The sequence below is a fragment of the Calypte anna genome, chromosome 6 (assembly GCF_003957555.1).
Source record: "Calypte anna isolate BGI_N300 chromosome 6, bCalAnn1_v1.p, whole genome shotgun sequence".
Taxonomy (NCBI): domain Eukaryota; kingdom Metazoa; phylum Chordata; class Aves; order Apodiformes; family Trochilidae; genus Calypte; species Calypte anna.
In genome coordinates, this window is record NC_044252.1 from 16033830 (window position 1) to 16099912 (window position 66083).

The window sequence follows — 66083 nt, forward strand, 5'->3', positions numbered from 1 at the left end:
AAGCTGAAAGTAAAATTACAAGACAGAAAGGTAGTTCTATCCTGGTTCAAACCAGGACACATGGAAAGTAGCCCCGCACAATCTCTCTATGAAACAGCTTAGTCACACAGAGACCATAACTTCACCCAGAAGCTTTCAAACACTTACTTATGCCTGTATTTTTATTTGCCCTTTCTCTCTCAATTTTGAATGCTTTACCTACCCTAACTGGAATAGGAACAAGCTGCTCAGAGAAGCAGTGGCTGCCCCATCCCTGGAAGTATTCAAGGCCAGGTTGAATGGGGCTGGGAGCAACCTGATCTACTGGGAGGTGTCCCTGCCCATGGAAGGGGCCTGGAACTATATGATCTTTAACACCCTTCAAACCCAAACTATTTTGTGGTTCTGTGAACTGAAGCCCAGCATATCATTGCATGAACACATGCATGTTTTGGGTTTTGATGAGGTGGGAGACAGGTAAGATACATACTTTCCAACAGAATTTCACTAGTAGACCAAATATATAACAAAAATCTATTTAGTCAATGAAAACTCTCAACTCTATAAACAATAGCCTGACTGTGTAGCCAGGGAATAAAGTACCTGAGCTTTCTGTGTTAAACATTGGTCTTCCCAGGATGTGCTGTGGGCCAAAAGATAAGCCCTTTTCTTGAGGCCTAGGATGTTTTTGTTAACCTCAAGCCTTTATTCTGCTGCAAATAGCTCAGTTTTCTTGGCTGCAAGCTAATACCTATTTAGTACTGTGGAATTTTTTGAAAACTGTCTCATCAGCACTGGAGATGTTGTACTTGCAGCACTGGGGGATGTTCTGCTTGCACTTTTGCCAAAGCTGTTTTATAACTGGCGTGTTCAGGCTTTTCCACAGGATGCCTCTTTTTATTCTTTGCTTTTCTAAGCCCTTCCAAGCCTTTCTAGATAGGTCATTACAATGCCATCATGCTGTGCTACCAGTGATATCAGCAGTGAGGATTATAACTGGTCAGGATGGCTCTCTGTTCACTGCTCCAGTGGCTGGATGCACCCCAGGCTGCTAACATCACATTCCCACTTGTTTCACTTTTCCACAGCCACGTATTTCCACCTGAACCCACTCCTGCTGGGGAGGAGGCAGGCTTAACCCATAAGCCATGTTAAAAGAACTATTGAGTCCCACAGCACCCTTGTTGCCCCCGGTGCCATCCCTGGCAGCAGTGTTCTACAGCCCCCTCTCATCCCAGTGCTTTGAGTAGAATTCCACAGACAAAAAGAGCTGAAAAACCCCTCCATGGCTCTGCTTGCACAGTGCATGGGCCACTGGGGAGAAGGGCAATGCAGCCCATGTTTGATGCCAAGCCTCGCTGAGCAGGAGCAAGGGGGGAATAAGATTCGATGTTTTAGCATTGCAAGGGGCCAGAAATGGGTCCAAAAGGCTTTTTTTTTTTCCCCACATGGGTACAGCCTGCAGGGTAGGTAGGCTGGTTTGAGGGGAGCTGCCACCTCAGCCGGGGCTGCCCCTCGTCTGGCAGGTGCCCTCCTAAGGCAGGGAATCGGGGGCATTAGTGTTGAGAGGAGCCACAAATAAATCAAAAAGGCTTTTTTTTCCCCCACACTTGGGTGAGTCCTGAGGTGAGATCCAAGCTGAGGGAAGCTGCTCTGTCCTGAAAGAGCCGACACCTTCCCCCCGCCGCAGGGGGGGCTGCTCCGCTATTCGGAAGTAGGCACAAGGAGGGAATTATGGACTTTAGTATAATGAGGAGCCGTAAATTGGTTTAAAAGCGGACTTTCTCACACGCCCCCACCCCAGCCTCCTCGCCTGGTTACGAAGCTCCCGGGTCGGGGCGCGGCTCCCGAGGCGAGGGGCAGGCGACAGAAGGCAGATCCGCTCCGCCCCTTCCTGCGGGAACCAGGCAGTTGCCGCCATGCCGCCCCGCAGGGCGCACGCTGCGGCGTTCGCGTCCGCCGCCCGCGTTCTGCTGCTGCTGCCGCCGCTGCTGGCGTTGGCGAGCGCGGGGTTGAGCGGCTACTTTGGCACCAAGTCTCGCTACGAGGAGGTGAACCCGCACCTGATGGAGGACCCGCTCTCCCTGGGTCCCTCCGCTACTGGTTCACGACTGCCCGCCGCCTGCGCGCCGCTGCAGCTCCGCGCCGTGCTCCGCCACGGCACCCGCTACCCCACGACCGGGCAGATCCGCCGCCTGGGCCAGCTACACGCCCGCCTCCTCCGCCGGCCCGCCGCCGACTGCCCCGCTTCGGCCGGGCTGGCCTCCTGGCAGATGTGGTATGAGGAGAGCCTCGACGGGCGGCTGGCGCCGCAAGGCCGGCGGGACATGGAGCACCTGGCCCGCAGGTTGGCCGCCCGCTTCCCCGCCCTCTTCGCCGCTCGCCGCCGCCTGTCGCTGGCCAGCAGCTCCAAGCACCGCTGCCTGCAGAGCGGTGCGGCCTTCCGACGCGGGCTCGGGCCTTCCCTCAGCCTCGGTGGAGACGGTAAGCCCAGACCCGCCCTCCTCCTCCTCCGAGGGACCCCGGGCGCTCCCTGAGCGGCTGAGGAACCCTCGCTCCCTCCCTGAGGGGCCCCTGCCACCTCTCCGAGGGGCTGAGAGACTTCTGCTCCTTCCCTGAGGGACCCCCAGCACTCCCTGAGGGGCTGAGGGAGCCTTGCGCTGCCCTTGGACCGAAGGAGGCCATGAGGCTTGTGTCTCCCAAGTCTGAGGGGGGCCCTGCACCCCACATCGCCCTCTAAAGAGACACCGTCCCGGCGAGGGGGCTGTCCCCGGGTGGGTGTCTGTGTGGCCGGGCCCTGGTACTACTGGGGACGGGGACGGTTCCCCGGGCTGAGTCCCTGAGGCCCGCGTTTGCTTTCAGAAGTCGAGGTTGAGGTTAACGATTCCTTGATGCGATTTTTCGATCACTGCGCCAAGTTTGTAGCCTTGGTGGAAGAGAACGAGGCGGCGATGTGCCAGGTGAATGCCTTCAAAGAGGGGCCGGAGATGAAGAAGGTCTTGGAGAAAGTAGCGAGTGCCCTGTGTTTGCCGGTGGAGGAGTTGAATGCAGGTAATAAATGTCTTTTACTATTGACTTTGGCTCCATGACTGGCTGGCAACGACTTCTGAGATGCCGTGTAGCTTTGCAGAATGCATAATTTAAAAGATGCTGTAAATTGGAGACACAGTCGCTAATGAAGTGCATAAGGCTGCAAATGTGTATTTGTGTTGCAGTAATGAACGATCATTTGTCAGTGGTCAGTAGAGAAGGATGCCTGAAAATATATTTCCTACAGATGAACTCAATTTTACCTTTGTTTGGAGGGATGTGAGCACGTTACTCTTTTAATTTTGCCTTGTCAAGCAGATGTAGGTTTTGTAAAACCTGTTACCACAACCTCAGGAGCAGGTGGACTGGTGTAGCTATATTGTAGCTTCCCATGTCCAGAACAGAAGTGCCAGGTTTCCCTGTGTGGTCAGATGCTGGGGGAGGCCTACCCCTCATAGCTGTTGCTGTAATTTCCATCATGTCCCTAAAGCCACAGTCTGCTGAAGTTGCAGACTGCTGTTCAAAGTCAACAACTAACACCAAGGTAGAGTAGTGGTAGTCAAAGACAGGCCCATGTCCAACAGACACAGCTTCCTTGAGCTGGTTCTTTTGTGATGATGAGGCTGACACCTGTAGCATGTACATCAACAGGCATGCAGCACTTGATGTGAAATGCTCCTCTTTTCCCCTTGTAGCAATGTGATGTGAAAAGCTTGCAGTCAACAATGTGGATTCTGAGTAAATTCTGTTAAAGAGCTTGGGTTTGGTGGTTGGCCTTTGGAAGGGGGATTATTTGTGTTATTACATTGTTTGCATTGCTAAATTTTAAGTACATTTTAGATGCAGATTGTGAGAAAGTTGCTACTTGTGTAGCAGTGTTTTATCTTTTGCTTCTTCATTTGATTTACTGCAGATCTTGTTCAAGTGGCTTTTCTCACCTGCTCCTATGAGTTGGCTATAAAAAATGTGACCTCTCCATGGTGTTTGCTTTTCACTGAAGAAGATGCCAGGGTAGGTGCTAAATGGAAGAGATATTTGAGAAACCTTCAAAGGATGCCTTAGTGTTCAGATACAGCTCCTTGGAGTCAAAAGTTCTAAGTTACCAGCCCCTCATTCTTCAACCTAATGAAGCACTTCTTTGATCTCCAAAGAGCTGTGGATTAATCAAGCAGCAAAGCTGAAATACCCTTCTTCATTCAGACTTAAATGCTTGAGCAGTCTTCATTTCTCCTTAAATTAATTGTTGTTTTTTATTTTTTTTCCCCTCTTGCCCTTAATTCAAGTAGTGCTTTTATTTCTCTAATATCTGAAATGTTTTGGACAGTTTTGTTTTGCTGATAATCCGGTAAAATGCCTTTATTCTAGGGTACAGCAAATGAGGCCTTCTGCTTCCTCTACATCCTTGCCATTCTGTTTTTTGTGTGTGTCAGTTGCTGAATTCCTGCAGTGTGTGTAGCATCATTGCTCCAAGCTGTGGGATTTTTATTTCCCCTCTGTGACCATAATAAAAACTTGTGAATTCTAACTTTAGGTGCTGGAATACCTGAATGACCTGAAGCAATACTGGAAGAGAGGATATGGCTATGACATCAATAGTCGCTCCAGCTGCATTTTGTTCCAGGATATTTTCCAGCAATTGGACAAAGCAGTGGAGGAGAGTAAAAGGTAAATAAAAAGGCTTTTGTGCTTTGGCTACAAACTCTCTGTGATCAGTCCTGAGTTGGATTTAATGTGAACAGAAGTACTTTGCTTCCAAACATAGCAATGTTAGGAGAGTTTGAGCTAGGAGAATTTTGGAGGAGAGAATTAATTTTTTAATACAGTGATGTTACTGCAAATAAGATACATTTGTTTCTTCTGTTGATGTTCTTGTGCCCACCTAGTGTATTTGCATCTTTTAACTTATTGGTCTACACGGGTCTTTAAGGGACAGTCAGCTGCTATGTTTGATAGTGGTTTTCTCTTCCTGTGCAGTTTGATAAGAGACCAGTGAGTTAAAACAATGAGCTTCCTGTTAAAATGTCAAAATGTCTGTGTTAAAAGTAGTTAGTGGTGAAAATGGATAGAAAGCATCTCCAGGATGCATTCTGTGATCTAGTTACTAAAGTATTTAATCATGGAAGTCTCTCTGCACTTGTTTGATTAGAGTCTCTTGCATTATTAAAGCTTTCTATTCAGATTCAAGGTTCTGAAATGTAATTACAGAAACATAGTTTTTCCAGATTGATCCGCACACATAGTGGCTCTAGACTAGAACAACCTGTTGCAGAATCTGAGAGTTCAGAGCTCTAACAGCAAACCAGCCTTGTAAGAAACCTGCTTTGTTGTAATTAGGAGCTTTAGATGATACACTGGTTACCCTGGGAGGGCAGGAGAAAGACACTTCTGAAATAGTTGTAAATGCCTTGGTTTGTTGCATGAAAGTCAGTGGTTTAGCTGTCAGTCTGAGAACAGTAAGATAGTTTGTTCCTGATCTTTCTGTTACAGCAGAGCTCTGGTTTGGGAACAGTGTAGCTGCAGGAAGATATTAGACCTGACAAGTAACTTGTTGGTAGACTGGAAGATAGAATAATCAGGTGTCTTCAAAGAACGATGGTCTGGTAAAGTGGTTTGTCTTCATCTATTGCCTTGATTTGACAAGACATATTGTGTCAGTGAAGAACAATAGCATTGGTACTCCATCCATGAGGTTGTGCAGACATCAGATACCTTTGTAATGTTATGCATGGAAGTGAGAAAGTAGAGACACTCAAAATTTGTCTATAAGATGTGCATGCAGGCTTTCCCAGCATTCAGCTGTGTATAAGATATCACTGTAAGTTAAATAATAATTTTTAAAAGTTGTAATTGACAGAATCTATATCTTTAGTTCTGATTTATTGAGAAGTAGGTCAGCAGTTCATAAATAACAAGATGAAGCAGGGGAAGAGCAGGTGTCTGAGGCAGCGTACTGAAAGACTGAGGTAATTTCATCCTGTCTTTCAGCTTTGGCTGCAGAAACTTAGTTGCAGTCTCTGGAGTTTCTGTGCTGTATTGCCCCCACAGAGGGAAGAGGGTAGTGAGATACTGCATGTGAGGAAAGGTCGGGGATCCTAACAATCTTGCCAAGCTGGAAGCTTGAGTGAGCAGGCTATTTACTCTGCAGCGTGCCAAGTGAGAACAGAAAGCTCCCGAAATTCTTAACCTGGCACCAGAGGAGTGTGTCACTCCATCCTGTGACGTGAGGTGGCAGTCTTAAAGCACTGAAGACTTCAGTGGAGTTTGAAGTGGGTAACCTTGCACTATTCAGTATATGTGGAATTCTGCCACTGCATTGGAACAGCTTGACATCTCTTGTCATCCCAAGGGCAGATCTGGGTGTATTTTTCATCTAGGGAGAGGCTCTTATCCCAAATCCCAGATAGTTTGAGAGCAGAGCTCAAATCAGGAAAGCATACAATTGGAAAATATGCCTCTGTTAGTAACTATAGAAAATATTTGGTTGGACTGAATGAAAATGAGAAACCTCGCTTTTGTTGTAGTCTTTTTTCCTCAACCTGGCAGTCTGCCTGCTCATCAATGTAGTTGTCTTATTACTTGCCTTGTTAAAGCTCACTTTTCTTCTGGGGAAAGTGTCTTCAGCTGCTTAGTCTATCCTTAAGAAAACAATGAAGGTGGTACTAAAGGCCAGTGGCTAATTAGTCCCAACTTCAATTTGCAGTGCAAAAGTTTTGGACATTTTTAGGATCTTTCATTTAATAAATCAATAGAATTAGTGGTTTGAACTAGCAAGGGTCCATTCTCTGGATGTCTCACTGTACAGGAAGATTGTTTTGAAAGGGATATTCACTATATAGATGTCCCCACCCAGACAGCTGATGGAAAGGTGTTGGAATACCTACCATTATGCAGGTACTTGGGTCTGATGTTGAATTTTTTTCTAGTTGTATTAGTGACCACATACTGTTAGCACACTTATGTGTGGACCCTATTCTTCTGCAGCCTTAGTAGGAATAAAGTATCAATGTTGAATAAAGGTTAATTCTTCAGGAGAAAAGCCTCTACTTCTTGAGACTTTACCACAGTCACAGTGGGTCTTTCAAGACCACATCCTTTCAGTACCTCCTTCCTGCTCTGTAAGGAAACGTGACCTATTTTTCCCTCCACCTAACATGGTGCTGATGGCAGGAATGACCTCGGACCTGATGGGTCCTCATGGACTGCCAGCTCAGCCCCATGGCTCACTTGACTGTTTGGGAGACTTTGTGCACTGAACTTGGGAGTAGAAAAGCCAAGCCCTACAGCTGCAGGAGGAAGTCCCTGCTGCTGGAGCACAGGTTATGGAGATATGTAGGAAAAATGTATGTAGAAGGGATAAAGATGTGCAGTGCTTTTCAGCCTCAGGCTGCTTTGGGATGCCCAGAGGGGCTTTACATCTGTAATCTAGAAGTGCTGTTGTGCCAACTGTGCATGTTGGTTTTTAGCAGTTAATGCAACACAAGGCAGCTAGTCTTTTAAAGAACCCCTTAACATCTACACACTTGGACAGGGATGGATTTGAAACTGGTTGTGTCACACTTTAAGGATATCTGCTATTCTTAAAAGCCATTTTGTACTTTTTTCCTCTAGCTTCAAATATTTAACAAGTCTGCCTTTCTTCCTTGTGAAAGAGTGTGGAACACTTGTTATTACTTGTACTCAATATTTATAATAAGTGGCTAATGACTGAAAATACTAACCTAGCTGCACATACAAATTGAAAAATATTTGGGAGTTTGCTTTGAGAGTAAGCAAATTAAAGTTATTTAAAAAAAGCAACTTACTTGAGTTTGAATGTAGTTCAAGATCAAGTAAGGGTGATCCCAGGCTAAGCCATATAGTGAACATCTTAATTTACCAATTTATTTGTAGCTTTTATTGTTTATTGTTCTGTTTAATTTGCCTTCAAATCAAGGTGACCTTTACAGGTCAGTTCACAACACAGTTGATAACCTTCCGGTATCATTTGCTACTATGCCCTAATTCTTTCTTTCAAAACCATCACTCAGCAGAATTTAGTATATTCTTGATTTTGGCTCAGCACAATGGTTCAACATTCAGCATCAGCATGGTTGATCTCTGAGGTTTGTTAGGAATGCGACAGGTGGGATCGTTGGAACTGCAGAAGCTCTGAAATGAAATACAGTGAGGCTTAGCTTTGAGAGAGAAGAGCTGTTACCTTTTAATCAGGGTCTTAGGTGAGTTTTGCATAGCCTTGTCAGCTTTACAAGTTTGCCTTTGCCATGAGCAAGCTCATGTATGTCCGTGTTGGAAAAGAAGAACATATTTATCAGGGGGTTTTTTGATACTTGAGGACTTCAAACTGACAGATTTTTACTTTTTTTCCCCCTCTTCCCACTGGTGGTAACAGCAACACCACTGTTAAGTATTACTGCTGCACTGAGTTCCACCACTGCTGTTACATCGTCTGATCTCTGCTGTTTCTTTTGTAGATTTAGGGTTCCTGTGTTACCATGGGGAGGTGGGAGGGATGGATAATTCATAGATGAAAATAGAGGTTTTTGAGTTCTGGCATTTGTACAGGGAGAAAAAGGACAGAACAGGATTTAAGCTTGCTTATTGAATTAAACTGACCTCCTTTGAAGTTGTTGGAGGGATTTTTACATGAGGTTTGAATATGACCTGGTTAAACTTTGCTGTAGGAAACCCCACTGCCTTCTGGGGTCTGGGTTATCTCTAGCTGAAAGTCATGTTGGTGCTTAGGAACTGAACTTTTTAAAAAAATAGGTTCACTTCCTCCATATCTGAAGTGGTATATCTGTAATCCTAGAAGTGTAGGAGCAATCTACTGTCAAAGATGGATGAGCTGATGCAGAAGATTAAGGGTTAATCCCAAATTTGCCAAGATTAAGAAGATCTAGAATTTGCCTGAATGATAAATCCCACCTCTGTGCTTCTCCACAGTGCTTTTTTTTTTTTCCATGGTGAGACTTAGCTTCCAGGGTTGTGCTAATGAATTGGTCAGTAACTTCTTCATTTCCAGCTGTGTCGGATTTACCTAGAGGGCTCACAGTGTGGGCAGTTTGGCATCTGACACATCTCTCTCATGAACCCTGCTCATGTTCTGCCAAGTCACAGTCACTTCTGCTTGTTTGGAAGTGCCCCATAAAATGAATGTGAAACCAATTGTCAGCCAATCACTTTCAGCCAAGCTCTTAATATTTTATGGTGAAGTTTTATGCAGTGTTTTTCATCTCTTTGAAGTCAGAAGTGAGGGTTTTTTTCAACTGATCAGTGTGCTTTTCCAAGTCATTTGCTACTAAATAAAAGAGAGGGGAGGAAAAGTGAATTGAAATACCATTAGCAGTTGCCAGAATATGATGTTGAGAGCATCAGTGCTTCTATGTGATGCTGAGTCATTAATAGATTGTAAAGAAGAGTGACTGTGAAAACCTCAGGCCTTTTGATTAACATTTTTATTAGCCAGTGTTACTCCCTTGAACTTCTCAGTGTTTTGTTGACTGCTTTGCACTCCTGTCTTTCTCAGAAATGTAGGGGCAGTAGTAACCTTTGCCTGTGTACATGCTCTGAAGAGGCAATCTTCCCTAGTTTCTTCATAGCAAAAAATATTATTGTTAATATTTTGACCTTGATGATGATTTTTATTGCTATTAGATGATATAAAACCACATATGAACTGGAGTCATGACCCCAGGGAATGCTTGAAGAGTCTTTAGAAATCGGATACGCAGTGCTGGTGAGAAACCAAGAATACCTTATTAGGGGCTTTTGAAAGCTCAGGATTGTATTGTAGAAGGAAATAGTTTAAATCCTTGTTAAAATAAAAAGGGGTGGCAGCTGTGAGTGGGAGAGCATTGTTTTGTTTCCCACAGTGAAAATGAGCACCTTGTTTACTCCTTTTGTCTTTTTTCTTTCCTTGTTCTTTAAAATTTCTCTGTCTATATGCTGTAATCTGTTTCCAGTTATGTCTTGCTGGGTTTTTACCTAAGAAGTTAAAATATTTTTGGGGATTTACATCAGTTTCAAAATACCTGCTAGTGTCAGCTGGAAGGTAAAACCAGCACTGATAGACAGAGCATGTATTTTTTTTCTTCTTAATATCTCTGAAACCTTTTTTTGGAGGGCCGGGGGGGTTGGGGGGAAGGTGTATTGTGTGTGAAATCCACTCCCTGTGGAGTGAATAATGCCTCTATCCCATATAACACTTGCTTTGAAGACTTCATCAGACTGCTTACATTCCTAGGTTCCTTTCTTAGTAAACTGTCAATAAGGACTACAACCTTAGGAAGTGGGTCTATGTATAAGGGCATGCAGCTGGAACAAAATGACAATGTGCCTACTTGCTAGAGGTGGGTGATTATCCCCTAAGAGTCCTTAAAGAACTTGAATGAAATGGAGTTGAAATAACAGCTGGTGAGTGTTGGTTTCAGCCAATAACCTTGTGGGGGCTGGCAGGTGTGATGATTTAAAAAAATTAAATGAAGGAAGCATGAGAAGGAAAGTCCCAGCAAGTGTATAATTAGTGTGATCTGGGGAAAAGTTATTATTTCCAGTCATCTTTCAACACCTTTATCAAAAGAAAGGAAGGAACCCAGGGTCAAGGGGTAAGGTCGTTTCATGGGGGAAAAAAAAATAGACAGGAAATGGAATGGTAGGAATTGCTGATTGATTTTTCCTAGCAGAGGCAGGTCAGCAGCAGAGATAGATCTGCAAGGATCTGGGCTGCTCAGCATGTTGTAAATAACTGGGGAAAAGGTGATAAGGTAAGTGGCATTGCAAATGCAGCACTTTTATTCAAGGTAAATAAGATAAATTGTTTCTGCTGGGAGGATTGTAAACAACTGGGCTTGAAAAGTGTGGATCTGTGAAGTAATGCATGTGGTAAAAGGTATGTTATCTGGTGGTAGAATCTAGGATAACTTTCTGCTCAGAAGCTGAATCATTACAGTTGTCTGGAAGTACCTCCAACTTCTGTGAGCTACCTAGAGAAGGTGTTATATGTGAATTAAGAAAATGGAGAGCATCACTGGGGCTTTGAGCAACCTCATCTAGGGGGATGTGTCTGCTGATGCAGAGAAGTTGCAACCTGATGGTCTCAAAGGGCCTTTTAAACCCAAAACAGTCTGTGATTCCATGATCATGGGTGCAGCATGGATTTATGATGTTGCTTACTGTCTTGAGTATTGTGCATTTCTGATACTCAGATTTAAAAAGATTTAGCTCATTTGGAAAAATTATGGAATGACTACAATAGGATTTCTCAACTTAGAATATTATTGTGAAGTTGTAAGCAGAAAGGATTAAATGTTATGTAGCATCTGCAAATTGAAAAGAGCAATGTGTGAGGCTGTGCATCTCCTTGCCACAAGATGTTGTGTGTGCTAGAAATGTACTTAGATTGAAGAGACTTGACAAAGGAAAGCTTCATAGAGAAGTCCTGCATTACACAGAGGCTTCATCTGACCCAGGAAATCTCTGAGCTGAAATGGTGGGAGGTCAAAGAAATATCTTTCTGTCTTCTGTAGGCATCTGGTTTTTTGCTGCTATTCCTATTTGTTGACTTGAGGAGAATGATGTGAAGGTGTCCTAAAACCTAAGAAGATTTCTGTGAAGGTGTGTGTGGAGGGAGAAGATATAAATGAGCTGTATAACTTAGAGGAGGGGACAAAGAATGGAGGGAGAAGGGAAGATAAAGTTGTGGAAGGATCCACAAGCATTTACTGTTTTAAAATGCAGAAATTAAAGGGGAGGGTCAGAAACCAAGGGGGGTAATGTAGGCAGAACCACTGACTCTGGGGAAGCTGGAGGAGGGAATATAGGGAATGTATACTGCCACGTGCAGCAAAGGCATGGGCAGAAAAAAATGTGTAACACCCTCCCTACAGAAGCTTTCTGTGGTTTTGTTCCATCTTGTGAACAGGAACAAAATTTTTTTGCCTAAGGGGAGTGTTAAGTTCATGTGTGTGCATACAAGCCTGAAGAGTAGCTTCAGGCTCACCAGGAAACAGAATGGTGTCTTTCAGACTGCACCAACACCATGGAGCTGGTAGGACAGAGCCCATACTGAATTCCTGCTTATCTGAACAAAGTTCAAATCTACAGGCAGGACCCGGCACTCGGCCTTGTTGAACCAATGGGATGAGGTTCAACAAGGCCAAGTGCCGGGTCCTGCACTTTGGCCACAACAACCCCATGGGGAGCTCCAGGCTGGGGACAGAGTGGCTGAGAGCAGCCAGAGAGGGACCTGGGAGTCTGGATTGACAGGAAGCTGAACATGAGCCAGAAGTGTGCCCAGGTGGCCAAGAAGGCCAATAGCATCCTGGCCTGTATCAGGAACAGTATGACCAACAGGTGCAGGGAAGTGATTCTGCCCCTGTACTCAGCCCTGATGAGGCCACACCTCGAGTACTGTGTCCAGTTCTGGGCCCCTCAGTTCAGGAAGGAGATTGAGGTCCTGGAGCGGGTCCAAAGGAAGGCAACTAGGCACAAGTCCTATGAGGTGAGGCTGAGGGAGCTGGGGGTGTTCAGTCTGGAGAAAAGGAGGCTCAGGGGAGACCTCATCGCTCTCTACAACTCCCTGAAAGGAGGTTGGAGCCAGGGGGGGGTTGGTCTCTTTTCCCAGGCAACTCTCAGCAAGACAAGAGGGCACGGTCTCAAGTTGTGCCAAGGGAAGTTTAGGTTGGATATTAGAAAGAATTTCTTTACTGAGAGGGTGATCAAGCATTGGAATGGGCTGCCCAGGGAAGTAGTGGATTCTCTGTCCCTGGAGATATTTAAAAAGAGACTGGATGTGGCACTCAGTGCCATGGTCTGGTAACCGCAGCAGTAGTGGATCAAGGGTTGGACTTGATGATCTCTGAGGTCCCTTCCAACCCAGCCAATTCTATGATTCTAAGCAAGTCCCTCAGTTAACCACTTTTCTTTGATTCAGACTTGAGCTTGAAGTGGAGAAAATGCCTCCTTTTCATGCTAATCTAGATGTGTTTTATCTGTAGGTGAACTTTACTGGAAGCTGGTGTGTTGCCATATGTCACCCCTTGTCTCATAAAAGCTAAACCTGTATTTACATGTGCATGAGTAAGTGACCTGTGCTTGAGTGCCACTTGGACACAGTCCCAAAAAGCCATCATCTTCTTGAGCAAGGGGCAGATTTTAGTCTTGGCAGATACTTCCTCATGCAGCAAGCCTGCTCTTATCTTCCCTTTTTTGAACAATGTGTAACCTTCTCTTGCACAAACTCTCTTCCTTTTAGACTTTGTTCATGATACGTATCGGTGGCTTAATTTGTTGGCCTGTGCACAAGGGAGTGAGGGAGTGTAATCTTCTTGTTGACTAGTTGGCATTATTAACAACTAGTAATAACAGTAGTCCTGCCTGTAATTTGGACTAATAAATTTCAGAGGGACAACAGTTTTCTTACAGTGATTGCATGGTTGTCTTCTGACTAAACTTCATTAAATGCTGATTTGTCCTCCAAACAGCTGAACTGTAATATATTTGATTAAATAAATATCAGCAGTAGTTTGCTCTCAAATTGTGATTCTTGTTCTGGGGCTATATACAAATAAAAGCATTGGTGGTCATAGAGGTAGGCATGAAATATTCCTTAATATTCTGCACTGGTGGTCATGTGCCAGGGGAGGAAAGCAGCTTGTGTGAATCAGTCATTTGTTTGCTTGTGCAGGGAATCATTTTGTTGTAGTTAGGTCAGACAGTAGTAGAGGTTTATTGTAGTTTCTTAATGTGACACTTAATTTTCATCTTCAAACTGAATTGCCACTTACCCTTTTACTACTACAGTTGAAGAAGGTTATCCTTAAATTTAGCAAAATTAATGCTGAAAACTTTTAAAACTTTCTAGTCCTGAAATAATTATAATGTGGAAGCTTCTCTTTGCCACACCTTGGATTAATTTAGGCAGAGGCTTATTGAAGAGGCTTTTACATATTCTGTGTCATTTGAGATACACAGATTAGCTAAAGAAAAAGGTTATGTTTTAATAAAAAAAATCATTGGTCTTTGTGAAGTAGATTATGTCCTGGATGATCTTGCTTAGTTGTTCCTTATGCTTACTCAGTTACTTTTTGCATCTGTCAGGGAACAACAACAACAAAAAAATTACTAACTCTGATCAATCCAAACAAATACAGCTCAGCATCAGGGAAAGACTGTTACATTTTAGCTGGGGGTTTGTATTAAAATAAATCTGTGTAACTTGCAAAAAAATGTATTTGATTTAAAGAAAAAATAATCTTGGAATTTTTTCAAAGGCAGCCCATGATGGGGTAATGGATTTATGTATCTGCAATGGGTATGTACTGTGGAAATAGCGACTTAGTTTGTGTCCTTGAGCTTCTTTCCCACATGCTGTCAGCAGAAGAGGATTCCATCACTTCTGATGAAGGGCTTGACTTGCTTTGTATGTGAACAAGGCTGTTCAGCTGGCTTGGGGGTTTACAGCCCCTCTTTCATGTTCCTGATTGGAGGAGGCAGTGTTATTTAAAATCTTACATTAACTATAATATGGTCACTGGATCTTCCCATACCTGGGAAGAGCACAATTGTCTGGGTTCTCATTAGGAGTCAGAGAGATGTACAGATTATATGAACAAGACACTGTTGATCTGTTTCCTGTGTTTGTTTACCATTTTTATATTAGGCTCTAGCTGTAGCTTATCTATGTTTAGCACAACTTCTTACATTTTATGTAAGAGCCAATACCTTACACTGGGACAAAATTCAGGAAGCTTGGATGCTTTAAAAAAACAAGCCTGTAATATCCTGAAATTCCCAAACAAGTTTTTATTAGGTGTTGGAGTAGAACAAGTTTGCAGACTACTTTCCTAAGCCTTGGGTGCTGACAGCTCTGCAACACGCTGGTATGTTTGTTTTAAAGCACAGGCTCTTGCTCATTGTTTGCATTTTTTTTTTTTTTTTTTTTTTTTTTTTTTTAGCTCAAAACCCATTTCTTCACCTTTGATTGTACAAGTTGGACATGCAGAGACACTTCAGCCTCTGCTTGCCCTCATGGGTTTCTTCAAAGATGAGGAGCCCCTCAGGGCAAACAATTACGTCAGACAAATGCATCGGAAATTCCGCAGTGGCCGCATTGTGCCTTACGCAGCCAACTTGGTGTTTGTGCTCTACCACTGTGATCAAGTGAAAACCTCTAAAGAAGAGTACCAAGTGCAGATGCTGTTGAATGAAAAAATGCTGGTGTTTCATCACTCAAATGAAACCATCTCTACTTACATGGACCTCAAGGACTATTACAAGGACATCCTGGAAAACTGCCACTTCAAAGAAGAGTGTGAATTACCAAAAGCTAATATTACTTCTGTTGATGAACTCTGAGGGAGTAAAACTGAGTGGGTGTTCTGGAAATTGATCTAGGTTCTGTTGGACATGTTATGAACAAGCACTTTCGATGACTGGCTGCTACAGTGTTGACTTCCTAAACTTGCAGATTTGATGAGTTGTCTCAGCTCAACATGCTGGTTATTTATTACTTGAGCAGAATTACAAAAACAAACTCTATAACAGGAATGTTGATGAGCATTTTTACAAATACGTGATGCAAGATTGTTTGTATGTATGAATAAGTAATCTCATTGGTCATTCCTTTTACAAATGTGCTGTAGTTGAATTTAAGAGCTGGAGCAAGTTCTGTGTTATCAGAATTGAAGGTGGCTGGGCTGATTAAGTATTGCTTTGTGCTGACTGTTTTGCCAAATGTTGTTTTCCTGTGACAGGCATGAAACAATTCAAACCTGGGAGCTTTTTTCCACTTTTTCTGAGCTTCTAGAAGAGAGGGCAGGTACATAGTCCTCCAGACCTGCCCAATGTGTACCTGGACAGCAGTATTCAAATGTGGCATGGGCATGCCACATTACTTGGGCATGTAAAAGAGGAGAAGCTGCAGTGTGTGTGCCTTACCTTTCTGAAAAGGTTTTAGGAGTTCAGATTCTTAAAGTCATCAATCCATCCTGCATAGCAAGTTAGCCCCCAGGGTAAATTATCTTTAAAAATAAGAAATAAAAAATTTAAAAATTGAGGGAATGGGAAGTAGCCACTCTTCCTTTAAGATGGTATGGGAGATGCAGCAGTTGTTCCCTGTATCCTTTTACTGTGATTCTGTGACAACATCAATTTTTTATGTTGGGTCTGGGCTCGGGCATTCATGGTAGACTCTACTATAGCTGTGAAAATCTTGGTCCTGTCCAAATGCTGGCAGTTTTTCTTGGCAGCTTTGGTTGGAAGGTACCTCTGGGAGTCTCCAGTCCAGCCTTGTGCTTGAAATGGGATTATTGCTAACCCTAAATCCATGCAGGGTTTGGGCTGTGTAAGCTCTCTGGCTGACACTTTTCTGCTAGCTTTAAGGCACCAACCCTGGAGTTGCTTATGTAGGCCTTATACCTTTGATGTGCCATCCTGTTCTAGAAATGAATTGTGTGCCAGTACTGGTGATCTTCTAAAGCAGCTGCACTTAGTGAACATAGGGTCACTTGCTGCTGAAAGCTGGAAGGTATTTTAGAGCTCTGCAACAGGGCAGAAAAAGGAAAAATTAAGATAATACTCCTGAAATGTCTGAAAAGCAGTGTCAGATAAAAACTCCTTCATTGCCCAGAAGGGAATGGCTGTGTGAATATGTTGTGCCAAAGCAAGTGAGGGTGTGGAGTCACAGTGCTGCTGGTAGCTCTTGAAGTAGATATTCACTCACACCCTGTGATGAGTGTTCCAGAGCTCACCCTGTAAAGTGAGGCATAGTTTGCTGGTCTGCTAGGGAGGGGTGAAAGGTTGGTGTAAGCAATTAAGTTAAACTTAGTTTATAATTGGTTTATTTTTCTTGAGGACTGGGACTTCTGTCAGGTTTTTTTTAATTATTAATACAGCTGGTATAAAAGCAATTAAGGTTTGCTTATTTGTAAGTTGAGGAGTAACCAAAAACTTGGTTTTTTACTGTTATACTCTGAATTAAGGGCTCTTCCCCTTGTTGAGACAGGAGTTCTTCTTTCATTAGAGACCATGGTTCTGATTACTGAAGGTACTGATTAAAACTGGTGGGTATTTCAGCATTGACATCTTGGTGGAATACTTACCTGTGTTAGCCCTTCAGATCGTTTTCTGAAGCTGGTGAAATGCTTAGGGAGGAGTACTTATGCTGAAACAAATGTAGGGCTATAGGTCAGGGTAACTGGTACTGACATATCAGACTTTTACTGCTGTATCAGCTTTGCATGCCTCCATGATCCTACTTTGAGACTAAGTCAACTGATTATAGTTACTGTGACAGAAGCCTCTTACAAACTTCATTGCAACATCTGAGGCAACCTACTAAGAAACAAACCTTTGTTTGAAGACATGTAAGTTTGGTAAATAGCAGGCACAAGGGTGAGAAAATCCACCTTTGAACAAACACTGTTTTCTGTGAGTCACTGATCCTGAGATGATTCACAATTTGAACAGGAGGGATGAAAGCCTTGAAGGTGACTGGAGGATTTCTGCTTGTCAGTTCACTGACACCGATTTTAAGACATTATGTTTGATAAAAGATACATCCTTCTTCCTAGTGGAGAAGGAATACTTTGCACTTGGCTGCTTTTTTATCGTGTGTCAGATGAGGTGGAAGAGCCAAAAAAAATTCTTTCTACCATGAAGCATCATTTACTTCTGCATCATCTGGCTGATTGCATGCTTAAATTGTGTCCAAAGGGCTTCAAGGGTGACTCTGTTTCCTATTTTGCCTTGGAGTACCTCCAGCATAATGGATGTCTCTTCAGTGGCTGTTAGCAATTAGCTGAAAAGGAAAATGTTCTGTTTGGGTTTTGGTCTTCAAGCATGCACTGACTCACTTCTGTGGCAGAATTAGAGGCTGAATGTGGGAACTTTGCACAGCTGTAGGTATAGAAGTCTGTGGACATGTAAGGGTTCTAGGCACTTGTTCACAGACATGACTGGTTCTTACCATTAGGGAGGCAACTTCAGTATGACCTTTTCTTTTACCAGTAAATAAACAATTTATTTAAGTATTAAAAAGGAAAATTAAAATGGATCAAAATGTTGACCTAAACTTGGACACCAGCTCTGTGAGCAGTGTTTGAACAGGCTGCTGTGTATCAAGGCATTGCAGATTACCACATCCTGAAAAAGTCCTGCAAGAAAAATAGTGTTTTCTCTTCCTTCATGTGGCTCTGTACAAAATGCCTCATCTCAGCCATTCATTGACATCTTTGCAACTTTTCTAAACTGGAATCTTTCATTAATGAAAAATAATAACAGTGTTCTTGGTTCCTGGTCTAAATATACTTGAAATGTGTTTTATTTTGTTAAATGTCTAAAGCTTCACTAATCTTTTCTGGCAAATTAATTTTTTTCTCCTTGCCAGTTCTGCTGCTGTCATTCTAGTTGGCATCAAGCTGTCAGATCACTGGACACAATGCAAATTTGTAATGTAATGGTTCTAACTGGATGAATTTTGAAAACTTCTTTTGGATTCTTAGTGCTGTGAAATAAAACTGCATACTTTTCTTCATCTCCTTTATAAGCAGTAATAATGACATGATCTTTAGTATCATAGCTGTGTTCTTTGAAATATATTTGGTTGTTAGTGCTTGCATTGGTGTGCCATTATTTTGTTGTCAAATTGCTTAGTAATTAATATAAAATGCCTTAAATAGGTTTTTACTCTGGCATTTTCAGGTGAGTTACTTCTTTTTCTCAGGAGTCCTGGTTTTAAAAACAGCAATTGTCTCCTGACAAGGATTTTGCAGCTATTACACACAGTCACAGAAATTTAGGGGTCCAACCCCCCTGCCAGAGCAGGGTCACCTACAGCAGGTCACATAGGAACATGTCCAGGTGGGTTTTGAATATCTGCAGCGAAGGAGACTCCACAACCTCCCTGGGCAGCCTGTGCCAGTGCTCTGTCACCCACGCAGTGAAGAAGTTTTTCCTCATTGTTATTTCCTTATATTTATGTGGAACCTCCTATGCTTCAGCTTCTACCTGTTGCCCTTTGACCTATCACTAGGCATAACTGAGAAGAATCTGGCTCTGTCCTCCTGACTCGTGCCCTTTACATATTTATAAACATTAATGAGGTCATCCCTCATTCTCCTCCAAGCTGAAGAGACCCAGCTCCCTCAGCCTTTCCCCATAAAGGGGATTTTCCACTCCTTTCATCATCTTGGAGGATCTGTGCTGGACTCTTTCAAGCAGTTCTCTGTCCTTTTGGAACTGAGGGGCCCAGAACTGGACACAATATTCCAGATGTGACCTCACCAGGGCAGAGTAGAGGGGGAGGAGAACCTCTCTCCACCTACTAACCACCCCCTTCTAATGCACCCCAGGATGCCATTGGCCTTCTTGGCCACAAGGACACATTGTTGGCTCATGGTCATCCTTCCATCCACCACCACCCCCAGGTCACTTTCCCCTGTGCTGCTCTCCAACAGCTCAGTCCCCAACCTATACTGGTACCTGGGATTGTTCTTTCCCAGATGCAAGACTTTACACTTGCCCTTGTGGTAATACATTAAATTTCTCCCTGCCCAACTCTCCAGCCTGTCCAGGTCCCTCTGAATGTTCTGGAAGTGTCCTGCATGTTGAAGTGGAGTGAGGGTTACATGGATGTTTTTTTGCAGAATCTGCTGCAGTACTATTTTTATAGAAAGTATCACTCACAATCAAGAGATTAACATTGTTGATTTGTTAAAGAATTATCATCAACATACATCATGCAATACTTTCTAATTGGTCATTTCTTGTAGGTATTTAGCAATAGAGCCTTGTTCTTGAGTATCCATTTAGCTACTCAGGTTGTTAATTCTCTGTAAATAACCTCTGTACAGGTTAATTTACCTGTAGGTAAAAATTAAGCTTTGCCTGCAGCATAGTTATGTGCTGAGGGTGCAGTGCTTTGGTAAGTGTGCAGAGACTGGGATGGTGTTGGTTTTGATCAAGGGCTGCTTCTTCATTTTCACAAGTATTAGTTTGTAAGACAACTTGAAATAGAAAATAATTGATGCTGGCTTAAAACAAACAAACAAAACCCCTCCAAACAATATAGTCAAAGTAGTGAAACATCTCTTAAAATTAAGATACCAAAACCACATATAACCTCATAGAGGAAGAACACCCCTCCCCCCCTTTTTTTTTTCCAAATATATAATATATTAAATAATTTTATTAGTTGTCCAACTTTTAAAAAGGAAGTCAGATGGTAATTTGCAGTTGCTGATAAGGGACTTTCAAATCTATCTGCATCATGAAGACTCTGCAACTCCTGTGTATCCAGTTCAGCCTCTGAGCACTGTTTTTCTGCCTGATTTCTCAGACTTTGTGGTCCAGTAAGTAGAAAACTATTTCTGAATTGCTTTGTTTCTGATGATAAAGTTTTTAAAGAAGGTTTTCATTGACTGTGAAATAGAGGTCTGGTACAGGTACCTGTTTGTAAAGGCTGTACAGCTTTTTTTCCCCTCCCTTATTTGCTTCCAAAAATAGAGAACGAAGATTACAGATAGATTAACCTTCATTTGCAGCCTTTTTTCCCCCAACTTTGATCAATGCTTTTAAGGGATATTTTTACTTAATAGAGACAGGGATATTAGGCTGACTGCATGTGGTCTTTATAGTGATAGATTTATTTTTACTGTTATGAACAATCGCTTGGGAAAGGGTTTTAAAGCATGTATTGATTTTCTTGAGTCTTTTGAAAGGTTTGAGCACACCTTTTACTGTGTTTAGTTAACAAAAGCAAATAATTAGTGTTCAAGGAAGGGATTATTGTTGAAGGACTAGGATGAAAGGAGTTAGCTGAATCATCAATTATTATTATTTATGGGTCAGAAAAGCTCTGCAGACTTTTCCACACTGGTGACCTATGGCTCCTAAATGCTTCACTGAATGTGATAACAAATCCTAAACCTCTTACAGAAACAGGAGGTGCCCAGCTGTTCCTGGGAGGTAAAGTATGTACCCCAGAAAGAGGAACCAGGTGGAATCAGGCTTAAGGTCCTTTAGCCTGGTGACCTCTGGCTTTTCGTTGGATTGGTACCTAGGAAAACAGAGGGATAGAGCAGATATTTCCATACATTCCTAATTACTGGCCATTTGTGGCTACAGGTTTGCTTTGAGTTAAGGAAAGTGGGATTGTGTTTAGCTTTACATATAGCTTTTTATGAATTTCTTCTCCATAGGGCTCTTCTGTTGCTTTCACTCTGATTATTTTTAGGCTTATTAGCTATAATTAAAGATAGCTTTTCTAGGATAATGTTGAAAAGACTTTTCTACATTATTCTAAAAATTAGAATCTTGACCTAAAGTACACCAAACCTGAAAGTTCACCAAAGTTTTCCTTAATATGGTTTCCTGTAGAAATGGTCATTTCTCTTAGTTGGTGGCAGTTTGTCTGGGAAAGTGCATAACAAATTACAGTATAACAAATTATATGTGTATAACAAACAGCACAGAGAAAATGTGCTGAAATTCAGTAGTGTAACATGGATTCTATGTCATCTCTCCTCGTGCAGGGGTAAAGACAACTGAATACAGGTGAAGAACAAAGGCAGTGAACATTACAGGGTTGTTTTCTGTACTGGATGAAAATGTGCTTGGTGCTAGAGAGCTCATGTGCAGAATTGCCCAGGGTCCAGAGACAGAGTGACAGGTAGAAGCTGTTCTCCTGCAGTGCTGGTTTTTGTTCAAGAGGATTAGGATCAACTTAGACTTTAAAATATTGTGACAGGAGCCAACTTTGCTACCTGCCTGTGTAAGTACCAAAAAGGCTGGGTTTCCTTGGCCCTTCCTTAACCTCTGCTGACTCTCCTTTGATCATGACTGCTTTTGTGACCAAAGAGACCAAGCTGTCTGTTTCATCCCTTACTCTCTGCTAACCTGCTTTTGGAAGAAGGCATATGAGGCTTTTAATTGCAGCAGTCTGTGGGGAAAGTAAGTGAAAAATGAGCCTTTGGGGTAATTTCAGGGACTGAGGAATCTTCCAGGAACTGAAATCTTTATTCCAGTACTGTAATGGGAATGAGGTAGGGATTTGGGCTGAAGTCTGTGATAGTGATAAGAAATCAAACAAGGCAAAGGCAATAGATCTATAGCAGAAAAGTACACACAATAAATAAAAATCTTTACTTCAATATGACACACCACAAAGAGACGTGAACCCTTGCATTGCTTCCAAAGAGATTTGTGAAGTCAATTGTTACTGATTCATTGTTCAAGCTGAGTGCAAAGACAACAGTACAGCTTTATGAGATCTGAGTGTTGAGCAGTCCTTGAAGGACAGGGCAAAAGATTGTCCCTGCTCTAAAAACAAGAGTGAAAGAAGTGCCTATATGATTGTACATTTTTCATTATTACCGTTTCTCTAAAGATTATGAGGATTTGCCACATATGGGTTTGCTGCGTGGGGCTGCCATCCCAGTGGCTGGGTCAGCGTCACTGTGAACCTTTTGATCTGTCATTTACAGATCAGAGTGACTGTAGGAAAAGTACAAGCCTGAGAGTGAGAATGAGTGGTTGTCACCCAGGCACAGTGCTTAACAAAGAAACAACCTGCAAATCCCAGATCTAGGCTGTTTAAAGTAGGTTCAGGTGGGTATATAGGCAGGGCACAGAGCATGTGCCCATCATTAGGAATCATGTGGAGCACTGAAGGTGGCCATTAAATTGTCCTGAGAGGAGGAGAAAGTTGTGAAGACATCAGCTTGTTAAAAGTGTTCTTTTTACCTTTGTTCTGCTGTCTGCTGGTGAGTTACAGAAGGGTGGAAAGATATTTAAGTCCTTAAGCTGGCATCTCCTGCTGCAATGATAGAAGACACTGATCATTATGATATTTTTCTCTTCTCCTTCCCCATTTTATTCTAGAATGAGAACAATGGTTTTTTTCCTCCTGACTTCTGGATAGTGCTTTAAAGATGGAAAGACCCAGGTCAGTGCAAAGCTTATTCCTGGCTTGGGCTCTCTATTGTGAAATCTTGGCAAACTGGTTCTGGTTTTGAACTTAGAGTTCCTGGCTGGCTGTTGAAGTTCACAACAGCAGTGGGTGTTGCCAATGCTGTAGGTTTCTGTGGTGGATTTGTTGTCACTTCTGGAGCTTTTGTTTATCTCCAGCAGCTTTTTTGAAAGTGGAGGATAATCCCACATGTTTAAATTATAGATCAGAAAAGGGAAAAAATGTTTCCTGCTCTCATTAAAAGGCCTAACTGCCTATGCCAGTAGCTAGTGGCCTACCAGCCTGTATCTCCAGTGATTCCAGCAAACTGTGCTTTGCTTTTGAAGTTTATTTCTGATTTGATGTCTTCTGAGGTTTCAGGGCCCCAGATTCAGACTTGACATACGCCAGATTCAAAACTATTTGTGAAAAGCCATGGGTGAAAGGTGATGTAGATAAGCTGGAACTGCTTGTTGGGGCAGTTCAGTAGCAGATCTGGTATCTTTGCAGACCGATGCCAAAGATATTATGTATTAAGTTAATTGATTGAATTATTTATTTTCAAAGGTACTGACCTTAATGCATGTGGTATTTGATGAGCAGAGTTTGTTAGACTTCTGGTGACAGAAGGACACTCCATTAGCTGGGGTGAAAACCTCTCCTGGGGCTTTGTTGTCTGTGCAACCAAAAGCTGATGAGCCTGGGTCTGCCTTCCTTAGGTGTTTTTTCACTTATTTCCCCCTTGGGATGCCTCCTGAGAGCTGTCTTTAGGGTATTTGTCTCCTGTAGGATCTCTTCTTCACTGCTTGCTGGTGGTGAGTGAAGTTGCCAAGTAAAGCTGTGGAAGCTGTGGAGCATTGAAGTGCAAGTGCTTCACTGATCACGTAGGAAAATGTCATCAGAACAAAGCCAGAGAAGCTGAGAACAAACAGTGCTGAAGATGATGACTTTGTCTGCATCACTTGAAAACTTAAGCAAGGTACTGAAGCTGAAGCCTTCATCTGCAGGTTCCCTGATGCTGGGAAAGCAAATAAACCAGAGCAGAGACAGTCCAGTGGTGGAGTAATTTGAGTGCCAGAAGGATCCCTCCTACAGCCAGCATGGCCTTGGAAAGCTCGGCTTCCATGGCACACAAATTGAAGCCTGGATAGCCTTCTTGCTTCCTCCATCCTTTGTTCCCTCTGTGCAATATGTACAACACAGAGCAGGCAGAAGGTGCAGAGGGAATGGTGTCACTGGTAACATGGCAGCTGAACTTTGGGCTCCTTATCCTCTTGCTAATTTGGCCAGTGGTTTTCCAGCTACATGTCAGCAAGGTAAGAGAACTCGTGCAAGGATCTAAGAATATGTAGTGTAAAATCAGGGACAGTCACCTCCCCCTTTCTGTCTTTCATGTGGAAGAACACTGTGAGGGACACCCCTTTGCTCCCATGATACTTGCCCAGTAGCTGCAGTACTTCAGGGGTTGATACCCTCCTATCAGCAAAATGCTTGTGGCCCCTTTTAACTTCCACCTCCACCACCTTGGAGGTGGGCAGAGAGCTGTGAGTGATGTTTCATTGTTGGTGAACTTGGTACACTGAACACTTTGCGGGGGGTATAGAGGAAACCAGTGGTGCCTGGCTTCCAAGCATTCATGTGAGTCTAAGCACTTTGGGGTAACTTTTTGGATTATGCTGGGATGGGAATTTTGATTAAGAATTTTGAACTGGGAAGATGGCTGTAGCAAATGTCTCACAAGTAGCTGCTCACTGGGCCTGTTTGATGAAGTTATATATATTTTGCTCTCTGTGGGTCCTGTTATTGTAACAGTACATTGCACAATGGGCTCTTAAGAGAGCTTTTTGTCTAGAGATTTATTGCCTCTTTGCAATCAGGGTGTCTGAGCAATACAGACTTTCCAAGGCAGTTCTAAATAATCCCTGTTTTGCATGCACAAGGGCAGACACCCTGATCATAACTTTCCTCTTGTCCATCCCAATAAGGAGAGGATCAAAAGTCTCCAGTCCTGCAAGCAGAGTGAGAATACCTGAAAATAAAAATATTCCCTGTAATTCTTTAGCATATGTAATAGGGCCCCAAAGTTACCAAACCGTTCCTGAAGCTGCTTTTCACCAAGCAGGGAGTTGAAATGCTCTTATTTTCTCATCGGGAGAGAGTTTTGACCCCCTTTGCTGTCATGCTGCTTTCCCAGCTGTGGCAGCCTGAAGTTCTTGCAGGTATTTAAATAGCCTGGTAAGTATAAAAATTGAGTATCATGTCTCTGCAGGTAAGTAACTAGATTTTTTTTTTTTTTAGCTTAATTTCTCATTCTGTTTCATGACTTACTTCCATGAAAAGGACACACAAATTAAAACTTGAGAAAATGGCCATATGTATTTAATTATTAGAAATTAATGTCACAGATGTTCATGTTATTTTCTGCATTGTGCTTGGGGAAACAGAAGAAAAAAAACCTTGCTCTTTTATATGCAAAATGTTTCTAATTTGCTCAAATTGTCAGGCAAGTTATGATCACCTTAATTCCTAGAAGGGAGATAACTCTGATGAAGTAAGAAATGAAGAGTGATGCAACAAGTGGAGATAAAAGTGACTTCTGGTCTGTCTCAATGATAGGTATCTATGGGAAGCATGGAGTTGTAACATGTTCTCAGTGCTATCTTTTCTGTTATGTTGCAACACAAGTTTTCTGTCTTTTCACTGACCTTCCTACTTTTCATTTTAACGAGAAAGAACTGTTTTGGTTTGGATTATTGTTTTGGTTTTTTTCCTTTAATTATGTCCTTACTGGAACCACTTGTGCATCAGGCCAGAATGGTCTGTGGTCTGTGGTTACAGAGGTCCCTCCTTCTTAATTTTCTTTTCACAAAGCCCTTTTTGCTGACCCTCTTTATTCAGGAAATGTATTTCTCCACTTGCTTTGGTTTGTTGGGCACCTTTTCAACCCTTTTTTGTCACTGAAGATACACAAAGAAAAGTAACACTGCATGTCTGTAAAGTTGTGAGTTTAAAATTCATCATACAAAAGGAGAATATAAAATGGTTTTTTTGCAACTAAACAAACAAACAAAACCAACACCTAAAATGCATAATAAATTCATCATATGTAATAACAGGCTATTCTATACTCCTGGATACAGAGACACAAGTACAATAAAAGCTGTGGTTAATCTGTAACCATCTGTGTTTCCCCTGAGATTTTATATGCTTTTCCTGCTAGGTCAGCATTGATTTGATAACTTCTGAAGCTCTCACATGAACAAATTTACTCAAATCTGTGTGCAAATAAAAGATGAGATGCTGACTCTGGTTGCTCTGATTCAGGCATAGCATAAAGTAGCTTCTGAGCAGCAGCTAAGCAGCCTTGGATAATGCTTGGATACCACCATTCTTGTGGGAGAGCTGAGCAGCTCATGCCATTTTGCTATGCACACCCAGAGTTACAGTCATTTAATGTGTCTTTTTATTTCCTCCAGTGGATGAGTTATAGCCTGTGTCCTGGCTAGGCAACAGTTGCAGGAGGGTTCCCTGTACCAGGATATTCTTTTCCAATGGATCATGTGTTTAGGCTTGTTTACCTATTCTTCCAAGCATGCTATATTGTTTTTATGGCAGAACTTAAACCTGCATCTGGACAGTCTAAAAAACAATCTAAGGAAATGCACAAAATAAGAGGTTCTCAAAAGTGACCCTGGTATTATTTTGCTGAGTTAATCCCAAGTGTAATACCATGGGTTTAATTGGCATTACACTGGGGATTATTCACTTGATACCTGATCACACTCTAATAGCTGCCTGGCTTCAGGAGCTGGATGAACAGGTGCTGCTTCTCTCCTTCCAGCCCCATTCCTTCACCACCACATTGTCCCTGCTCATCTTCCCCCACACTGGGCCCCATTTTTTCTCCAGCATGACTACATTTTAGGAACCCCATTTATTCCACTGTCTTTCCTTTAATATCTTCCTTGGTGTTTCCCATTTCCTGTTTGAAGGGTCCTTCTCCCATTTATCTCAGGGAGCTTTGCAAAATCCCATCATATTTTTATTTTTTTCCATCCAGGAGTTTAATTTAGGGCACCAGCATTTTAAACTGGTCTAGCAACTGCTCCGGTGGTTCAAGGGTTGGACTAGATGATCTCTGAGGTCCCTTCCAACCCGGCTAATTCTATGATTCTATGAAACTCAGCCAGAATCAAGGGCAGAGATGAAACAGGAGTATTTCTGTGCTGAAAGATGGGTATGGCTGCTGGTGAGTGTGTGATGAACAGGTACCAAGAGATGCCCACAACTCCCACACCCAAGGCAGGCTCCACATGCTCTCCTAGGTCTAATTAGAAGTGAGTTACCTCCTCCTAGAGGAGCAGCAGCACAGTTTGCACAGCTGTCCTCATAGCCCTGGGCTGAATTAATGGATGTGTGGGTAGAGGAAGTGGCCAGAAGAGAAGTGTCATACTGGATTGGGCTGTGCATCCTCAGGTGCACACAAATCATACGGTGCACAGAATTATGCACCCATGGGGAACATTTCTTCCTTCGTTACTGGCTCATAGGCTATCCCAAGGATGCAGTGTCGTTTCCCTCCACCAGGCTGCTGCTTGTCCTCCTGGTTCAGCCACATTCCAGGATTTGAGCATTTCCAGCGGCGGAAAACAGGTTTTCAGCAAAGCTTTGGACATGGGCATCTGTTCCCTCACCAGCTGAGCTTTATGTACCCATGAACTCCTATGTGTTTCTTTCTAACGTTCTTGGCTCTTTAGCCAAGTGCCCAGGGGCCAGCCTACAGCACTGCTGCTTTTCAGACATCATCCGAAAGGTGATTTTTTTAACTTCTTTTGGGATCCTATTCCTCCTCTTTCTCCATGATCACATAGGTGCTTCCTGGCCAGAAGCAGGACCACTGTCTGGCTGGATGAAGATGGCTCTCAGCCCAGAGGCATGGAGCTGGGCCAAACACACCCACCTGGGCAGCAGAATGTCCCCACTGCGTGCGGTGAAGGTGGGAAGCTGGATCAGCCTTCGGCTCAGGGTGCTATAGCTGAGGTCCAACTCAACTTTAAGGGAATTTTAGGTTCCTGCTGTTAATGCAGCGCGCTGGGGGGGTTGTCCCCGGGTGTCACCTCCCCGCAGTCCTCTGGGAGCCCCCACACTTCCATGGCTCTCTCCCAGCCCTGCGCCATCCACCTCAGAGCCCGCACCCCTGGGCTGCCCGCTGCCTCCTTCCCCTTCCCCGGGGTCTGCGGGCCCCCCCTGGCTGCGGGCCGGGCCGGAGGAGGAGGAGGAGACAGGGGCGGGCACAGGGTGAGAGGGGCCGGCTCAGGGCCGTGCTACGTGTCGCGGCAGCCCTTATAGCCCGGTACCCGCACGTCCCCGCCGCCGCCACCATGTCGAGCCGGGAGCGGACGGTAGGACCGCGCTGGGGGGGACGCGGAGTTGGGGGGTAGGGGCCGGGGCTTTTCTGGGGAAATGCTCTCCCCAGATCCCTGTCATCGCCGTTTACCCTTGGTGTGTGTGGGATACGCCCCGAGGTGGGCAGCGTTCCCCGGGCTCCCGCGGCTGAAAGGGATCGGTGCGTGGAGGGAACCGTCTGTCTGTCTGCTCGACGCCGGGGCCAGACCAAGTTTCCCTCCCGGGTCGTGGCCGTCGACGTTAAAATCATACTGTGACGGTGTCGAGGATGGATGGATGGATGGATGGATGGATGGATGGATGGATGGATGCCTTCGCCGCCGGTCGTTCTACTTTGGTGCGAAGGTGTAGGCGCGGTGCGTGTCCTGCCAGGGCTCGGCAGTCCCGCGGGGCAGTGATGCAGCCCTCCCCTGGTGACTTTCGGGCAGATAACGCTCTCCCGCACATGTCTCGTGTAGAAGATTGCCGACTTCACCGCTTGCCACCCCAATCCTTTTCCCCCACACCCTCCCCAGGTCCTTGCCCCAGCAGCGTCTCCGACAAGGCCGAAGGTTGAGGCAGCGAGAAGGCTGAGACGCCGCCTCCCTCGCAGCTTTTCGGGTCTCCTCCGGTGCCGTGTCCCACCCAGAGGGAGAAACTCCCGAGACAGCCGCCACCACCCCTCATCAGCTTTCGGTGTTGCTGCGGAGCCAGATTTTTTTAAAGAAAACGCAGCACCATACAGCAAAGAGGAAAAGAAATACCCATAACATAATTCAGTTGGAAATTAAAATTGCAAATCGCAGTCACAGCTAGAAAGTTTTCTGCTTGCCAGCTGCCCTCTCTTACTTCTTGGATTTAGGGATGTGAGAGCTGGCTTCACATGATGTTTTCCAGGTTTTAAATCAGAACCATAGGAAATCTTGAAGTGAGTCTCTCTCTAGCTACTTATGCTGGTTGATTTCATTTATTTATTTATTTTATTTATTACTATTTATTTATTTTGTTAATTTATTTTACTTCATACTTTCTTGAGATGGATTCAATGCATTTCAAACACACTAGTAATCTGTCTGGATAGGAATGTAACCAAAGCCTACCTGTGTGGCAAGGTGTTCTTGGAAACGTGAAAACATGTGGTTTAGAGATTATTTTAGGGAGAGGAGGTGCAATGTGTGAGCTGTTTATGGAAGTTTTGTTTATTGCTGTGACAGGAGAGAGGCATTACTGAACTTCCAGAATAATCCCTCTCCTTTGCCTCCACCCTGCTCTGGAAAAACGTCCTTTATAAGAAAGATTGTGGCTGAACTTCGTACCATGACTGTCAAAACAGATGCTGTCTGGTTGACAGTCGTAGGCGTATTTTCATGTGCTTATCTGCCAGGTATGTGGCAGAATGAGAAAAGGCATAATTTCACTCATTACAAGAGATTTTGGTAATTATGATGAAACCACGATGATATCCTGTTAGAGATCCTCCCTTTCTGTTGCCAGGGAGATGTGTTGCACAAAACAGAGATGAAATTTTTCTTTCTAATGCAGTCCCAGCGACTCCTTGGTTTCAACTGCCTCGAGTTGATCTCAAAGGCATGCAAGAAGACATTTCACTTTGGTAGGGGTCCCTTGATCAGCACAATTATTGCATGTACACAGACATGAATGCATTCAGTCTGAGTGTAGTTACACAGTGCACTTCAGAAGGGCTGAGGTATCAGCAGCACATTAGAGCTTTTTCCAAATACCTTTATTTGGAAGGTATTTTGCAGGTATATATGCAAATATATATATATATATATGCAAATATATATTTGCAGGTAGCAGCAGCAGCACAATGTTTTTCTGTGACTGGCAGATGGTATAGCTCAGAGGAGTTTTAACATGGTGGTGAATTTTTACCTTTTGTAGCTATGGTAGCCAAGATGGGTCCATTGGAAAATGAGTCATTTGTCCTACTGAGATCGCTATTAGTATGGCAGCTTGTCCTTCTGTTGCCCCTTCCTTAGTCCCTGTTTTTCATTCTCACGGTAATATGAATCCTTATTGCTGGTAAAATCTCAGTTTTTACCACTTATTCATAGCGCAAGTGATGTGTTAATCTTTCTCCTGCAGACAGGGCTTTGTGAGGCTGGTTGTTTCCATTTCTTTTCCAAGAATATATCTGAGTTTCCAGCATTTATTCCCTCTCTGAGTTTCATGGGTGATGTGGACTCACTTTCAACTTTCAAAAGGCACTGTTGTTCCAGCTGTTGTGAGACAGACTGGCTGTGGTGTTTGACTCTGTTCCTCATTTTGGAAACTGAATAATTATAAGCCCAGGATTCAAAACCCAAATTCAGCTTCAGTGTTCTCTGGAGTTTGAGGCTAGCTTGAGGGTGTTTTAACTGCACACCCATTTATTAATAGAAGCTTATGGTACAAGAAAACTTACTTTTTCCTACTTTTGCATGTGTTGTCCTTAAAAACAAAGAGGGCACTTGAATTCTGCTGAAGACCCAAGACTCGGTGTGCAGGAATTGCTCTTGCACTGGCTAGGATGGAAATGTTCACTTCTGCTCATGATGTTGCAAGAGGCCTCTACATGCCAGGCAGTGTCCTACCATTAATAGACTTTGTTGACAGAAGGCATTTGCAACTGCAAACAGCAGTCTGGGACTGTTGTTTTGGGGTGAAAAACTGTCTTTAGGAGTACCTTAAAGACTTAATGTTCCTTACACAGGCTTCCTGTGTGCCCCAGTGGTGAAATCCTGCCCTCAGGAGTAAGTATAGCATAAAGTACTTGCAGTGAGTAGTGCGGAGCTGTGGGACTGTCCTTGTTTATTGTGTGGGCTCTTGCACAGCACAGCATTCAGGGCTGAGTGGTTCTTTTAGCCTCATCAAAACAGCAGCTTATTCTCCCTACACCTGTGGTGCTGCTGGTATTCCTGCAGTTTTTTTCCTCTCCCCATCAAATAGTGTTTTTGTCATGAGCAGGAGAGTACAGATGATGCAGTATGCTCTGGGGAGAGGGCTTGACACAGAGCCCAGACTCATGGGCACAGCCCTGTCCTGGAAAGGCTGTCCCCTCACTGAGGTGACTGGCTGTGTGGCTTGTGTGTCCCCACCAGTGGATGGAAAGTGCAGCTCATCATATCCCATGGGATGGAGGTGTTCAGAGCCAGCTGCTGGAGCCCTGCCCTGGGCAGCAAGCAGATTCCTTCTCTTTCCCTGCTTTCTCTTTGAATGTCCTTACAGGTGCTTAGGGGAGAATGAAAGCCTGGTCCTAGAGCTGCCTTTTCCAGTGTAAGTGTTACTGCATTGTACCAATTGGAATGGGGTTAGTTCAATGGTGTTTCGGAAGTGGGGGTGGGGGGCCACAGGGGTGGCTCCTGTGAGAGGCTTCTGGAAGCGCCTTTGGTTCCAGTTCTGGCCCCACTTCTGCCCAAGGCTGAGCAGGTATGGGAAGCTGGATGTACCTCTGTGAGTAACATGTTCAAGAAAGGGAAAGCAAAACTGCAAAGATATAAATATATATGTATATATGAAAGACCAGGAGAGGAGAGGAGAGGAGAGGAGAGGAGAGGAGAGGAGAGGAGAGGAGAGGAGAGGAGAGGAGAGGAGAGGAGAGGAGAGGGGGAGGAGAGGGGGAGGAGAGGAGGAGAAGGAGAGGAGGAGGAGAGGAGGAGCAATGCCAGAGGCAGAGCAATGCCTTTGATGACACAAAGGTCAGTGGAGAAGGAGGACCCCCCCACACTGGGTACCAATAAATCTGTCATGGTTTTAGACAGTAACCAGGTGACAGATGCTCTCTGCTATTTCCCCACTACCCTTCCAGGGAAAGATGAAGAAAGAAATAAAGGAGACTTTAAGGCTGGAAAAAAACCTAGGGTAGGTTTAATGAAGTAGTGATAGTGAATTTCAAATATTTTTAAAAATATGTAAGTATGGAGCTCACCCTCCTCAGTTGGTAATTACTTTCCAACTGGAAAAGGCCTACACTGGACTTGGCAGCAGATGGGGGTGCCCAAGTCCAGGGTCTCAGTGACAATTTGCAACAATCTGCTTGGGAAGGCAGAAGGTGACCTGTTTTGGTGAGTGATGTTCTTCTCTGGTAAGGAACTGATGAAGAGGGGCAAACAGACCCTGACCCAGCCAAAGAAGCCACCAGAGAATCCTCTTGGGAGCCTTTTTTATGCTGAGCACCATGGGAAGCAATACTGTGATGGGTCCATTTGGATCACCCAAACCATCCTCTCCTCCCCATAGGCACAGCTGCTCTCCCTTGTCACTGCCACATCAATGGGCTGGCAGTTGGTGGTGGGTTTTTTGCTGAAAGGGTTTTTTCCATCCTGGTCTTCTCAAACCAGGACACACTGTCATCTGTCTGGCCTTGTAACAGTGTTCCCAGGAGGCTGAATGACATGGCTCGTGGCAGCCCTCACTTTCACCAGGATGCACTTTTGGGAGCCCCAGTGGATCACAAAGCTGTAACTGCCCATAGTTCAGTTTTGTTTGTGTAGGGCTTAGATGCACAGTTAGAAATTATGTGGTCTTATTTGAATATAAGTTAACATGTAAAAATAATAAAGATTACTTCTTTAAAAAGTTATTTAAAGAGAAGGAAAAAAAACCCACACAATCAGATGATAGCCCCAAGGAAAAATGAAGAGGCTTAGGTTTTTTTGCCTAAAAGCTGTTCTCATGTTGAAAAATCTCAAGGCACAGAGCAGAGTTCAGATGGACTGAGTGATATCACAGACTGTGCAGGAACTTAAATACAGCTCCATCAGTTTAATTGCAAACCATTCTGAAAAAAAAAAAAAAAAAAAAAGTTTAACAAAACCCCCCCAAACCATGCATCCATCTCCTCGCATGCTTATTCTTTACTATTGCCTTGAACACAAAGACCAAAACATCTTTTAGGATGTTTATGCTCAAAGCAGTTCTCAGTAGTTCATCACAGTGACACTTGAACAGGCTACCCTTGATTTTGGGGAACTGGTGTGGTTTGGTCTGGGTTGAACTACTCACGACATGCTTCTGATTTTTTTTTTTATCCAACAATTCAGAAGTCTTGTGTTTACAGCTGTGATTTTTTTTATGAAACTCTAACTCATTATGCCATGAAACTAAAAGGTGATTGTTTTCTAGTTGCTCATTGTATGCTTAGTGTTCCTTGCTTTATTTTCTTTTTTGTTGTTGTTGTTGTTTATACCTCTTTTTTTGAAGGTTGTGGAAAGATCAGCAGATGAACTATCTCAATATACTGTTATTTCAACATTTTTTTTCCTATGGCTCTCTCCCCTTTTCTTGCTATTTCTTTTGAAGTCCTTCCCTATTAAGTTACCTTTCCAGTCCGTTGCCTCCACCTTACTGTTTCATTAGCTTGGGCCATCAGTGTGCCAGACTGGTGTTTATTAACCATTCTGTAAGAGCAGGAATGTTCAATTTGGAGAATTTTCAGGGAAGAAAAGCCAGAAAAAATACCAGACTTCTAAACAAAAATGCTGTTTTCTTTCCATGGTTCTGGGGGGCTGAGTACTCCGGGGGATGGGGAACAAAATCAACCCCAGAAGCTTTGAGTTGAGGACCTTATAGCAGACCTTCCCTGAGTGCAAGAAGGTTTGTTTGGTGTCCCCTGGTTGTGCTGTGGCAACAGGAGCAGCAAGGAATGTTTTCCAGGAGGCTGCATGGACAGAGCATCTCCCAGGACTGTAGGTTTGCATGTGGAAAAGTGGAAGGGTGTTTGTGTGGTTCCTGCCTGAACACCACTTCCTCCCGAGGGAAGCAGGTAGGTCAGGCCTGATCCCTGCTGGTGTGCTCAGAGGTTAAACTTCTGCTTTCCCAACAGGGCAAGTGGCTCTTCTGGGCTTCTCTTCATCTCCCAGGGGCCTCATTTGGTGACACAGTGGGTGACAGTTGTTGGTGGCCAGGGCACCTGAACCCAACCATAATTTCTCCAGCTTCAAGATGAAGTCCTTTGATTAAGTGTGTTGCTTCCTCATGGTTTTCCGATTGCACCAATTAAATCACAGCCAGTTACTAAGCTGAGCCAAAACCCCATAACTCAGGTATAGGTTTTCATCTATACTCTTCTTGGGCAACACCTACAAGTGGTTTTAGGCAAGGCAACAAATGATTAAAAAAACCCCATGTTCCCCAGACATGTGCACTGCAGCTGCAGCTTAGATTTGGGCCTCCAGGATTTTGTTTTTCTGGAGGGTTTTCAAGAGAAGTACTGGCATGCTAGCACTTTATTTTTTTATTTTTTTTTTTTAATGGGCTGATATTGATTCTGACTGGTGTCTTTAAATAGCCTTTAAAATGAAAAGCCCTCATCTATATGGAACCAAGTGTTTTAGATAAAGTTGCAACTGTACATGCCCACAAAAGATAAGTTGACGTGCAGGGCCCATATTAATGATCCTGATGATAAGCCCTGCCTTGAACTTGTACTTTGGTCACAGTGCTCATACACTTTGGCATCTCAAAAGTCCATTAAGAGAAATGGCATGTAATTAAGGTTACTGTTTATTAATTTACTATTATTGTGAATGGGGTGAGTAATGATTATCTCTGATTTAGCTCTGAATCACAGCTGTAGGAAGTGAGAAATGGTTCCTTAATGGTCTCACAGCTTAATAATTTCTAAGTGAAAATTTACTTGTAGTGTATTATTAACAAAAGGAGAGATGTAAAAAAGCCTGATCAAGGAGGAGCTGAGCGTGGATGTGCGTCACAGAATGGGATGCAAGGAAGTTGGGATTTTGCCTGTAGGACTGGTTGCTCACAGCTAGTCCTGCCTCCTGTCACTCACAGCACAAGCCTTTTGCATTTACTTACAGCTTGGCTTGGTTACAATTATGTGCGTTTAAAGTTTATCTGCTGAGCGGGTGCCAAAATGTGTTGGCCTGTTTGGAGAGCAGAGCTTGAGAAAAGAGATAGTTTGTGTAAATTTTATTTTACTGTTTTTAAAGGTGGCTTCTCTTTAGATGCAGCACTTTGGGATTTCTTGAGATGAGGGGTTTTTTGTGCATCTTTGGAAAAGGACCATTCATGTTCTACATTTCCAAGACTTTCTGACCTTGAGGTCTTTGTGGTCTTTGCAGCCTCTTTGGCAGAACAAAATGTTTTCTTTGATATCAAACCATTTTTTCAGCTTTCCATTGTGCAAAAAGCACAATCCCCTCACAATGGGTGGAAGGTCATTTTTCAGGCCTGCCCAGCCCTTCTGATGGGAAGATCATTTGTTTGTGTGTTGCCAGTAGGTGTGGGAAGAGGGAAGAAACTCTCATTTTAGAGGGAAGAAACTCTCATTTTAGAGGAAATTGCTACTGCAGGATGAAGAGCTGCCTGCTTGCCTCTGCCAGGGAGCCTGGGCATGATGCTGGGTGAGGGCACCTCAGCTGTGGCTGGAGCAGCTCATTGCATCTGCTCCCATCCTTTGAAAGCTGGTCTGAGACCATGGGGATAGATGTGTAGAGCGCTGTGCTCTTGGAGATGCAGCCTGAAGTCCATAGGAGCTGCTCTTCAAATGTGTCATTTTTATAAGGCTTAAATATTGCAGGAGGCCAAGTCTTCATCTTGGTGTTTGCCTCACTCTCTGCTGTTCTTCTGTGGCTGTAAAACTGGGGAGAGACACTGGGAGTTTGCATGAGCATTTGAGGAACCAAGGCAAATGTCAGTGTCTTTTTACCATCCTTTGAGTAGCATGTGATGATTAAGGGTTGTGCCTACACCTGGTTTAGGGAGGGGTGAAGGAAGGGCTAAATAGCCATTCCTTCAAGAAGAGTACATCATCATTCTTGGTGCTGACTTACTTAAAGGGTCTGGGTAACCCCATGTGCACTCAGGGGATTAGCAGACTGTCTTCCAGCTTGTATGGGTCAGATGCACTGGGAGGTGGGGCAGGAAACCTTCATCCTGGTGTCTTCAAACTGGAGTCCTCTCAACTTGGACTTGGCAGACGCAGCTTGTTCTGTAGGGTGGCATGGCTGATGATACCACCATGAACACAACCCTGCCTTCAGCCACCAAAAGTAGTGAGGGGGCTGAGGAGGTACTGAGCAAGGGGAAAGTCTTTTTGACCCTGTCTGGAGATTCCAGCAGCATCCAAGAGTGGGGGCCAGCTAAGAGTTTGACTGGGACACTGTGGTGCATAGTCCCAGCTTCCATTGATTTATGACTCCAGATACTGGAGGCCGTGCCTTTCTTCCTCATAGTTCTTGATGAACTTTCCTTCCACGAATTCATCTTAATGATTTTTGCCAGCCAAGTGAACTTTTGGCCTGCTCAATGAAGTTCTTCTGTTTATCCGGGTGCTGTGTGCTGGTTCTGGCTGTGTTTTCCTGCAGTCCTTCCTGCTGCTGCTTTTGCACTTTACAAACATTAAAACCAAATTCAGAGGTGGAGAGAAATCTCCTGTGGCTTGTTGTCCACCACTGAAAGTTACAAAGTCAAGTGCACAGGTTAGAAGATGCCAGGTTCAAGACTGTGTCCATCTTGGACAGTGAATGAAGCAGAAACAGGCAGTGTCCTGTAGCTAAGAGATGCAACAAAGTAAATTATTTAATTTAAATATATATATTTTAAAATCTGATGAAGCTACTTGAATTGAAGGTCCTTTGTAGCTCCCACTGCTTCTGAAACTGCCAGAACTTCTCAAAAGGTACAGGCTTTCTTTCCTGAGAGGGAGATGATGGATATGTTAAAAACAGGTAACTTGTACCTGTATCAATGAGAGTCAAGATGGGCTCCATTCAGCCTGTCCTAGCTTGGAGAAGGGAACGAGTTTCTGCTTTCCCTGCTTAGCAGAAGATGGAGCTTGTGTCCCCCTCGCCTGCTCATAGCTGTGGTTAGATGTTGGCTTCCAAGTTTGAGAACCTATTGGAAACTGAGCTCAGAGGGACCCAAAACTTCTTAATGTGGCTTGCTCTGTTTTGTGCTGTCATACCCATTCATCTTTTAAAGGTAAGTTGGTCACAATCTGCTTGCTTGAACTAATTCCTGAGGCTCTCTAAGGGAATGATTTTGATGAAACAGGATGTATCTCTGACACATGGGCTCCTGGTGTTTACTGGAGGACCCTCCAGGCAAGCCACATGGTATCTCTGGACAGGAGAGCTGGTGGGTTTGGTTGTACCTTGTACCTTATGAACAAAATTTAGCTCAGCTGACAACCTCCAGATGCTATACTGCAAGTTTTTATTTGCATGGTACTTGGTGCAGGAATCCTGTCTGCCCATCTTGCTTGTCTGAATGGACAAGGTGCCTGACTTGCCATACTAAGACATAGGACATATGCAATGGCTTCTTTACCATAGAGAGCCACAACCCATTTAATTCCTAAATCTCATATTCAAGGGAAAAAAAATTACATGTAAATGCAATTCCTACCTGGAAATTGTGTTTATAGCAGCCATGTGTACTGGGTAGTTTCTACTGGTAGGGGAGTGATGGTGTGCTGCCCTGTTCTGGTGCAGCATTTCATAGATGCCTGCTGAGCTGGCTGTAGGTCATGTCTTTATGCACCACTGGCTGATGTTTACAAAATGAGCATGAGCTGAAAGGGGTGGGAGATGTGATGGCTGGAGGCTGTCTCTGGCACAGCAACCACGAATTGTTAGAGTTCTCCGTTCTTAGAGAGCCCAGGAGAAGGGATAGCAGAGCTGCTCCTCTGGGTTTCCAAAGGGCAAACTTTACCCTCTTCAACAGACAGGAGCCATAATCCCTTGGGAATCTGTTCTGAAGGGTATAGAAGTCCAGGAAGGCTGAAGGCTCTTCAAGAAGGAAGTCTTGAAGGCCCAGGAGCATCCATCCCCGTGTACTGTAAGGCCAGCCAGCAGCACAGAAGAACAGCCTGGATGAAAAGCTCTGTTTGGCTCTCAAGGAGAAAAGGAGAATTTGTGACTTTTGGAGGAAGGGGCAGGCCACTCATGAAGACTACAAAAATGCTGTGGGGCTATGCAGGGAGAGAATTAATAAAGTCCAAAGCCCAACTAGAAATTAATCTGGCCTGCATGGTTAAGGATAACAGGAAAAGCTTTTATAAATGCATTAAAAAAAAGAAAGACCAGGAAGACCCTCCATCACCTAATAGATGCAGGAGGGAACATAGTGACAAAAGATGAGGGAAAGGCTGAGGTGCTTAAAGACTTCTTCACTTCGGTCTTTAGTAGCAGGACCAGTTGCATTCAGGGAATCCAACTCCCTGAGCTAGGGGAGAGGAACCAGGTGCAGAGTGATCCCCCCCATAATCCGGGAAGTGACCTGCTGTACCATGTGGATGTGCACAGATCTATGGGATACACCCAAGAGTGCTGAAAGAGCTGGCAGGGTTGCTCACCAAGACACTTTCCACAATTCATCAGCAGTCCTGGCTCGCTGGAGAGTTACCAGAAGATTGCAAAACTGCCAGTGTAATCCCTATATATAGGAAGGGATGGAAGGATGATCCAGGAAATGACAGGCCTGTTTATTTGATTTCAGTACTGGGGAAGCTGATGGAGCAGATCACCCTGAGTACCATTATGGGGTACACACAGAACAACCAGGTCATCAGGCCCCGTCAGCATGGGCTCATGAAGGGCAGGTCCTGTTTGCCTAACATCATTTTCCCCACATCATTTTCCTAGAGGATGCTGCTCATGGCTTGGATGGATTAGAAACTGGTTGTATTGCTGGGTCCAGAGAGATGTGCTGAATGGAATAAAATCCAGCTGGTGGCCAGTCACAAGTGATGTCTTCCAGGGCTCAGTGCTGGGGCCACTCCTATGTAACATCTTTTTTGATGATTTGGATGAGGGGATAGAGTGCACCCTCAGTAAATTTGCAGATGTCACTAAGTTGGGTGGGGTGTTGATCTGCCCAAGGATAGGGAGGCTCTGCAGAGGGATCCAGACAGGCTCCATCCATGGGCTGAGGCCAATTGCATGAGTTTCAAAAAGGCCAAAATGTCAGGTCCAGCACTTCAGCCTCAACAACCCCCAGCAGCACTACAGGCTTGGGGATGAGTGTCTGGAGAGCTGCCCAGCAGAGAGGGACCTGGGGGTGCTGACTGAGAGCTGTCTGAACATGATCCAGCAGTGTGCCCAGGTGGCCAAGAAAGCCAACACCATCCTGGTCTTCATCAGGAAAGGTGTGACCAGCAGGACCAGGGAGGTGATCCTGCTCCTAAATTTGGCTTTAGTGAGGCTGCACCTCAAGCACTGAGTTTGGGCACCACAGTATCAGAAGGACACAGAGGTGCTGGAGAGGGTGCAGAGAAGGGCAGCCAGGCTGATCAGGGGTCTGGAGAACAGGGCTTATGAGGACAGGTTGAGGGAACTGGGGCTGCTCAGCTTGGAGAAGAGGAGATTGAGGGCAGACCTCATTGCTCTTTACAACTACCTGAAAGGAGGTGGTAGTGAGGCAGATGTTGGCCTCTTCTCCTTGGTGACCAGTGACAGGACAAGAGGAAACGGGGTCAAGCTCTGCCAGGGAGGTTCAGGGTGGATATTAGAAAAAAACTCTTCACAGAAAGAGTGGTTAAATGTTGGAAAAGGCTGCTCAGGGAGGGAGTGGAAGCACCATCCCTGGAGGTTTACAGAGGGTGGGTAGATGAGGTGCCACAGTGGGTGGTTTTGTGGTTAGGGGGTTTAGGGCAGTTGGCTGGACTTGATGAGCTTGGAGGTCTTTTCCAACCTTGATGATTCTATGATTCTGTGATTCTAAGGTGTGCAGTAAGGTAACACTTTGGGTACTTGAAACTCCCACTTTCCCATCTGGACCTGCAGCCCAGGCTCTGCATTGCCATGGTGGCAGATCAGGAGCTGAAACTGGCAAAATTTCCCAGATAGCTCTGTCTTGGTGGGTTTTTTCCTGGGAAAGAGTGAAACTTTATTTTGAGACATTTATCACTTTAGTCCATTCAATGAATCTAACTCAAGTTTGCAAAAAGTTTAAGTTTACTGTTACAAGGGCTGAATGGGGACTTCAGACACTCTGTGGTTTCTCCATCATTCTTCAGTAATAAATTTTTGCTTCCACAAGCAAAACCCCCTTCTTCCATCTCTCCTTTCATTTTGAATGTGACAGTTTTACTTTTCTGCCACAAGTGACTCTTTCACAGGTTTTTTTCCCCCCTTTCTGGTGATGAACACTATCTTTTCCATGATGTCAACTTCCCCATTTACAAGAGGAGCCATTGGGATTGCCCTGGTATAAGAAATCAACCTTTAAAGGTTAACCTTTAAAGAAAAAAGCCACATAAACTTAATTTGTATGGATCAAATTCAACCGATAGGACAGAAGATTATTTATTTTTATTTTTAGTAAGATGTCAGGATTTGGGAGGGGATTTAAACTTTAGTGTGGTCATTCTCCAGAGGCTTAAGCAAGTGCTTAACTTCAAATCTGAAAGCTTGCTTCATCATTTTATAATTTTAAAAACCTATTTTATCATTTTCCAATGTGATCAGCTGAAAAATTTTTGAAAGTGTCTATGTTATTTATTTATTTATTTATTTTCCTCCAGGAGACATGTCCAGGCTGCAGTACCAAAACAAGGCATGTATGAAATGCTTGACTGGAAAAAAAAATTAATCACATTATCTCATGTGAGATAGCCCTATAAATAAAAATGCAGATGAAGGAGTCCTGATCCTACCTTCACTGTTGGGTCAGGGCATTCCCAGGGCTTCTGGCTGAGTGCTGACTGTGTTTGTACAAGGTTGGTCCTCCAGCTAAGTGAGCCAGGTGGCTGAGTTGATGTGCCCTTAATAGTTCTGAGATGCAGGAGGGTTTCTCCACTGGCACTGTTTGTGGCTTATGTGTCCTGTGTTTTTGGGAGGCAGTTCCTCTCTGGAGCAGGATATTGCTGTAGCCTGCCCCAGGCCATGGCTCTTGGGCCCCCTCCAGCACTCTGCTTGTTCAAGCTGCAGCAAGCAGATGTACTCCTGCAATAGCAGAGAGGAATTAAGGGCATGATAAAGAATTTTTTTTGCCGTCACAATGACCAGGGCCATTTTCTAATAAATCTTTCCTCCTGTGACACTGGTGAGCTCTGCCCTCTGTGGATGGCTGAGCAAGGGTTGGCCTGAGGATGTTTTCCCTGAATGTCCTGCTCAGCTCCTGTCTCTCCTCCTGTGTTTCCACCCCTTGGCTGAGGCATGTGCGTCTCACCCTGCTCCCATTTGTATTGCAGCCATGTAGATGCTGGCTAAAGAAATGGGTGGGTGAGGGCAGGAGGAGATGCTGCCTTTGTCCAAGGTCCACAATTTTATATTTTTTAATTTCTACTGGAAGACATCGAATTATCTGTGTAATTCATCAGGACAGCCCTCGATGTTGTTCATGTTATCCACGTTGTACATTTTCTATTAATAGTCCAGTGGTTCTGCTCTGAAAACATCAGCTGTGGTTAGGAGAGGTTCCCCAGGTATGGTGCACGTAGCTCTCAGGTGGGAGAAGATGCTCTCTGCTGACACCTCTCCTGTGGGAAGCCAAAGCCAATCTTCAATGTATGTGTGCAAGCACAGATTCTCCCTTTCAGGGCCAAATCCTTCAGGAAGAGCTGAGGTTACTTTTTCAGATGCTACCAATTGAGAAGCAGTAGTTCTCAGAATAGAGGGCAGTCATGGTTTCTAGTTTCCAACAGGTCTGTGCTATAGTGGACTCTCTTGTCTCGGGGGGCCCATGTCTTATCCTCCTGAAGGAAAAGTGTCCTGCCTCTGCCTGCAACCTGCTCTCACAAAGCAGGGGAACATCGTGTCCCATCAGGGTGGTGGCCAAAAAAACTTGTTCTGTTTGGAAGCCAGGGCAGGAGATCAGTCAAGCCTGATCATAAAGACATTTGAGATCTTGGTGTCTTCCAGTTTGTCAGCCTCATTTGTCAGCCTCAAAGATTTATTTGAAGGTAGGGCCAAAAGCAGAGCTAGGATTTGGCTTCTCAGTCTGCTCAGCCTCAGCAGAAAGTCTGGAACTATGTTTTTATTTTTTTCTCATTTCCTGGATGAGGGAAGCCAGGGTGGGCTGAGGAATGAGATCATGCAGACATGGCCAAACAGCGGATTTCCAAAGCAAGGAGAAAGTGTGGCGGTGTCTTTCTTAAGTGTCTTTCTTAACTATCTGGCTGGCAGAGGCTGCACAGCTCTTCTTTGGAGATGCTGCAAGGTCATTTATTGCCTTGCTCAGAGCCCTGTTTGAAGCTGAATTATAAGTAAGAAGTTCCTCTCCTAAAACTCACTTCTTTGACATAAAATATTGCAAAAATTCTTACCAGTGTCTCTAAATTGTCTTTGCTGTGGGGCCCAACATTCAGGCATGAGTGTGTTGCAATGATGATTAGATTATTTCTTTAAAATGTGTTTGGTTTATGATGACACAGTTAAAACCATGAGAATAAAATCAGGAGGACATCCCAACATCTGATTAAACCCCACCCACTGCTTATCTCTATCTCACAGCCATCTTCCAGTGTACGCTCTTTCTAGATGAAATCTTTCCAGGGTTTCCTTTCAAGCCACTGATCCTTTTTTTGTGATGGTTCCTTCACTCCATTTGATCATGGCTTATCCTTGGTTTCCCAAGCCATGCCCTATGTCGTGGATGATTTAGTGGGAAGTTGATGTTTCCTGCTGGACAGCCTGGTCCTGGCCAAGCAAGATGCCAGCTCAGCCATCCACCACCTGCTTGCATTTTCCTCTGCCCTTTTTCACTTTCAGCATAGCTGGCAACAAGAATTTGAGAAATACCAACTCAAAAAACCTAACTTTAAAGATTTCAGGAGACTGAAGTACAGGATACAAATATTATCCATTCTATTCAGAATATAATTAAGATATGTACACCACAGATCTGAGGCCTTGTTAAACATATGTTGCATCTTCAATTGTTCAGATTTTAATACTTGGACTGACTAATTACTTGGATGACATAACTTAAAATATTGTTCTAGATATTATGAATGTTAGAGTAATAAAATTTGACTGTTGGATAGCAATCATTATTGTACAGTCCAGGTTTATAGACTACCAGTATTAGAATCTGACACAAAACTTGAATCTGTTTCAGGACTCCAGTATGGATATCTGGAGTTTTAAATGTAGCCCTGAGGCACCATCTCTGTTTATATATGTGAATATGAAGTTAAGTGCAAAAAGCAAAATAATCCTACTTTTATCTACAAAAAAGTGGGACATAAGCTTGAACATTTTAATTTTAAGTGAGTTTTGGACTTCAGTTGGCATGGGGCTGCTCAGCATCAGGAAAAGTTTACCAGCAAGATTGTTAACACAGTGGGAAAATCAGAGGGATTTGGTATTGTGCAGAGCTCCCAGCAGGTAGGAAAGGTCTGACAGTGTTGCTGAATTGACACAAATGCCATCAGTGGTGCTTTCCCAAGCTCCAAAAGATGCCAGCGTGCAAAACAAAAGCTCTGAGATGCATGCACAGTGTAGATTTAGGGCAAAGCAATATACATTTAATACAGCAATCCTGTTGCATCAGCCATGTAGGAATGTGCTGGTTCCTGCATCTTCCCAAGCCACAGAAATTATCATAGTTCATCTCCTGCAGGACAGATCCAGGAGATGAACACTTTGCAAAAGCCACTGTGTGGCTGGACTTCCTACTGATGTCAAGGGCACAAAAGAGAGGTTTGAAATTGCAAATTCAGTCTTGCTTGCTGTGGTTTGCAAATTGCAAAGTACCTGCTCTGTGTTCTCTGGGGTGCTACACGTAAGGAGTGTGTAATCACCAGGTGGGCATCGTGCTGCAGCAGGGCAGGGTTTGCTGTAGGACTGAGTGCTGGCAAGCTGCTAAAAAATCAGTTTGGGCACTCAGGCTTTGGTGGAGGTCCTTGGCCAGGTGACACACAATTTCAGAGCAGTGCCAAAGCTCAACCAGGAGTAAACACAGCAGAAACACACCCATGTGTCTCAGGAGAAGGGATTATTTTTGGTTGCTGGCTCTTCTGTGTGTGCTCATTTAGTCTTGCTGCTGGATCCTGAACCCCTGAGGATGACAGAAACTTAAACCACAGTGGTGCTGTGTCACCTTCACAAGTTGGAAATGGTCAGGGAGACTTTTGACAACACCCTGCAAAACAAAAAAACCAAAAAAAAAACCCCCAAACAAAACCACAACAGAACAATCAAACCAGAAAACACCCACAAATTCCAAGACCTTTTATGAGTCACCAGAATGTTTTGGGCTTACTGACTTTTTTCAGGATCAAGTCTAGAGAGATCTTGAGGTTTTTTTTGGTATCTGTGGTACCTGTGCTAAGACAGCATCCCACCCATCCCATACACTCCAGCCCCTCCAGATAATTGATTTTATCCCTTGAAACAACTGTGGAAGAGGGAAGTGATATCAGGGACCCACTGTACTGACTGCAGCAATGAAAATGGGAAGCAAGAGTTCTGGAGCAAGAAGATGTGGTCACGGGAGGTGGTTGAGACAAAAGCCCTGAAAACTTTTTTAGCCTGGAACTTCCCATCAAGTCGTATGGTGGTGGAATGGGGTGATTGGTCACCATGGGCTGGCTCTGGAGCATATCCCTCCCAGAGCTGCTTTCAGTGCAATCTCACAATTGCTGGCATTGAGGCAAGATTTATGAATATTGTTATGATTATTTTGGATTAACAGAATGTTAAAACATTATGGAGAGAGGTATCTGTTCACTGTGCCCACAAACAGTTTGCAGATGGCAAATCTGCAGGTATAAAGAGGCTAATTTTGGAGCCTCAATTAATTTTCAATAAAATTGAATTGAAAATGGGCATGAAATGATGAGTATGGTTACAAATCACTGTGATGGGAGATTGGTCTCTGCTGAGATGCTGAACTCTCTGAAAGGGAAGACAAATTGGTGAATAGAGTAGAATGTTTTTTCTCTTCTGATACAGAATAATTTTCACAGAGATTTCTGTTCAGGCAGAGAAAATACAAAGCCCTATGTCTTGACCAACACTTATGTCTCTGCTGAGTCATGTTAAAGTGTTATGGCTCAGCAAACAGAGGAGAAAGAAAAATTAGCCTGTTTTGCTAACACATGTAAAAGTGACCTTTTTCTTTAATGTCTCTCCCATTCCTCTGTTTTTTTTTTTTTCTTGCCAAAATTTTTTTCTTGAGCAAATAAAAATGATCACTTCTGTGCTGTGACTTCAGATGTGGAAATAGAGGTAAATCATGGGAAAGTCCAGACCTGCTCTTGTCCTGATGATACAAAATGGATAAACCTACAGATTCGTGCAGAATCCAGCTGTGGAGAATATATCCTTGTTCCCTCCTAAGACTTTTCCTTTGGATGCCTCCGTTGCAAATGTAATCCTTGAAATTAATAATGTCTTACATGTATCTATGTGCAAAACACCTTTGTTGAAGCCCTTGTTGCTGGAGCTTCAGGGCACAGGCTGGTTTACTCTGTGTCCCAGCTGAGAGCTTTGGGTAGGAAGCACAGAAATTCAGGCCTCCAGCTCAGCATTTTGCTGGTCCCTTGTTTGAGGCAGGCAATACACACGTACACATTTGGGACTGCTTTCTCTCCCATCCCACCCTGGCTTCCCTGGCTGGGTGTTGGTTGTGCTTGGCTTAGCCCCCCTCTGTCACCGTTTGTCACCCCAGCAGCCATGTCATGTTAAATGTGGCAAGTAGCTTAGCACCTTGACACGTTTTTGTTTTGCAAGAGTAATTAAAACAATAGGCAGGTCTGCTTGGGTTGTAGGATGCTGGCGAGGCAGGGAGTGTGCTGCCTGTACCTTGGCATGGGCTCCGTGTTCTCTGCCTGCCCATGGGTGTGCCAGGCACTGGGCACTGCTCCTGCAGCAAAGCAGGTTGGGTGCCTTCTGCCACTGCCACCAAGGCTTTGCCACCAGAAGCACTCAGAACAGAGGCAAATACTGTCTGCAAAAAAAAAAGGTGTGTGCTCTCTTTGCACAGAAGTCTAACATGCCAAAGGAACTGTTTTCTTCACTCTTTTCCCTTTTTGTACCAAGTTGCATGCAGATTCCTCTCCCTTCTGCTAGTCCCAGCTGAGATTTTCATGTATGGAGAGCAATAAGGTAACAAAAGTATTTTGTCTTGCTTTGTTTTTATCAGGGAGCAACCAATGTGGTTTACCAGGCCCATCATGTCAGCAGGAGTAAGAGAGGACAAGTGGTTGGTACCAGGGGTGGATTTCGAGGCTGCACAGTTTGGCTAACAGGTACTTTTGTCTGGGCATGGAAGTGTGGGCTTCATGTCTGAAACCCACTTGCATACACGACTGTGGCTTGGAGGTGGGGATTTGGGATCCTCTGGAAACATCAGCTTTCCTTGTGAGCTGGGAATTGCAAAACATTTACATGTGGGAAACACACGGTGCTGGAGCAGCAAGGTATTCTCCCTGGCAGCTGCTGTGTCTATGAATTTCACAGCTGTTACCAGGCTTCTTGGAACACATCAGAAGCCCTGAGGGTCGTACTTTGTTCCCCAAGCATGTGGCTGAGGAAGCCTTGGTTCAAATCCATCTGGTCCTTGGCAGCGAAACATGCCCAGGGTTGTGCAAAGGAACACGTGAACATTTTAATTCTGGGATGGTACAAAGATAATTGGGACATTTAGGTTCTCCATGTCTCACCTCAGCAGCAGAATCAGTTGTCTTGTCTGAAGAATTAATACTCCCAGACAGTGAGTTGCTCTGGAAGCAATGCCTTGCTCAGCCATTGCAGGCTTCTTAGGGTATTTCTCACTTTGTGTGCCTTCTGATATATTGCCCTTCTCTTCTCATTGAAGAACTTATTGTTTGGAGATCAGGGCCTGCTAGAAATTACACTTGCATTTATTTTTCTCCACCACTGTTTACACAGCTCTGCCTTCTGCCATTTTCCCTGCTGTTTTCTTGCTTGTTAAATATTGGTATTTTCTTTGATTTTGGCAGAAGATATTGAAAGACATACTTTGAAGGGTTTGTAAATCCATTCTGATTTGCCTTCATATGAATTTGTGTGCTAGTTGTCCAACTAAAACACATCTCTGTTTTGTTCTCCTCTTTTAATTTCTAAAAGAAGCACCTAATCTTTAATATAATTTCTGAAGCAAAAAAGCCTATCCAAGACAATTTTCTTGGTTTTTGATTATCAGAGAACCTGTACATGAAACATTTGAGCTTCTCTGGCTCATGATTATTCTTTGAGATAGACAGTGGATCCCTAACTTTCTAACAATTTAATTTTAAGAGACTTTATGGAAGGACGTTTCATTGTGTGAACTATATGGATTAAGTGGAAGGGCATTTGAATGCCCTACATGGGCAGCTCAAGGGAACTATCAGTCTGTTGTACTACAAAGCACAAAAGCACAGCCAACAGGATTCATCTCTGCCCAGCCAGATTTCCTCTCCATCACAAACATGGCTGTTCTGCCTCAGACCAAAGGTCCACCTCACAGGAGGTCTTATCTCCATGTGTGGTCAGTAGCAGGTGTCATGCAGAGGGTATAAGAACAGGTGAGCAGGTGATGTTGCCTCCACCAGAGACTCTCCAAGGCTCAGTGTTTTCTGAGACAGATTATGGTGTTTGGAGGTGTTCCCTCTCCTCAGTCAAGGTCCTCTTCCATCTCAAGGAATTTCCAACATATGGATCCCCACCCAAGGGTAAAGAGGAGTTTGGTGCTCTGGGTACATCTGCTGCTTTCTGGTGCAGACATTAACAATTCTTTTTGTGCAAGTGGGTGGAGCTGGGATGGGATCCCTTGTTTGGGACTGTTGCCTTTCTGGCTGATGACTTAAGGAGATGCAGGCAGGGGAAGAGGCACTGCTTGTCTACACAACCACTCTGCTTCTGCTTGCATGGGTATGTGGATGCTGCTTCTGCAAAAGGAGGTGTCTGGATGCAGAGGGGAAATTGCTGCTACTGGAGCCTGTCCCACCCCACAAAGTTGTGGCAAGAACCCCTCCTTGGGTTCAGTCTGGAGCAGCTGGCTGTTTGTGAGTGTGACAGGAGGAGGAAGAGAAAGGTGCTGTGAGACTTAAAGGCAACAGCATCCTTTCAAGCTTTCCCTACCTACTGGTACCTATTTGTCCCACCATGGCCCAACAAGAGATACTTCTGCAACACTGCTGGTCTGACCCACTTTAGATGTTGAGATACAGAGCTTTCCTCATGGCATTAATGCCATCTGTTCAGTAAGAATGGTTGGCCAGAGCTCTGTAGTGGTAACTTTGTGCTTAAAAGATTAACCCAATTTGCCTACCTGATTCATTCCAAAAGCAACTTGAGGCACAAGGAGTTGTGTCCTAGGAAGTATTAATTTACGCTGTCACTTTCACTCTTTTGACCTCAAACCTGATCCTCTCTTTTCTGTCTCCACCAGGCCTTTCTGGTGCTGGCAAGACAACCATCAGCTTTGCTCTGGAAGAGTACTTGGTCTCTCACAGAATCCCTTGCTATTCCCTGGATGGTGATAACGTTCGGCATGGCTTGAATAAAAACCTGGGCTTCTCACCAGGGGACCGGGAGGAGAACATCCGCCGCATCGCAGAGGTAGCCCGGCTGTTTGCTGACGCGGGGCTCGTCTGCATAACCAGTTTCATTTCTCCTTTTGCAAAGGTAAAGTCGCTGCATGTGCAGCTCTTTTCTTAGCAGCCCTGATCCCATAAATTATTCTTAGGGAACAAACACGTAGAGGACTTCCTATATATGCTATTGATGCTAACTTCTCTGCTGTAAAACACTAGTGAGAGCCAGAGCTACGTGCCCTGGGTACAAAGCTTTGGAAGGCAGTTTGATGTGACCTCTTTTGATATATTCAGTGTTACAGAGTGACTAAGAAACTTTGAGACATTTAAAATCTCCCTACAGAAGCTCCTACTATTAAATTGTTAGGAGGTAGAAAAGAGGCATAGGAATGATTGCCTGATATAGTGCTGTCACTGTTCTGTTCCATGAACAGAGACCTCTTCTTGAAGTTTCAGATGGAAAAAGCGGAAAACGGATTAAACTTGTAGGTTTTTTTGTAAGAAGTATCTTTAAAGCAAAGGGGGTAAGTGAACTGAAAAATCCTTATTAGAATTAGTGTCAATTTAATAAATCTATACCAGAGACAAATTTACAGGAGTCAAATTCCATGGCACATCATGTAGTAGGAAGGTGCTTGCTACAATTCAGACACATGATTTTCCTGTCTTGCTTTTAACAGGACCGTCAAAATGCACGGAAGATTCATGAGGCAGCTGGGCTTCCTTTCTTTGAAATCTTTGTAGATGCTCCCCTAAATATTTGTGAAAGCAGAGATGTGAAGGGCCTGTACAAAAAGGCAAGAGCTGGTGAGATCAAAGGTATGGAAGAGCAAACTCTTATTTTGCCTTTTGCATTCCAAAGCACTGGATTGGTGGTTGTTGCATCTCTAGAGGTAAAGGTGGGTTGGTAAAGCTCTTGCTAGTGCACAAGAGTATTCCATTTCCCTAATCTTTCTTGCACAAGTACTACTGTCACAGGTACTGCTACTACTTGTAGTACCTGGTATGGCTGAATGCTTCCTGGTTGGTTGTACAGCATTCTTGGCTCTAGGACACCAAGTATTAGATTAAATAAATTTAATGTGGGTTTACTTGTCCATAGGATTCACAGGAATTGACTCAGAGTATGAGAAGCCTGAAACTCCCGAACTAGTGTTGAAAACAAGTGTTGCATCAGTGTCTGAGTGTATTCAGCAGGTTGTGGAGCTCCTCCAAACACAAGTAGGTCATTTTTATACCCCTGCCACTTGTAGCCTGTAAACCTGCTTTTGGATACTGACTTGTTTGTGTGCATCTAGAAAGCAGTTATGTTACTCACAGTTGCTCTCTGTCTGTCTCTTTCAGAACATTGTCCCCCATGGCTCAGTTAAGGATGTCCTTGAGCTGTTTGTACCTGAAAATAAACTCAGTAGTGTCCGAGCTGAAGCGGAAATGCTGCCCTCTGTGGAGATCACTAAGGTACCAACATTCACTAGTGCTGTGCTGTGATTCATTGTTGAGCTGTTCAAAGGGTAGAAGCTCCAATGGCAACATAGCTGCAGGACCAGGTTGTGTCCTTTTGTGGCTGTGGCTTACGGGGAGCTGCGGCACGGGCCTGATCCTCAGCCATTTTCTGCTGTGTCTCCACCCAAGGCTGTCAGACTCCTTTGCTGTGTTAGCCGCAGCCTCGCAAGCACCCCGGCCATAAAAACATACGAGTTAGGCTTAAAAAAACCCAAAGCACTCCCCCCCCTCCATGGATTTCTCCCCCTTGGTGAATGCCCTTGATTTGAAGCAAAGCACACAGGAGTGTTGTTGCAGCAGAAGGGAAGGGAAGGGAAGGGAAGGGAAGGGAAGGGAAGGGAAGGGAAGGGAAGGGAAGGGAAGGGAAGGGAAGGGAAGGGAAGGGAAGGGGACTTGGAGCGTGACCTGGTGACTGGGGTGCTGTCTGGGTTTGTTTTGCAGCTGGATCTGCAGTGGGTGCAGGTGCTGAGTGAAGGCTGGGCCACCCCCCTGACCGGCTTCATGCGTGAGGCAGAGTACCTGCAAGTGATCCATTTCGGGACCCTGATGAACGGTACGGACCCCACCGCCCCAGCACCACTGCCCGGCACCGCCCCCCGGCCCGGCGCTTGCCCCACTGTGTCCCGGGAGGGCAGCTGGGTGGGAAAGCTGGAAACTTGGCTGCCTGGTGCTCCTCCTTTCCTCTCGTGTGGCAAATGCCGGGGCTCATAAAGGACTGTGGGAGAGCAGTGCCAGAGGATAGGAAAGGTGAGAAAGCTCAGCCTGCTGCAGCCCAGCCCCTGGCTCATGGCTCTGGCATCTTGAGCGGTGCCTCTAAACACGTGGCTCAGAAGAGACATTGTGTAGCTCTTTTCATGCTCAGCAGCAGCAAGGTTAATAAGGATGTAAACCCAAAGCTAAGTAAGCAGGGGTGACTTTTGAAGCAGGAGAAGGCAGCTGCTCCTTGGAAATGGGAGCAGAGACTCTTTTTTTCACTTTTTTCCCCCCTCATTTTCCTGCTTATCCATAGCTTGAAATAAGTCAGATTTTCCTATTTGTTAGCAGCATATTAGAGGTCCTTCATCCCTGGAAAAGGCAGAGATTGCTCAGGCAGAGATTATCTACAGCTGAAACAGGGGCAGAAGGTGTTCCTGTCCAATTTCTTAGCTGCAGATGCCATCACATTTACAGGCACACAGGGCACTCACTTTGGGTTTTGCAGACCTAGTAGAGATCTCTTAGGCCTTAGGGTTTGGGATCTTGATGAGTGAATCCCTTTGAGCCTTGCCCTTCTTTCAGAGGATCTCACAGCTGCCCAGGGCAGTGCTTTGCTGCTCTTCTCAGGATCTGGGTACCATACAGCAAACCTCAGGAGTGCCTGCTTTGGACTGGAGGAGTATCTGTGTGGGGGTTCTGCTTTCAGACACCTTACAGCCTTTTGCTTCCTACCTAGTGTGTGTAAACAGTGTTCAGAAGCACGTGTTCTTCTTATCAGGCCCTGGTTTGTGGTCTTTGAGCAGCCTGTTGTGCCTGATAAGGTCAAATGTATGACCCTATAATGACCACATTGCTCCAGAGCTCTGCATTTTGTCCCAGAGACAAAATGCCTCAGAAAGCATCTAACTATAGGACACTCCCCCAAACCTGTCAGCATGCTTGAGCCCAGCTTCTCTGGGGTCCACTGGCATATGTTCAGAGTTTGTCAAGTTCTGCAGGGTCTCTTTAAAACAAAGTCTTTGGTATAGAGGGCATCAGCATAAATTCCTGGCCCACCTTGTTCCCACAGAGGTCTCCAGACTCAACATCTGTGTGGTCAGGTGTGGAGGGGAACGTGGGCAGGAAAGGGGAGCTCCCTGCTTTGCTTGGATGACCTCTAGGAAACTGGAGGGTTTCTGTTTCATGGTGCCAAGGCTTGGGTGCACATTTCCAAAGAGAGGTTTGAAGCTGATCTTTGTGGAGTCAGTGGTCCAGCCTTTTTGCTCTGGGGTGCAGGTAATGTTTTTGGCAGCTTCAGCTGTGCCAGGGAGAGCTGCAATCCCTTTTGGTGTGAGTTGGTGCTCCTCTTGTTCTGACACTGAGCAGTAAATCCCTCTGTGATTCTACAGAAGGGTTGGGTGGGTGAGGTGCTTTGCATAGGGGCATGATGGCCACCCGGAAGAGAGGTGGATTTGCAGGTGACAGCTTGTGGAGGTTTTACCTGAGTGGCTTTGGTTCTCAAAATGGCAACTGTGAGTGGTGCCTGTGAGTGTTATTGACCTTAATTGTGTTTGTGTTCTAGGAAGGAATCGCTCTGTAGCTGGTATGTATGTAACTGTTCTTAGGCTGTACAGAAATTACTTAAATTTAGGCTTTTTTTGCAATAAGATAAATTTTTGAGATTTAAAAATAATTTTAAAATTCTTAGGCTGACACAACCATGTCATGTTTATGATTCACCCAGTTACAAAGTGGCGTGACACAGCCTGTGTCCTACCCACCTGTCTGCACAAATACCCCACTCGTGTAATTTTGTAATTACCTTCACTGGAGTGATGTATTTTTTTAAAACTCTTATCTTGCATTTGGAAGTGGATCATGAAGATCCAGAGCTCCAACATCATTTGCTGGTTTCATAATTCAACTTTTCCTGGCTGATTTTATTGGCTGATCAATGCATGCAATAATTTAAATGCATGAAAATTATATTGATGGGATCCCATGTGACTGTATTCTTGATTATTCATGAACGTGCTTGAAAATTGCTACCTGACAGATTATACCCAGTCATGAATTAAAAGTAAGTGAAGACCTTTTAATAAAGATTTTTTAAAAATCTGCAGCATAGTCAAAATTCTCAAGCGAAGACTCTCAAGAGTCCAAAATTATTTCAGTCAGATCGGGACAACTTGAATCTATGATTTGTTCATTCTTATTTGTGAATAGGAACCCATTGGAGACTGATTCTTCTATATTAATACTGGGATATCCAAGGAGATATAGTGAAGTTCTTCCTTAGTGAAGAACTGTGAAGTTAGTGGAGTGGGAATAAAACAAATGTGACTTTGAGGCGTTTAGGGACAGCACTGAAATTAGAAGCTACAGATGCAAATCTAGACTGGCTTTGTATAGACAGAAATAGATTAATAATGGACCCTGCAGACATATAGAGGAGGAAGAGTAACAGCATAGAGATATACAGAAAAAAACAACAACACAAAACCAAATAAACAAAGCAACACATGGGGCTGTTTCCCCTGCTGGAAGAGGCTGTTCAGGAAATATACTGGGAATGGGACACCCTAGGAACACCAAGCTGGAGTCATAAGGATTGTTCTCCTGGCAGAGCATGTCGCGGTTATACCCCAGGTTGCATTTTCCAAGTAAATTTAATTTTTCAAAGATACTTTACAAGCCACTAACTTGGGAAGAACCAGTCTTTCTAGGGAGATAGAGTACAGAAAGTCATGAAGAGCTCCAGGTGTCTTTGAGACATATTTGTCCCAAAGGTAAGGAAGGAGCCTTTGTATTTCACCAGTGTTGCAATTTATTAGCAGTGCAGAGAAAAATGGGGCAGGGAATAAATTTTCATGAGTGCTGGTGAATCCCCAAGCTGCTCCTGGAGAATTTGTCTCTTGAAAGGGAGGGCTGGTGCCTCAAAAACCTCTGTTTCCTGGGTGCCCAAGGCCTGTGTCCCAGGCTAGAGGACACTGAAGTCCTCCCCCCTCTCTTGCCAGACGGCGTTGTCAACCTGAGTGTCCCCATCGTGCTGCCCATCTCCACGCAGGACAAGGAGCGCCTGGAGGGCTGCGAGGCCGTGGTGCTCACCCACGCGGGGAGGAAGGTGGCTGTGCTGAAGAGCCCTGAGTACTTCCAGCACAGGAAAGAGGAACGCTGTGCCCGGGTCTGGGGCACCACCTGTGCCAAGCACCCCCATGTCAAAGTAAGTTTATCCCCTGGCTGCTCCGGGATGGGGAGTGGGAGCAGAGGCTGGGAAACTGAACTTTTCCAAGGTTTCAAGGACCAGAGAAACCTTCAAGTGAGTCCAGAGAGGGCCACAAAGGTGATGTGAGGGATGGAGCAGCTCTACTCTGAAGACAGGCTGAGGGAGTTGGGGTTGTTCAACCTGGAGCAAAGGAGGCTGCAGGAAGCCTTAGAGCTCCTTCCAGTGCCTGAAGGGGCTGTGGGAAGGTTGGAGAGGGACGTTTTACAAGAGCATGGAGTGGCAGGGGGAATGCTTTCAGGCTGAAAGAGGGAATATTGAAATGAGATTTGAGGAAAAAATTCTTTGTGTGAGAGTGGTGAGAGTGACACAGGTTTGCCAGGGAAGCTGCGGTTGCCCCATTCCTAGAAATATTCAAAGCTAGATTTGATGAGGCTTTGAGCAGCTTGTTCTGTGGGGAGGTGTCCCTGCCCATGTCAGGAGGTTACGAGATGGTCTTTAGGGTCCCTTCCAACCCAAACCTTTCTCTGAGTATGATTCCATTACCATGGGTGTCCAGTCTGCTCTCCAAGCCCAGCTACTTGCTGGGAACTGTCATATCCCAAGCAGGCAAGACAGAATCTTTAGGCTTGCAAGTTAATGTCATGCTTGCTGCTTAGCAAAAGCATCAGATAGTAAGTACAAGGTGAAATTAAAAATGGGCACAGTGCTGAGTGGTATTCATGCATTTCACCACTGTGCCTACACCTAAATGCTTTGGGCATGACCACCAACTTAGCCCCTAAAGTTTTCTAGCAACTGAGGTGTGATGATCTTAGTGATGCTGCCAAGCATTAATGTTGCAGCCCACAGATTCATGCTCCTTTTAGCTGTGTTTTACTCCTCAATTTGCCTTCTTCATACAGGCAGCCAACAAGGGTGCTAGACCTTTACAGCTCATCTCTTCCCACTTACAGCACAAAGAACATTATCCCTTTGAAAGTGAGTGACTCGAGCTGCCTGCTTAAAAAGGCTAAAGCTGAATTAATTCTTTTCTCCTACCTTAAAATACCTCAATTTCATCTCCCACTAGACCAGGTTGCTCAAGCCCCATCTAACCTGCCCTTGAACAGTTTCAGGAAGGGGGAAACCTTGCAACAGGCTTATTCCTCCTGCAAATTCCCAGGAGGAAAGAGCAAAGAGTGAGGTGGAGGAAGGTCTGCTGCCATAACTGGAAGACTAGAGCAGCAGCTGGCTGTGTGCAGTGGTCAGGACCCAGTGGCTTTACAGGTTTGCAGTGCTCATGGTGTTGGGTTCATGTGGTCACCATAAGAATGTTTTCCATCTACAGAAGGGAAGATCACCCTACAGGCAGAGTCAAGCCTCAAGCATTTCAAAGGAGACAGGGAAAAGGCAAAGGAGATATTTTGCTGTTCCCTATGTAATGCACGTGTGGGTAATTCACAGATGGTGATGGAGAGTGGAGACTGGCTGGTTGGTGGAGACCTCCTTGTGCTGGAGAAGATCAAATGGAATGATGGGCTGGACCAGTACCGCCTGACACCACTCACTCTCAAGCAGAAGTTCAGAGAAATGAATGCTGGTGAGTGCCCTGGGTAGGCACTGATGAAATGGCTCTTCTAGCCCTACTTGTCACGAGGAGATTGGTGTGACCTGTGATTACTTGCTCTCAAGCTCACAACATGTTTACCACATTGCTTCTGCATGCTCCCAAAATAGGGCTATTTTGGTGGGGTGAGCATACGAAGGGCACATAAAAAGTGTCACGGGGTCTTCTTGGTTAAGAATGGTGCTTGTGAAGGGCTATGTCCTCTCTGGGCTTTTCCAAGCATGGGACTGGAAAGCACCGAGTGTCCCATTCATGTCCTCCCTGGCAGGGAAGAGTCTCTCTTCCACCCCCTGGGATTTAAAATAAGCCCTGTGCTGATGTGCTTGGGGGACAGGTATCATCTCCCAGGGTTCTGTCCCAGCAGGCTGGCTGGTTTCACACACCTGCCCTCACAATGAGAAGAGAATGTTGGCCTTCCTGAAGGTGCCATTGAGTTTGGAGAGGTGGCAAGTCATTTAAGTCAGGAACACAGTGAATATGTTCAGTGGTGTCTAAAAACATTGTAGGAGAGCTGATAGAACTGAAACCAGCCCCAAAGGAGGGTTGTGAAATCAAAATAAAGCCAGCAGAGTGATGAAGAGGCACTGTATGCGTGTGAAACACTCAGCTGAGGGATTTAAGGCCTTGGTCACATGGAGATGGGACACACATCTTTACAACACACATATATCTTGTGACTGTGTCAAAATGTATGGTGTGCAAGTGAAGCTCCAAGGCCTGATGGTCCCTGCGTGGCTGTGACCTTCTGAACCTCTCCCTTCCAGATGCTGTCTTTGCGTTCCAGCTGCGCAACCCCGTGCACAACGGGCACGCCCTGCTCATGCAGGACACACGGAGACAGCTTTTGGAGAGGGGTTACAAAAACCCTGTGCTTCTCCTGCACCCCTTGGGAGGCTGGACCAAAGATGATGATGTCCCGCTGGAGTGGAGGATGAAGCAGCACACGGCAGTGCTGGAAGAGCAAGTTTTGGACCCAAAGTCAACCATCGTGGCCATCTTCCCCTCGCCCATGCTCTACGCCGGCCCCACGGAGGTAACGTGGCTGTCTGCTGCTCACCTTTTCCTGACGTGCTTTGCCTGCTCTGTGGGGTCCTGTGTGGAGAGCTGGGGACTAGAAACAGACTGTACCACCATGTTTTTTTCTCTGTCAGACAGGAACAGGCTTTTGTTTTCCCCCAGTGGTTTCTCTTCTGTCCCTTTGTCATGGTTTAGCACTGGGCTGGCAATTAACCAAATGCCAGGTGCTCTCCATTAATCCCCCCCCCCCCTCCCTGATAAAGAAAGGGGAGAGAATAAGGGAGAGAGACTTATGGATTGGAAACTAAACTACACAGCTTTAATGAAACAGTAATGATAAAAAGGAAAAATTACTAAATATATACAAATATACAGAAAACCAATACCACGTTCCTTCCTCCTGTCCCCCAATAACTCTCACGTCACCACCAAGGCTGCAGGGCAGCCCTGGGAAAGTTCAGGCTGGACTTAGGTGAAAGACTAAGAGAGACTTAGATGAAAGCAAAATTTCAAGACAGAAAATCAGCTCTATCCTGGCCCAAACCAGGACACCCTTAATCAGTGGGTTGAAAGCAGTAGGTGCTGAACCTTCCCTGAAGGAGGAAGGAGAGGGATTCTTGGGCAGCCTCTGCTCATGTGGGGCTCAAGGGCTGGTGGACATGTTCAAAAAACAAACCACTACCTCCATTTGTTTCCATATTGGAACAAGGCCAGTTCCTGTCCCCAGTGTTTCCCTGGAAATATGTGTCTGGGAGAACGATTCCGTGATTGCATGAGATCCAAGCACTGGACAGTGAGCTGGGCTACCTGATTGCTGTGAGGAACTGCAGCAGGAGTGCTGATATGTCCCTTTCCTCTTCCTTTTCCCCTTCCCTTTCCCCTACCCCTTCTGTGTGGGACTTGCCAGGATCTCTTTTGCAGCCCAGGGCTGTTGCCCCTCACCCCCAGCCTGTTCTCCTCATGTCTCTCATCTCTGTCCTTCAGGTGCAGTGGCACTGCCGAGCTCGTATGATTGCTGGGGCCAATTTCTACATCGTGGGACGTGACCCTGCAGGCATTCCTCACCCTGAGACCAAGAAAGACCTCTATGAGCCCACACAGGGAGGGAAGGTCCTCAGCATGGCACCAGGGCTGACCTCAGTAGAAATCATCCCCTTCCGGGTTGCTGCTTACAACAAAGTGAAAAAGGCCATGGATTTTTATGACCCACAAAGGTAACCCCAGCAGCACTGTCACTGTTTCTTCAGCCTACACAGTGTGTGTGGTTTGTGATCACATCTGGTTTGCACCCTGCCAGGGAAGAGGGAAAAGCAGCTGGTGTTGTCATATGGAGGGCAGTGGGGGAAGAAGAACCTGTGAAGGCCACCCACCTTCCTTTCAAGGTCAAGGAAGATAAAGCTAAAGATGAGCCAGCTACCTCCTGGTAGCCACCAGAGAGGATAGGAGATAGGGTTTGGGGGCTAAGTGATGGTAGAAATACAACCTCTCTCAGCTGGGGAAGTGTGTTACATACAACCCCAGTGCCTCTGGAAAGAGAAACCCCAGCACTGCAGACTAAACCTGGGCCTCAAGCCACAGGCAAATGCCTGAAGTTTCCAACCACATGCTTGGCATGGCAGAAAAGCTGCAGAGGGCAAGACTGGGTCCAGCTGTGCTGATTTCATCCCATCTCTGTTTTGTGCAGGCACGATGATTTTGACTTCATCTCAGGAACACGCATGAGGAAGCTTGCTCGGGAAGGTGGAAACCCACCAGATGGCTTCATGGCCCCCAAAGCTTGGAAGGTCCTCACTGAGTACTACCAGTCATTGGAAAAAAAGAACTAACAGTGGTCCTCCTCCCTAGAAAGACTTGTGTTAAGAGTGAGCAATGATTGATTGATTGATTCCCTATGTTACAGATCAGTTACTTGGCATTTCCAATGCTCTGGCAGTAGGATTTTCCTACCTGGGTCAGAGTGGGTTTTTTTGATTAATCAGAAATACTTTGAGCCTGGCCCTTCTGCCCTCGAAGCTGCGGGAGCATCCCCATGGATGCTGTGTTCCCTTTATTCCCAGCTGAGTGTGGGTGCAGGAAGCTCAAGTGCAGCCCCCAGACAAGCCAGGCAGATGGTTTTGGTGCCATCAGGGCCACACACTGGCCCCCAGTGCAGAGCTGGGACCTCAGCACTGAGGTAAAAATGTGTCTGTCCCCTGCACAGTGCAGAAATGCAGAAGTGCCTTTCCATGACCCCTCATCCAGTGCTGCCCAAAGATGCAGGAGCTGCCACTGCAGCAAGGACCAGTTGCTGCTTCTGGGCTGGGAAACAGCTCTTGCTGTTCAGGTCCAGTCACTGCCCTCCGAGTTGTGCCTTAAAAAAATTTTTTTGCTAACAAACAGCGTTTTTTAAACAGCCTTTCTTTTTTAAAGGAATTTTTGTTAATCAGCATTGAACATCAACAGTTCTTTGTCACTGATACAATTGCTCACTGTTCTTCCTGCTTCCTCCTGCTTGACTTCCCTGATCAAAATCAGACCTGAGCTGAGCATTACTGGTGCTCCAAGTTCAGCTTCCCAGGGCTATCCTTGCACTCACAGTGCATTTAAGGAGCTGTTCTGAGAGGCACCATAAAGCCCTGGAGATCTCTGAGAAAGCTCAGGGCAGCAAGAAAAAAAGGGGATGCTGTTTCTCTGCTTTTGAGGGTATCCTCCCAGCTGGCAGGATGGGATCCCCCTTTCCTCTGCCTGTGCTTCTCCACCTGAAAGGCAAATTAAAGGCAAAACAGCAAAATCAAGAGTGTAAGGTGGGTCTGAGCAGCTGTACCCAAACCAGGCAAGAGGTGGCTCGAGTACTTGCCCACATCCATACCTGCAGCCCCAGGTGGGTACAGGGGACCTGATCTTACTTGGTGGGCAATGGCTATGCTGGCTTCATCTGGGGGAGGCCTTGAGGATGGCAGAGAAGTCCTTAGATCCCCCCAGCCACATGGGCTGCTCCTTTGCAAGGGATGAGGGAGCCAAGCTGAGAGCCCATCCCTGGAGCTGCTCCCAGCTCTGACTGGTGCCCAGGTACTGCAGAGCTGCTTTGCAGTTCTTTCCCACGAGGTGGACTTTGCTGTTGTGTGTGAGGCTTCTCTGCCAACTGGCAGCTCTCCTGGTGACCTCTAACGTGTGACTCAACCTCAAAGTTTTACCTGTGTCTCCCTCCCTGAGCACATTCCACTGGGACTGCTGTGTCCCACCGTGGTGCTTGAGGTTTGAGTGTGGGGTCCTGCAGGGCCAGGAGCCCCTCTCAGCATCCTCTGGAGGCTTTCCCTGGGAAAGGGCTCATCCTGAAGTTCTGCAGTGCTGGTGGCAAGGAGAACACCGACTCCTGGGTGTGAGGTTCAGTTTTTGTGAGGCTCTTCTTGAGGGGGAAGACAGCAATGCACTTGTTACTGCAACAACCTGAACCGATGATTTTTGTACTCATCTTTTAGTAGGTGGCCCAGGCCTGGTGGGAATGTGTTTCAAATGAAATGGAATCAGCATTCCCCTCTTCTTGTGCTTCAGTTTAATTACAGATGGATCTGCACTCAGTAAATACAATCACACTTCTGCTTGCAATTTAGTGAGCTACAGCACACTCTAAAACCCATTTTGCTATGCCTGTGGTACAGGGTCCAAGCTTACGGATGCAATTGGGAATATTTTTGCAAAACCTTACTTTTCATTTGTCAATGATTTGGGAATGTTTTTGGAATTTTTTTTTCATGTACTCTGACCAAAAGAGCCCGAAGCTGTATTATACCTCAAGAAAAATGCTGCAAAGCCCATGTCAGGAGCTGAAAGCACACCAGCACCATTGCCTTTTCTCCTCAGGCCCTCTGGCAGGGACCTGCATGACAAAAGCTGTAAGTCCCATTTATAATTGCAATATTTGTAATTTTTAAGTAGTGAAATAGTGCTTTTGCCCCTCATTTTAAACAAAACAAATCTTTAAAACAAACCTGCAGTAAATCCAAACGGGTACAGCAAAATACAAATCCTGTATTCTCCTAAAATAGCATAGTGTACTGATTACCTCTGATTAAAATAGGGTACATGGACTAGGTCGTTTTATAGAGTATTTATTAAAGACATGAGACTGGAATTTGTACCTCAACTGATGCATCTCATGATTTAATATATTGATACTCTTGCTACAAAACACTCACTTTTAGTACAAATAAATATTTATATATATAGCTAATTCTCACTTTGTAATTTTTTGGGGTGGTCACCACCACTTGGTTCACTGGGGCTGTGACAGGGCTGGGCTGTGGCTGTGCCCCTGGGTCCAGCCTGGCACACTCAGTCCTGGGGCAGGGCAGTGGCAGGAACAGCCCCCAGCAAGGCTGACCATGGAGCTTTTTTCCTTTTGGAGACCTCAACTAAGGTACCTTTTTTTTTTTTTTTTCTGCTTGAGCTGTCCCATGTTGGACAAGTCATGTTTAACAGTAACAACAGTTGCACTGTTCCTGCTGCCCTGCATTTCTGTGCTGTTTAAGCAGCACTTAGCACTTTCCAGCTGTCAGAACCCTGCAGAAAGAGGGATGCTGCTGCATGGCTTTTTTTCCTCTTTTCACCAGAGCTGCTGCACACAGCTCCTGGAGCACCTCCCAGCCCGTGGATCCCTGCTTAGGGAGAGCTGTGAGCCCTGTGGGCAATGGGGCTGGAAGCCCTTTGCTGGTGGCCCTTCCCTGCCCACACAGGGCTGAGACAGGAGTCCTGCCAGCACCCTGCTGTTCAGGGCGCTCCCCTCCCTGCACCCTGCTCCAGCTTGGGGATCCCACGAGGGAAAAGATGCCCTGAACAAACCAGTCTCGCAAAAAAAGCTGCAGTTACAGAACTCAAACGTGGGCACCCAGGTGAAGGTTACAGAAAAACACCAACACAAACACAGAGAGCACAAACACCACGTTTATTCACCACCACTCCAAAGGTTTCTGCTTGTGCTGCAGTGAGCTGTACAGCCCACAGACGTTTTAGGGATGGTCTGTGCTACACAACTCTACCAGAGACAGCTACGGCTGAACAGGACCCACACAAAGCACGTGCCTGCAGGGAATGTCTGTGTATCTTCCTGCCAAAGAATTTGACCTTTAAACCCCCAAGAATGACCCATTTCTCACATGAAACACTGGGTTACAACATGGAGCTCAGCAGCAGAGTCTGAGCAGGCCTCAGCCTCCACCTGTGACAAAAGGCTGGGTTTGAGCATTTGGCCCCAGTGTCCCAGGTCAGGGGCAACACTTGGCCCAGAGCTGCCACCAGGCTGGAGATGGCAGCAAGGAGCCCAACTCCTGGAGACATGGAACTCAAGTGGCCACATTCCTGCAGGATAAACCATGTGCTTCCCCAGATTTTCTAGCAAGCTGCCAGGAGGATTTGTGCTTGGACAAGGACTCCCAAAGAGGCAGCAAGAACTATGGAAAAGTCCTTGGAAAAGCAGGTATTGCACTCTATGGGAACTGTCCTCAGTTTAAAATTAACCAAATGTTGTTGCTTTTGCCTCTTCAAACCAAGCCTGCAGCAATGCATTAATGAGTGAGGCAAAGGCAGGACCCAGCCAGCATGTCCCCAGCCAGGTTTGGGAGGGACACTACAAGGGGATCAAAGCTGGGCTGGTGGCTAGAGAAGGCCCCCAGCATCTACAAACAGCCAAAGGTTTGTTCCTACTCTCCTGCTCTCAGTTTGATGTTTAAACTCTCTTGAGAACAAATTTTACACTCATTCTATTAAAGCAAATCAAGGCAATGCATCTTCAGCTGCCTGCACTAGTTCTTTACCCAGTAGGAAGCACCCCTAGAAAAGGCAGGAGCTGCAGGACCAGGCTGGCATTTCCTAGGTGTAACAACTACCAAGAGAGGCTGGGAGAACTTCAGAGCAGGCACTGAGAAGAAACTGAGGAGCTGGAGAGCCTCATTTGGCACACACAGTTTACACCTCTCAAGAAATCAGCTTCTGGTAAGGAGCAGTATTTACACATTTAATTTTAAGGCTAATCTTTGGATTCAGGCTCTCCCAGACCTGCACTGTCTTACAGCACTGCTTTTCACCCTGCCACTAATGTGACTTGCAGGGCTAGCAGTCCATGTACCAGACTTTAGATTTTCATAGCCCAGTAGTTTCTGGTGTGCCCTATTACCTACATCCTTGTGTTAGAGCAATATGCATTGACTACATATCAAAAAGCAAAGTGATAAATAGAAAAAAAACAAACAACAACCCATGTTCAGTGCCCAAGGAGATTAAACTGGGTAAAACTAAAACTGGAGCTAGCACTTTACACAACTAACATGCCAGACAAAAGGATATGGGTGAGAATGCTTCACAGAAATGGGCATCAGCACCAGACACTGCAGAAGGGCTGGCTCAGCTGTCCTTGTTTTACTCTGCATCTTTTTGTTCACAGCATTTCCGTGCTTCCAGAGCTATGACACAATGTACCACCCAGGGGGTTGAACAATTCCTCTTACCTATTTGTGGTGAACTAGTGCACAATAAATGATATTATAGGAAGAAAAAGAAAAGTATTGAAAACCTACTGACAATAACTTTACCAAAACACTTTTGCAACCCTTTGCCTCTATCAAGATGTAACATTACATGAATTTACCAAAACTCTTGCCATGAAGCACAAGCAGAACATTGCTAAATCACATTTATAATTCTAAAACCCGTTCCCTTCTTTCAGTTTTGCAGACCAGAGCATGAGACAGAGCATCGTGCAAGGTGCCCCCATGCCTCAGAGCTATGGATGTGACACTCCTGGTATGATGCCACGGTGCAGCAGTAGGTCTCCCAGTGGAGGGTAAATAGCAGCAAGCCCTCATTGCAATGCATAAAGGATCAGAAAGCCACAGTTTCAGAGAGCTTATAATAGGTGGAGCTTTATGAAAGACCAGTTAAGATTCTACTCTAATTATTCACATCAAAGGAAAAATAAAAATAAAACCAGTATTCATTTAGAAAGCCTCAAAAAGTATAATTCATACAAAAAGAAAAATATTCAAACATTTTTACAGTAGTTTACTATCTTTACTAAATGGCAGCAGATTTCAAGTGGTAGTGCAAAAAAAAATTCAGTAACATTGCAAATTTTGCTTGAAAATTATTCTAGAAGCAGAATTTCTATCTTTGTATTTGCTGCTAAAATGAGGAAGTAAATGTGAATTGAGTACTGCTGACTATTTAATCTAGACATTTTCTGATTTGGTTTGACTCAGTAAGTAGAAAAGATTTTCTGTACCCAAGTTATCTACAGATTATGTATGTATATAAAAAATGTGTGGATATATACATTGAATACATACACATGCTCAAACATCTATACAAACAATGGTGGTGGATGGCCTCCCCTCTGCAGCAGTGATCCAGCTCGGAACCTGTGTTAAGGCTAAACAGTGTGTACTGATTATGAGACAAGACACAGGCAATTGCTCTTGGTCTGGGCTATAATTGTTCCACTTCATGATCTATTGTTACACTTGTAGCTGTGGCATGACAAATTTTCAATAACTTAAGAATTTGTTGTATAAAAACAACTCCAGAAACTGAACTCCCTTTTCCAAAGAACATCCCCGCTCCCACCCTGACATTACTTTTGCTAACTGATTATGGAAAGTCAAACTAAATCACATCAGAAACTGCAAACACATTCTTTTGTCTTAATCTAAACTAACATGCATCAAAACATTCTGCAGTGTGGCATCCTTTGATCTTCTCATCTTCTCAATTGCCCTGTGGAGATCCTGCTGCTGCACAGGCCGGATTTCATCTTCATCATGGCTATAAAATAAAAAAAAAAAAAAGCAAGATAACAATTCAGGTGCTGTGTAGCAGCTATTCAAACCAGGAAGAGTAATCAATGAAAACAGCAACTCTGACAAAATGATACTGGAAAGATGCCTCTGTCTCTGCAAGCAGGAGAGATAATCAGAGGAATGCCACAGCACGTGTGTAGGGAGTTACCAGTGTATAAGCCTGGTGATACAGCACAGGAATTATTCTCTTGCTGGTTCCTGACACCTCAAGTTTGACATCTTGGAACAAACAGGCTTATTTTCATAGTCAGAATCACTAGAGGTAACTTGTTGGGTTTTTTGTTGTATATCGGCAATTTGTCAAGAAAGCCTCCTTTCTGTGAATCACCTTTCTGTGAATCACCTTTCTGTGAATCACCTTTCTGTGAATCACAGCAAGGTTTTTCAAACCTTTATAAAGCTGCAATTAAAATCACAAAATACAAACTAGTCACTGGACAGCATGCAGCTTCAGAGACATTCCCAGTTGCAGTTCAGCTACCATAACAGAGAAAAATAAAGACACGTACGTTTCTTCTTCACAGGCAGAATTAACATATTCCCTGACACAGAGGAGTGCTGCATCCCGGCACATTTCCTTCAGATCACTGCCTGAGAAGCCATCAGTTTCTTTAGCAACTTCTAGGAGATCTACCTGCTTGTCCACCTGTCCAAAAACAAAAGGTCAGAGCATGAAAAACCATTTACCTTGTTCAACAAGGATGAGAAACAGTCACCTTTAAGTAGCTTTTACCTGCCCCATTTTCAGTCTTAACTTTTTTTCAGAGCTAAAAGAAATTAATTATCTTTGAACCCTCGTTGCATTAAATGAAACTGATGCTTCAACTCATACAACTCTGTAGCTGATTGTTAAAAAAAAAAAGGAAAAAAAAAAGCAGGTAACAGAAAGCAAGCTCTCACGTTGGTACATTCTGTTACTGACACAGCTCCTTAGCTCCTTGTGTGACTCTGAAAGACTCCCCACACTAAAAATGATGCAGTTTCCCAAATGCCCACCCCAGTTCACTTGTGTGCAAGGGCTGGGTGGCTGCAGGTCCTGAGAGTGCCTGTGTAAAGCTCTGTTATTTGATACATCTCCCTAGCAGCTACTGAAAAGAAATTTGAGTCTGAAACCACCACTTGCAAGAGACATTTTGGTTTGTTTTGATATTTTCTGTGAATAGGTTAACTCTTCACTCCTTTGGTTGTTTTTTATCAGCTCTATAATCTCTACCTTACTCCAAGGAGGTAAAAGCTTGTTTTCTACAGCTCTGGAGCTTACACTCATGAAAACAGCAAATTAAACATTAAAAGAAGTTTACTTACATTTTCATTTTTCAAAATCAGCTTCAAGATTGCTTCTCTTTGTTTCAGAGCCTTAAACAAAAGAGGTTAAAGTTACCAGAGTACAAGAATAAACATATGCAACATCTATCTCCATTTTGCACTGCGTGGTC

At 44.7% G+C, this 66083-nt stretch overlaps 3 protein-coding genes across 8 annotated transcripts in view; 2 read left to right on the forward strand and 1 right to left on the reverse strand.

Annotated features, from left to right (window-relative positions):
- Positions 1-1846: 1846 nt before the first annotated feature.
- Positions 1847-18625, forward strand: MINPP1 (multiple inositol-polyphosphate phosphatase 1). Its single transcript, XM_030453218.1, has 5 exons — positions 1847-2463; positions 2842-3030; positions 3923-4020; positions 4541-4674; positions 14964-18625. The coding sequence occupies exons 1-5, from the start codon at positions 1899-1901 to the stop codon at positions 15361-15363; spliced, it is 1386 nt and encodes a 461-aa protein (XP_030309078.1). The 5' UTR covers positions 1847-1898; the 3' UTR covers positions 15364-18625.
- Positions 18626-28297: 9672 nt separating this feature from the next.
- Positions 28298-59697, forward strand: PAPSS2 (3'-phosphoadenosine 5'-phosphosulfate synthase 2). 2 transcript variants are annotated; one of them, XM_030453490.1, is made up of 13 exons: positions 28298-28356; positions 46397-46502; positions 48650-48885; positions 49475-49613; positions 49897-50015; positions 50139-50252; positions 50739-50850; positions 52555-52575; positions 53990-54195; positions 55642-55777; positions 56569-56837; positions 57806-58035; positions 58506-59697. In XM_030453490.1, the coding sequence occupies exons 1-13, from the start codon at positions 28336-28338 to the stop codon at positions 58645-58647; spliced, it is 1851 nt and encodes a 616-aa protein (XP_030309350.1). In that variant the 5' UTR covers positions 28298-28335; the 3' UTR covers positions 58648-59697. The 2 variants fall into 2 exon arrangements, with proteins under 2 accessions (XP_030309350.1, XP_030309351.1); XM_030453491.1 differs by lacking the exon at positions 52555-52575.
- A 2026-nt stretch (positions 59698-61723) lies between these two features.
- Positions 61724-66083, reverse strand: part of ATAD1 (ATPase family AAA domain containing 1) — a 17515-nt gene continuing 13155 nt past the window's right edge. For all 5 annotated transcript variants that reach the window (XM_030453260.1, XM_030453258.1, XM_030453262.1 and 2 more), the window contains 3 exons: positions 65953-66003; positions 65157-65293; positions 61724-64612 (listed from right to left, as the gene is read on the reverse strand). In XM_030453260.1, coding sequence (XP_030309120.1) covers positions 64492-64612; positions 65157-65293; positions 65953-66003 — 309 coding nt within the window. In that variant the 3' untranslated portion in view covers positions 61724-64491. The remainder of the gene's footprint in view (positions 64613-65156; positions 65294-65952; positions 66004-66083) is intronic.

Coding starts and splice junctions, on each gene's coding strand:
- MINPP1 (XM_030453218.1), top strand. CDS start 1,899: ATGCCGCCCCGCAGGGCGCACGCTGCGGCGTTCGCGTCCGCCGCCCGC. Junction 2,464..2,841: donor CCTCAGCCTCGGTGGAGACG/GTAAGCCCAGAC, acceptor GTTTGCTTTCAG/AAGTCGAGGTTGAGGTTAAC. Junction 4,021..4,540: donor TCACTGAAGAAGATGCCAGG/GTAGGTGCTAAA, acceptor TTCTAACTTTAG/GTGCTGGAATACCTGAATGA.
- PAPSS2 (XM_030453490.1), top strand. CDS start 28,336: ATGTCGAGCCGGGAGCGGACG. Junction 46,503..48,649: donor CTGCACAGTTTGGCTAACAG/GTACTTTTGTCT, acceptor TGTCTCCACCAG/GCCTTTCTGGTGCTGGCAAG. Junction 54,196..55,641: donor CCAAGCACCCCCATGTCAAA/GTAAGTTTATCC, acceptor GGTAATTCACAG/ATGGTGATGGAGAGTGGAGA.